We start from the raw sequence: 60,948 nt of genomic DNA, 5'->3' as shown, positions 1-60,948 counted from the left end.
TTTTCACATTTAGTCCTCTCCTAGTGAGACAGGAGTGCCATGTCGGAGTGCATCCAAGAGAACTTATCTGTATGCCGAAAGAAGTTCTGTGCAGACAAGAAGAGAGATTCTCCTGCCTCTGAGGTGAGGAAAAAATCCAGCATCCCCAGAAAAGTCTTCAATTATTAAAACGTCACTTTTATTCTTAGTCCACTAAGCACATAGCTTGAAATGCATAGACCAGTGTCTACTATTTCCTTTTACATGTTTTTATGAACATCATGTTTTTATTGCATCAAATAAAGTGGGGTTTTAATTTTTCAAGACTTTTCTATGGATGCTGGATTTTTTCTTTGTCTCCTTCCTGCGTTCCTATCCAGAAGCCGGTCTGGAGCGCCTTCTGGCTGATTACTCCCTCCTTTCTCTCACTGTCCTCCTATATCTACCTCTGTTCCTGAGGATCCTGCTGTGAACATCTGCACCCCTACCATTTTTGAGGGGTTTCTCGGTCAGCCTGGCAAAAAAATTAGGGGGGGCATAAGGGGGGTGTTACTTTCATGTCTGTGACTCGCCCTTCTCACTGCAGGCACCACTCTGCTCCTCCCAGTGTCATTATGAGTTCTCATCATCTTGTGAGCTTCCTCTTGTAGCTTGCATCCTCCTACTGCTGGTGAATTCCATCTGGCTATAGGTAGGCATGGCAAGATTCTCTAGGTATTTAACCCCACTGCGTCCGGCAGAGTTTAGGCTCCCTAGCCAATCCCCAAGCAGCAAGGGCTTCATTAGAGAGTTTCTCCCTCAACACCTTGCCTGATAAGGTTTGTTAGGGGGGCTTTGCACGTTGCGACATCTCTACTGCGATCTCGTAGGGGTCAAATCGAAAATGACGCACATCCGGCGCCGGTAACTACGTCACAACGTGTAAAGCCTAGAAGCACCGATAAACGATCGCAAAAGCGTCCAAAATCGGTGCTCTGTGTAGTGTCGGTCATTTCCATAATTTCTCTGCAGCAACAGGTACGATGTTGTTCCTCGTTCCTGCAGCAGCACACATCGCTGTGTATGAAGCCGCAGGAGCGAGGAACATCTTCTTACCTGCGTCCCGCCTGCAATGAGGAAGGAAGGAGGTGGGCGGGATGTTTACGTCCCGCTCATCTCCACCCCTCCGTTTCTATTGGCCGCCTGCCGTGTGACGTCGCTGTGACGCCACATGACCCGCCCCCTTAGGAAGGAGGCGGGTCGCCGGCCAGAGCGACGTCGCAGGGCATGTAAGTGCGTGTGAAGCTGCCAATGCCATAATGTTCGCTACGGCAGCTATTACAAGATATCGCATGTGTGACGGGGACTATCGCGCTCAGCATCGCTACAGTCGGCTAGTGATGATGCACCTTGCAATGTATCCCTCAGTCTTGTGCTCTGTCTGGCTGTCTTTTGCTTTGTTTCTCCTGTTATCGGCCCAGCTTGTCTTCCATTTATTCTGACATCTCCACTCCAGACTCCGACTACATTTCCTGAATGTGTGCTTCCTGCCCTGGCCTCGGATTGCCTGACTTTGTTTTTGTCTTCGTCCACCTGTACTCGGCACCCATGATGTCTCTGACACACCAGTCAGCTGCTGAAATCCCGGGGACTATCCTGGAGTGGTACCTTGTTACTACCAGCAAAGCCTATCCTTACCATCAGAGGCTCTAATGAACACTTGGTAGTCACTTAGTCACAAAATGTCTAATTGGTGGAGGAAGGGTAAACTAGATGGACCTAGGTCTTTTTTTCAACGTATGTAACTGTAACTATGAAAATAGAATGAAGTTTGAAAATATTTTTCCCTCAGTACCTCTCCAAGGTATCCTCTAGTGAACTCGGTCAAATGCCTTCTCCGCATCCAGTGTAAGGATCAGAGAAGGTGTCTGAGTCCACTCCATCTGTGAGATATTAATAGATTGGAGAGTACCATCACTCGTTTGACGGTTTTTGACAAATCCCACCTGATCTTTATGTATAAAAGCGAGAATATCTAGTCTTGTGGATATTATCGTGATATATAGCTTCAAGTCCTTATTTAACAGTGAAATAGCTCTGAAATTGGCTAGGCAGTCTGGTGTTTTTCCAGGTTTGGAAATAGTTATTAAATTTTTAAGCATTTCTGTAGAAAAAGCCTCTTTTTGAGCATTTAAGTTACCAAAGACATACAGACAGGGACTCTAGATTGTGAGCCCCAATGGGGACAGTATTACCAATGTATGTAAAGCGTTGTGGAATTAATAGCGCTATATAAATGAATAAAATTATTATTATTAAGTTAGTAATCTAAGTATGGGGCTAACAAGGTTTGTATTTTTTATAATATTCATTAGATAGCTCATGAGTACGGAGAGCTTTATTCATATTTAAGCTGTCAATAGCTTTAATAACTTCCTGTGTTCTTTCTAAAGGGTTGAGATAGTACTTCTGAGCTTCAGTGAATTTGGGAAGATGGATTTTTTCCAAGAATGTGGAAAAATTCTCTTTAGTCGGTTAAGGTGTGAGAGCATCATTACTGAGTTTATATAGCAAATTCACCAGCAATGTCTCGAGGGTCCATTAACTTAATCTTGTTGGAGGACAGAATATAAGGAATGCGGGATTTAATTTGCCGGGAAGTGATTTGTTTACCCAGAAGCACACCCTGTTTGTTTCCTTGCCAGTAGAACATTTTTAGGTTTTTCAAAGCTTGCTCGTGTTTGAATAAATTGAGTTCATGTAGTCGGTGATGAAGCTTAGAAATTTGTACCTGTCTTGGAATTAGAGGTGCAATTTTGTTAAGTCTATGTAAGTTACACAGCTTGCTTTGTATGTCAGTATGTGTCATATTTCTAGGGTTTTTTTTTTTCTTATTATGAACTGCATGTTTGATGAAGTGACCTTGAAGGTAGCCTTGTGAGCACACTACAGGTGTTGTGTCCGAGACCTCTTGGTTGTCATTGAGGTGGAAGTAATCATTGATAGCTTGAGCAGTGGAGGAGCTATAAGAGGAATGATTTAAAATATCAGTATTGAAGAGCCAGGAAGGTAAGTTTTTTTTCCCCGAGGAATTGCGTAGTCTCCATATGTCAAAGAGCGCATTACTATGTACAAATTGTACCAAGGGACTCAGATTTAAAGGGAACCTGTCAGGTTCAATATGCACCCAGAACCAAGCAGTTTACAGATCCTGCTATGCCTTTGATATGAACAGTATATTGTTTCTCCTGAATCTGTCCTTCATATCAGCTAATTTGAGTTTGATGGCCTCTAATTCTTACTGTGGATACTGTCAGATCAACTATCTTGTAATGAACTGAGATTAACTCTACCATCTTAGATTCCACATGTGAGGTAGTCCCCAACTGCAGTAACTTCTTTTTGTAGGTTGCCAAAGGCCACTAATAAGTCCTTTCTAATGGAGGACTGAAGCTCTGCCAGTAAGGCCCGCACTTTCCCATCTGTGATAAGGCTTGAGTGATTAAGGGCAATGGGGTCTTCCACATCCCTCTCAGATGATATCCTGGGTATAGGGCCTGCCGTGAACTGCTTAGCCCCTGATATAGTGGCACTGCTCTGCCCATCACCCAACACATCAGCCCCATCAACCATCCCGAGTTCTAGCAAACCTGAGTCCGGGAAGATCACAGCCAGCCTCCTCACACCGAAAGTTGGCGAACCCACGGCTGTCAGACAAGAGACATCACTCACTTCACAGTGGATGGCAGATTTACCTGTGTTCCCACGTACGCCAGGACTCAAGCTGTCAGAGCCATCTTGGTTGCAGTCCAAAGCTGGAAAGAACTGTGTAAGTTTGAGCGGTCTTGCTATTTACCATCTTTTCAGTTAGCCATTGAAAAGTATCAACCACTGATAAAAATTCTTTAAAAGAATTAAGCATTATCTCTACTGACTAACACAGTACAAAGATATTTTACCTGGCTAGAATTGTATCATTACCACTGAAATCAAAACACTGGGAACTAGAGCAGTGGCACTGAACCAATGATGGACTTTAACCATATGTCCTTTTAGGCTTGTTACAAATCTGTCGTGTAATGTTGGAAGCTGTAGCTGCTGTTTTCAACCTGTCGAGTTAGCTTAGACTCCGTGCACATTGCATCTCCTGCAATAACACCATAATAAAGGTTTCTACGTCAGCATGCGCAAGAAAATATACCATTAAAGAGGTGGTCAACTACAAAGCAGAGTGGCCACATCGATGTAAAGCTGTGACAGAAGGCTTTTTCTAAATACCTTCTGTTGTCAATTCTGCCTGTGAGTGGCGCTATCACTGTCTGCTCATCCCAATCACGTGACCGGGGTTGCAGTAATTTCTAATGTTGGGTGATATCACGTCAGCTTCTGATATTGGACGTTGACCTGGTACCACCGAGGCGGGACTCAGTCTCTGTGAGAAACTGGGCTATGGGCTGAGTTTCACATCACAGGTCCCTGAAGCCCTGGTCATGTGATAGGGGATGAACGGACAGTGATAGCGCCACTCAGGCAGAATGAACAACAGAAGGTATTTAGAAAAATCCTTCTGTCTCAGCTTTACATTGATGTGGCCACTTTGCTTTGTAGTGGACCACGTCTTGTGGTCAGTGTGTAAATGTGGTCTGTGTGTGTGTGTGTGTGTGTGTGTGTGTGTGTGTGTGTGTAACTGGTCAGTCTAATATAAATTTGTAGCTCTGTGACCCCAGTGAACTGAAACATATTTTCTTTTTTCTTAACCAGTTAATCTCCATATTTCAAAATGGAGGAAATAACTGAGGAGAGACTTCTGAGTACAGCTGTATATTGACCATGTATCCTTATAAAGGTTGCATATTCTATTACTGTAGAATCTGATTCCATTATCTTGTTATTAATGTATTCGAAATCTTATAGGTGTACAGGTAACTGGAGAAATTTGCAAAAAATGCTTGTAAAACTAAAACAGCAAAAACCCACAAAACAAAACAAGAAATGGAAAACAAAAGTTTTTGAAGTAGCTTAATCTTTTTTTTTTTTTATTCAAGACAAATCTTAGGGCACATGCTTTCACATTGCAATGTGAAACTGTATATAAAATGGACAGAAAAAAAAAAAAAAAAAAGGAGGGAAATAATTCAGGTTCTGCTTAACAAAAATATCTGTGCCACAATCTGAGCGAAGGTGAAGGCTTTTAAAGAAACATTTAAAGTTAGGATAAGAAAATTGAACTTCATAGACTTATCCAATAAAGCAGATTGGTAATTTTGTTTATTTAAGGACTGATCTTAAAATCAGTCTTATTCATATATTAAAAAAAAAATTATATTACACACAACATTGCAAGCATGAGCACAATATACAATTCAGTATACTACAATAATCCAAGAAGGGAGTAAGTGGCAAATTTTGGTGTAAACGTACTTGCAGCAAATGGGTATACTTAAAAGGGAACCTGTCAACAGGTTTTTGCTATGTAAGCTGAAGCCAGCAGGCTGCAAGGGTTAACACAAAGTTTAGGGAAACCTGTTTTATCAGTCTGATCTTTTGTTTATTTATTTGCTATGTTTCTTTAAGCAGCAAGACTATTATTACAGGATTAGAACTTTATGTGACATCAAACACACCCCATGCTGTGATTGACATCTCACAGTCAATGTACAATCTCTATTGAGAGCCTGGTGAGGGCGGGAACAGCTCCTTGGGCTCAGCTACATGAGTAAAGCAAAAAATACACATTGTTAGATTACTAGCTGTAGCCGTTCTAAGTAATACATCCTTGGATTCAGAATCTCCTTGCCTACATAATGCTGCTCTCAGAATGAGGTAGCAAAAACCTGCTGACAGATTCCTTTTAAGGGTTTACATAGACAAAATGTGATGATTTCAAACTTTGTAAATAAACAAAAACAAACAGAAGCGATGATAATACAGATTTAAATACAATGGAACTTTCTTCATGCTTATCCATATTTAAGGCTTAAAGAACCAAATTATTAGGACTAACAAACCGTACATAGTTCTACATTAAAATATGGACTGCTCTTGCTGAAATTGGTACAAGCTGTAACTATTTAGTTTATACTCATCTCCTTTTGTTATATTATTGCAAAATACGAATAAAATTCCCTTGTTTAATAGCATATAGTACAGGTCTCTAGAAAATAATAGCTGCTACAAACATTAAAGATCTTTTCATAATAATAATAAAAAAAAAAAATCTATGAAATGTCAATTAAGTTTACGTTCAGCAGGAAGTATCTAAACATTAAAGAAATACAAAAGCTTCTTACAGTTTTAGAAGCAATATTTCCTAAAATATAAAATAATTCATTAAATTCAACTTGAATTGTTTGCCTTGTTCTCCTGTAGGAAGTTTCAAGAGACATCTTACTACCATTTTTCATTTTTTTTGGTTAAAAGAAAAAAAAAAAAAATTAAATGGTAGTAGTATATTCCTAAGAATGAAGCGAGGAAAGTTTGACAACTTTTTTTATTATATATATATATATATATATATATATATATATATATATATATATATATATATATATATATATTACACACACGCACAAGAAAACATTTATATTCGATAAAACAAAAAGAAGCTTTCCAAACTATTTGCATAGCAGTTAGAAAAAAATGTAATGCCTATAAAACTGGTAACGCAAAAATCATTTGCCAACATTGAAAACGTACTGTTTTCATAGCAAAGGGTGACACCGCATTAGTCATGACCCTTATATTGCCTCACACTGAAGGCCCATCCGATGATGCAGTCCCTTTGCTTTCATAAGTGACTTGAGTGAACTGCCACTGATAAGATACAGGCAATGCTGCCCAAGTTTAATTATCCATGGAAAATTACAACTAAAAAAACCCTTTATATTTGTATATAAATGCACGATAAAGATAATTTTCTATGCAATTGTTCCTAAAACCGGGAATCCAAATACTAAGTTACCAAACTTCCTGGCCCACCCGTAACCTTAGAATCCCTGATACTGGTGAAGTGTGCTGATGAAAGTACTTTTATACCCATGTTCAACATTGACCGAATCAGAATGTTCTAGGAAACTACTGTACTCAGGTAAGCTTTCAGCAGAATCTCCAAAGCCATGGTAGTATCCATACTGTAAGATATCAGTAGCCCCATCACCCAATGAAGGTCTAGATGTCACCCAGCTACTAGGGCTCCCATTAACATGCAGAGAGCCACAGGTTTGAGAATTTACAGCATCAATGTTGGTTTCAGTAAAAGTCCCATGTTCATCAGGGTTGTCCTTCATGCCTTTGGTGACTGTAACATTGGCGATTCCTTGGGACAATTGAAGGCACTTTGCAGGACTTGTATCCATGTCTCCAAGGGGCGCAATAAATCCAATACTTTCTTGTCCATTTGATAATGTAGTGAAGCTACCATTCACATCTGCATCAAGAAACAAACCTGTCACAAACTTTGAAACTCAAAGTACAAACGGTGTAAAACTAAAAGTGAAAATCACTACATGTCCCCTACATGTATATGGAGGCGGGTAATGTTAAAGGGAACCTGTCATCAGAAATTTGCTTTAAACCTAAATGTTTCCCCTTCTGCAGCTCGTGGGCTGCATTCTAGCAAGGTTCCTGTTTTTTGCCCCCTTTTAGACCAAATATAATATTTTATAAAGTTGTACCTTTTGGGATGCAAATCTTCTAAATCATCCAAGGGGACGGGCTCTCTGGTGTCCGTTACTGTCCATCCTGCCAATTTACGCCGTCCCCCAGCGAGATTATGGGCGGCGCAGATTGTCATCGCAAGTGCCCGCCCATAATCTAGTGCCCGCGCTTTCCCCTCTGCCTCCAGCGTTCTGAGCAAGCGCTGGCCGTAACCGGTGGTGTCCTGCTCCGCTCCTCCCATCTATTTCCTGCTCCAGGGAAAGATGGGAAAGAGGGGACGTGCGGTCATCTGGCCAGCGCTTGCGCAGAACGCTGGAGGCAGAGGGGAAAGCGCGGGCACTAGATTATGGGCGGGCACTTGCGATGACAATCAGCACCGCCCATAATCTCATGCCTGCGCAAACGTCACCAGCGGTCACACTGTGCACAGTCCTGCTACAGTGGCACTGCCCATGCACCGGACCTCGGGCACACTGGGCGGCGTCCTGAAGTATGAAATGGAGCGTTGGGGGGACGGCGTAAATCGGCAGGAGGGAGAGTAACGGACACCAGACGGCCCACCCCCATGGATAATTTAGAAGATTTGCATACCAAAAGGTACAACTAAATTAAAAGGGGCAAAAAAACAACAGGAACCTTGCTAGAATGCAGCCCAGGAGCGGCAGAAGGGGAAACTTTTAGGTTTAAAGCAAAATTTCTGATGACAGGTTCCCTTTAAGGGGTAGATACAAACCTATAGAAGAATGGGTGCATATTCTTCTGTGTTACATGTGCTATACCTCCCATGGGTGTGTCAGTTTACAAACTATTCAGATACATGAATTACAATATTAAAAAAGGACTGTCCAGTCTTGTAAAATAATGAAGAGTTCTGAATCTTTACAATGTGAAACTGCAGGGTGTCAGGATTCTCCAGTACCATCAATGAGAGCGGCAGTCACATGAAGTATCTAGTTTGTATTCTTTTGCTAGACAAGCTCAGCCTTGCTCAAGTCACTTGTATTGAGTGAGGTCAAGCATGGCTAGTTGGCAAGCATGTAATTAAAATGCACACTTACATTCACATGATCCCCTGCTCTCATCGGCAACATTAGAGAATCCCAACAGTGTGTGGTGTGCACACTAAGGATTAGACTGCAGATCACCTTCATACTTGACAACACCTTTGAACTGCTGACAAATTTTATACTGTCCCTCTTTTACTCCATTTATGGCCAACTCTTTCTTATCTATATTTAATAATTTGTTGTAGATGCACTCAACGTTTTCCCTAAACCTGTATAAATGTTAGTGTAGTGTAATGTTCATGTGTAGCGATGAGTGAATAGTAACTATTCGAGTGCGGATAATTCATGACGAATCCCAAAGTACTATTCCGGTATTCGTCACGAATAATGAACCTAATGCAAGTCATTGGGGAACCAGAGCAGTTTTCTTGAAGATCTCCCAGAAAAATGCTCAAGTTCCCAATTGACTTGCATTAGGTTCATTATTCGTGATGAATACTGGAATACTTTTGGATTAGTTATGAATAATCAAACTAAATAGTTACTATTTGCCCATCACTATTTGTATGTTAATTTTCTCAGAGATCGCAGTATATAGCATCATGCCACTCGTCGTATGAGTCACGTGATGGCAATTCAGACTGTCTTGATCACATAGGGCTCCAAGAGCTGGAATGAGGCTCAAGATTTACATTCAAAAAGCAACTCCTGGCTCATAGATAGACCCCACTGTGACCGGAACAGTCTTATTAGCGATCATTTGACTCAGAAGAGGAATGGAACAGTGCTGGATACAGGAGAAGATGGCAAGAGGCGCATATACGAATACATGGACACTACAGTAACACTTACACAGTTTTATGTAGGCAAACAAAAAAGTAACGTGAATGCCTCTTTATTGAGGACACATTAGATTTTGATATTTTATGGTGTAGGATAATATTGCATTAAGATACTCTTCACATACTGTAGAAGTAGTTTAAAGGGAATGTTAATCACTTGCCCAAGATAAAGCCGCTGGTTTTCAAAAGGAACGTATCATGTATATTATTCTGCATGTACATATAAATCAGATACAGTTAATGTTCCACCATTTTATTGTGTTGATCGTTTTATTCTATTTTCTATACGTTATAGGGGCAGTCTTGCCTGAGCTGCTGTTAATACCATTTAGACCAAAGCTTGACAGCTACTAAATGGGCAATAAATAGTAACAGACTAATAACAATGACTACTACTGAAAAGCAATCACCACAATATAACTAGTGTGACCATTTAAATTGTCTTGTTTTAAACATAGGATTACAATACATGTAGGTTGTAAACCTATTACTTACTCTGCACCAAATTACTACCAGCTTTATACTCCCACACTGTATTCACAATCACACTAGGCAACACAAAAAACTGATCTACAATAATGTTGTGGGACCGGTGTCATTAGATCAGATTGTAGATACAGTGGTTAAAGATTTACCAAAAAGTCACTGTACACATACTAATGAAGCAGTGAATGTTGGTGGATATATGAAGCCTTCAGAATTGTAAATACAGCACCCAACTATAGCAAACTAACTGCGCATCAGTTCAAGGTAAAAACAGTCATGGCCGAAAGTGTTGGTACCCTTGAAATTGTTTCAGAAAATGAAGTATTTCTCCCAGAAAATAATTGCAATTACACGTTTTGTTATGGACGTTCATTTCAAAGCAAAATTGGACATAAATTCACATAGCACCCAAAAATGGGCCAGACAAAATTGTTGGCACCTCTCAAATTGTGGGTAAACATTGGGTTTCAAGCATGTGATGCTCTTTTAAACTCACCTGCTGAAAATAAGTGTGGACTATATTAAAATCACACCTGAAACCAGATAAAAAGAAGAGACGTTGACTCAATCTTTGCATTGTGTGTCTGTGTGCCACACTTAGCATGGAGAACAGAAAGGAGAAGAAAACTGTCGGGGACTTGACAACCAAAATTCTTGAAAAATATCAACAATCTCAAAAGTCCATCTCCAGAGATCTTGATGTTCCTTTGTCCTTAGTGCACCACATAAAATCAAGAAGTTTACAACTCATTGCACTGTAGCTAATCAATCACCCTGGACGTAGACCGTAAAGAAAAATTGAAGGAAGGTTGCAAAGCAGGATAGTCCCTTTAAACAGACCAAATAAAGTGCCACAAATTCAAGTTGCCCTGCAGGTTCAAAGTGCAGTGTCAACACAAACTATCCGTCGACTTTTGAATGAAATGAAGCGGTGTGTCAGGAAACCCAGGAGGATCCCAATACTGACAGACACATTAAAAGCTAGACTGCAATTTGCCAAAAAGTTTGTGAGTAAGCCAAAATCATTCTGGGAAAATGTCCTGTGAACAGACGAGACCAAGATAGAGCTTTTTGGTAAAGCACATTAATCTACTTTTTACCCAAAATAGAATGAGGCCAACAAAGAAAAGAACACCGTACCTACAGTCAAATACAATGGAGGATCAGAGATGTTTTGGGGTTTTGCTGTCCCTGGGTGCCTTGACTAAGTGCAAGACATTATGAACTCTGAAGACTACCAAAGGAAACCTGGAACAGTTTGAAAAAGTAGAGTGGTCCAAAATTTCAGTTGAAAGAAGTCAGAAGCTTTGTGATGGTCCTAGGAAACAATTAATTGCAATTATAATAAAGGGTGTGTAACCAAATATTAAGTTAAGGGTGCCAACAATTTTGTCCAGTCCATTTATGGAATTTTGTGTGAAATTATATCCAATTTGCCTTTTTTTTCCCCTCTAGTTTCTTGGTGTTACAATATACACAAAGGAAATAAGTGTATAACAAAATGTGTAATTGTAATTACTTTCTGAGAGAAATACGGTACTTAATTTTCTGCAACAAAATTTAAGGATGCCAATATTTTCAGCCTTTACTGTGTGTGCAATATATTGGTCACTTAGGCTACTTTCACACATCAGTTTTTTGGCATCAGGCACAATCCGGCGTGTGCCTGATGCAAAGGCTCTGGCACAGAATATGCAAAAATGGATGTGCTGGATCCTTTTTTTGATGGATCCGGTATACCTGATCTGTCAAAAGACGGATCCGGCGCATCCGTTTTTGCATTAGTTTCGTCCGTTTTGTTTTTTTTTTTACAATAAATTGGAGCATGCTCAGTTTAAAAAAAAAGATCTGGCGGCCGCGTCCATTTTTTGCCGCGTTATACTGGATCCGGCGTCCATTGTAAATCACGCCATATTGCGCTGGATCCGTTTTTCTGGATTGTGCCTGATGGAAAAAAAAAATGATGTGTGAAAGTAGCCTTATTTGGTCAGTATTTTACGTGCATATTTGTAAGCCAAAACCAGCAGTGAGTGCAAAATGCAGAAGTAGTGTCGCTTACCTAAATACTGACCAAACATTGAATTTGTGAACAAAGCTTTAAAGTTTGTTTGAATCGTAGCATACAAAGTTTGCATATGACATATACAGTAGCATAGTATGTATATTTAATAGCAGAACTTTGTCATTTAGTGTCATTCATATTTTGCTACAACACATCATAACAGTAATGTGCATTAAAATGACAGCATAAAAAGATAGGAGCTTGAACAATAGGTTTTATTTGGCATAAACTACCGGTCTCTGGATCCTTTTCAAAGGCCATTAAAAGGTAAACTGATTTTGAATCCAACCTTGAATAGGAATGAACAAACTTTAAAACCAGAAAAGCATATAGTTTTTTTTGTTGTTGTTTTTTTTTTTTTTTTTTTACAGACAGGTTTCCTTCAAGCTGGAGGAAATATCTAGACAGGATAAAGGAATCAATTACCACTGTCCCTCAACGGTGACTAAAAGAGATCGCCTCCACTATATTTCTATACCTTGATAATAGAAGATAGTGTTCAAGTTACATATGTGCCTTCTACCCTACGTGGTAGGTGCAAAAACAGGAAAAACAATGAAGGAGAAATAATGTTTAACTAGAACTAAGGCATCTTCATATAGTCTCCACAGCAGTCTTCTTGTATCATACATGAAAATACTGTGGCTTCTCTAGAATATTAACTCAATGGTGAGAACTTGTGAACTGTTTATTACAGTCACTGAGACATGTGCTCTGCCCCTTATGGTATGGGATGCCATAGTCACCTGCGGCCTCTCTCACACTGAGAACATCAGAGACTTCGCTCTTTGAACTAAACAAGCTTTGCATCCTTTACAGAGCGGTTACTGAAATAGAAGACTATTGAAGTGGTTACAGTTTAGTGACCGCTAGAGTTGAGCGTGCAGACTTGCAGTGAAAGCGCAAGATTTTGTGAGTTGAACTAAACGAGCAGTGTTGCATCCTTTTAATAAGCAGTCATTAGAGTTGAGCGAGTACCTAAGTATTCGTACTCGCTATACTCATAATGAATACTGTCTAATATTTGTGTATTCATTCCGAATAGCGTGTGCAATGCAAGTCACTGGGGAATACTCGCAATGTAACAAGTAACACAAATTCTGCACTATTTGCTACTCGCACGAATAGTACGGCATTCAGGTTACTCGTTACTTTGCGAGTTTTTCCCTACTGACTTGCATTGCACACGCTATTCGGAATTAATACACGAGTATTAGACAGTATTCGTTATGAGTATAGTGAGTACGAATAGTTAGGTACTCGCTTAACTCCAGTGACTGCTTATCAAAAGGATGCAACACTGCTCGTTTAGTTCACCTCATAAAATCTTGAGCTTTCACTGCAAGTGGCGCTGCCTTAGGGTGTAGGATCCCACAATCTTAAAGTCCAGGTTTGACTTTTACTACAAAATCATGTTCTGTAAAGGGACATTAGGGACAATTACTAACACTTTTTTTTTTTAATAACTGTTTTAATTACTAAAGTGACCATCACCACTGCAGCTGCCCACTGTTTTCTAAAAGACGACCATTTACCATCTTTTACATCATGAGTAAGAAGCTGAGGACCTGATTTTTATTTTTTTTTTACTCATATCTGTTGTGAAGATTTTAGCTTGTAAAGTGTATATCCCAATTTCTTCTTCCGTAATACAAATTCTCTGTGGACTTTTTTTCTCCTTGTATGGCATTGCCTAATGTGTAATATGGCAAAACTGATGTGTCTAACCAAGTTCTCTCATATTCAGAGATTGCCAACAGTACAAGTTCAGGGGGAGGATGACCACTGCCATGTGTCATTATTTACACCACTTTCTGGATCTATACAACAATGCCTGGGATAAGTACAGAGAGCTGTATGTGATAGAGCAGAGCTGCAGTGTCTTTTCATTATGAATATCATGTCTGCTGTGAGATACGGACCACATACAGTGCTCTACATCTCTTCCAAATACAGGGCATTATTTCCCAATGTCTGGGACAGCTGTAGAGCATTGTATGTAATGAAACAATGCAGCTGTACTTCTCTCCCTGCACTTGTACCATCAGTAGTCACTAGTAATTCAGATCCACGTGACCTGGTTAGACACAACAGTCTTACATTATTATACTAAGAAAGCCTGTTTCAAACTTCTCTGGAGCGTTTGCTCAATCATAAACAGGCAGCAAAATATAGGGGAGGTGGGAAGCAAAGTTAAAAAAAAACCAACAAATGACCCCAGAGAAGAATCTCTGCAAAGTCAACATGATTAAAAGGGGAAATTGGCACACAAACTTTAAAAGCTAATATATCACCAATAGAGATGAAATATAAAAGTAAAAATATGTTTTATTTAGATCATCAGCTCCTTTATCAGGATGTAGCATATTTACATGTAACAATGGTAAATACTCTCTTTAAATAAAAAAAGGGCAGCCACAAATTAATGATGGGCACTTTAAATAAAATGGGCAGGTTTTGCCTCATCTTTTCACAATATCTGCATGAAACAGTTACGCTTACAGGTTTTAGCGTATTAAACCAAAACAAGAGCAATCCAATTTTGTACAGATTTTAATAACTACAATATGCATGCCATTAGAAGTGAATGTCCAACATATATACTCAAATTTACAATTAAAAAAATCCAAAAGAAAATGAAAAAAATAAATGGAAGAATAGTAGTTGAAGCTATGGCAGATCTAGAACAGATCAATTAGTTTTTTACACACATACTGGATGGATTAATGCTCCTTGATTACCAGGTTATACAGATCCCTACCAAAGTCTTTATTGTTTTTATGAAGTTATGATACAAATCAGGAAGGATGATGGAGATACCATTACTTCATACACTAGAATATTCAAAAATAAGCATATTGGCTTATGCAACGAAAAGGCGATTGCATTGGAGACACTGTGCAAATATTATTTGCCGGTCTAACAGATGTGCTCTCCTGTGATTTCAGATCTTCAACCAGTTGTGCGTTGCAGCATCTGTCAGAAAATTGCCCAACCCCACCTGATATATCTGAGTGATTTTCTACAAGCATGCTCTCATCTTCTTTCCCACCAGCCAAATCAGCCTGTAGATGAATGCTGCCCCCTGAAAGAAAGAAATGCAAATATACTGAGACAAGGAAGAATTACACCATATTCTGTGAAATAGGCCCATTATTTTGAAGGGAATGCAGTTTTCCCTGCAATACTATGTGGCCATTGGCCCCCTCATGCACAAAAATTTTCAGAAACTATAAGGGGTACTTTTGCACACTGACATCGCAAGCCGAAGCAGCAATGTCGAGCGTGATAGTCCCCGCCCCCATAGCGATATCTTGTGATAGCTGCCGTAGCGAACATTATCGCTACGGCAGCTTCACATGCACATACCTGCCCTGCGATGTCGCTCTGGCCGGCAAACCGCCTCCTTCCTAAGGGGGCTGGTCGTGCGGTGTCACAGCGACGTCACACGGCAGGCGGCCAATAGAAGCGGAGGGGCGGAGATGAGTGGGACGTAAACATCCCACCCACCTCCGTCCTTCCGCATAGCCGGCGTGAGCAGCGGTGACGCAGGTACGCTGAAGTTCCTCGCTCCTGCGGCTTCTCACACAGCGATATGTGCTGCTGCAGGGGATCGAGGAACATCGTACCGTCGCTGCAGCGAAATTATGAAAATGTCGGACACTACACCGATGATACGATTACGCCGCTTTTGCGCTCGTTAATCGTATCAAAAAGGATTTACACACTCAGATATCGACAGCGACGCCGGATGTGCATCACTTTCGATTTGACCCCACAGACATCGCACCTGCGATGTCGTAGTGTGCAAAGTACCCCTAAGATGCTCTAGAGGGCACAATCTGGTGATCAGCCAGGACCTCAGAGTGACATCTACTCTTCAACATGTAACGTTAACAAAATTTGCAGTATTCTGACAATGTGTATTGGGGGGCCTAACTTATTTCCCATATTATCTATATGTTTTTGTATGAAAATATGAGATATTGAAAAAGTCACAATTAGTTACACACAAATCTGGACAAGACAAGTAAATTTCTCACCTTCAGTTCGAAGCTTCTTGAAGGTATAAGCCTCTAAATCGTTGAAGGATCGCTTGCGATTTATAGAGCCTCCATTACAATGATTAGAGGTGTTGACATGGCGGACTCCATTTATGGAGCTGCTGTAATAAAAACCGTTCAGCTGACTGTTCTGGAGGTTAAGGAGAAATTGAGCACACTCTTGAAAGCCTTGGGAGTGTGCAAGGTCAGCCGCTGTCAAGCCATTGGCATTCCTAAAGCTGCATAACAAAGAACTGAATTAAATCCTACATTTTGCATAGCGTGCGCCCTCAGTTACTAACTATCTGAAGGCTAAACAATCAAAACCATACAAACTGTAGTTGCTCTAAATTCATCTATTTAGTTCTTGACTTTTCCTGATGTCTTAGCCATTTCTAAATAAACATTTCTAATTCTTTCATATATATAATGGTAAATGTTAAATTCTTAAAATTTCCTAAACTCCTTCTAACGCTACACAAAATCCTATTAATCTCACAGTACCTAGAAAGACAACTAACTGTAAATCACAAGAGTTTTATACCTAAGCTACAAACTACAGCAGAAAAGCTACACTGAACATAACTAAATATAGATTGTCTGTGGCATTTCCAATGTCTTGGCTCAGAAAACGTTTATAGAGAAAATGTTGGGGTATATATCGTCACCATATGACACAAAACCTGTAGGTCCTACTGGATGAAAGCTAGGCAGCAGACGGATGACCAAGCCTCAGCTCTAAGCATTGATTTGCTATACAAAAGGTTAAAAAGTGTGATGTGATATTTATAGAAATATGGCAGATTTCAATTGACTTAAATTTTTCTTGATCATCAAGATGTAAAGAGTTTACATTAGTTACAAATGCAGTAACCCCCCCTAAAATAGGCCCCAGTCCAGTGTAATTTACTATCAGCCGTTGATTAGAACAATTTCCCCATCCCTTATTGTCCCTCTGACAAGTGAGCAAATCATATAAAATGGATTTTTGAAAGTTCCTCAGAAAAGGCATTACATTGCCAAAGTCTAAAAATACTACTATGTATGTAATGAGTTTAGGAAAATGAAGTCAAAATGTCTATAGCTTTCTTCACAGTCCAGTTACATGTATCAAGTGTTAAAGGAGTTCTCCAGCACGGCTCTTCAAGAGGGCAGCGGTGCTGACAATACCACATCAGCAGATACCTGCCAGACACAACATCCTCCTATTCTACACACATCATCAGAGCACCTTATCTCCTGATGTGGAGGTGAGCAGTGCCAGAAAACTCTAAACATCTGTGCACATTTCTCCAGAATTCATTTTAGGTCAGAATTGGAACTGCCAAAGTGATCAACTCTATGGGGCAGTAAACGATCACATTTAAAGTGTATATTGAAGTAGCCATAACCAATTCTGAAATAAAATTCAACGTCCGCCTATAGCACTTCAGACATGTCCATCTATGAACACAACAATTTTGCTTTAAATAGTAACTATTAAACCTTTAAAACTTAAGTACCCTTTTAAAAGTAAATATAATGCTGGAGTCCAGGTCCTTAGACCCCCACGATCAGTAATACAGAAAAAAAAATCCCTTAACTGACAGGTATGCTGCTCAAGCGACAGGAGATCACAGCTCCCTCCGAGCACGGCAGGACTTGAACCCCCCACCCAACTTTTTGCAATTAAAAGGGTACTGAAATATCAACATTAAAAAATATACAGGTATAGTTACTCTAAGTGACATTTCAGCACAGAAAAACAAATACATAATTCTAGAATTGAAGTGAAGTGATCTACACTACAACATCTTAAGAGTACTGCCTGTAGTTAATAGAAGAAGGAAGACAAAATGAATGTCAAACATGCAAATAAAATGTCAGGAAGCTATAGATGAGAAGTGATAGTCATGAGTAGAGGCTTTCAAAATGTATATACAGTAGAAATTGATCGATTATTTTCTCAACTTTATACTTAAAGGTAAAGAAGCACTTTTAAAAAGGGAACCTGTCAGCTGGCACATACTGGCCAAACGCTGCGTTGCTTCAGAGAAAAATTATACTTGTTATAGCAGTCTGGGATCACGCCGTGTGGGCGACTAGTCGTACAGGCGGGTCCTTGGTGGTTTTTACCAGTCTGCTGGCAGTGATTGTCAAGTCTCTGCCTATACGTGCATATAGGCAGAGACTAGTCAGTCACTGTAAGCAGGCGAGTAGAAGCTGCCGAGGACCTGCCTGTACGACTAGTCACACGCACAGCTTGATCCCTGGCGGCTATTAAAAGTATGCATTTCTTTGAAGTGCAGCATTTCAGTGTTAAAGATACATGGCTGTGATCTTACAGTCAGTAGCTTATGTGCTGCCCATGGTTTGGGCAGCATGCATCACCCGACAAGTTCCCTTCAAGTTATACTTTAAATCTCATGTATTAACGTGTTTATTATTTCATGTATCAGATTATTTTGTGCTTTAAAGCTGCCCATTTGACTCAGTCTCAAGTAATGAACTGACAAAAAGCCTACAAGCTTTTTCTGGGAAATAGCAAAGTGGACCATGAATGTAGGGAGCACACTCACTAATTGTGGTCTTTAGCTAGACTCAAAATGCAGAGAATTCAGAAAGAATTATGGAGTCAATTTGGGATGGATTTGCAAAGTAAGAACACCATCCGCATCAGGGACAGATCTATTTCATATTGTATACACATTATCTTAAGTGGTGACAGATTCTCTTTAATTTGCAAGACTATAGCTATAAACATGTAGCACTACATGACATAGAAGGAGCAATAAAAATACAAGCAGCTGTGCAATGTAGCTAGACAAATTGCAAATAACAAAAAAAGGAAAATTAAAACCAAGAAAAGTGAGGGTCTCGTGATATAAGGAACATTTACAATGTGTGGAACATTACAGGTTCATAGGCTGTTTGGGGTAATGAGAAAATATGAAGGATATTGTTGTTGAAGGTAACATGCCAAGTATTTTAAAGATCACAAACTTTCTGGCTTTGATCATTTCATACCATGCAATTCTGCATATGACTGCAGAATATGTTGGTTTGCCATTTATTGGCAAAATGTATTTTGTCACCTTTCTAAAGGCTACATTTTTTTTAAGGAAGTTTTTAGTTTAAAAGGGCACATTTGGGTTAGGGTTCGGGTCATGAAATTAATTTGGACATGTGGTGCCTTGTTAAGGAAGGCATTAAATAAGCCATCTATCATCAAGATGTGGCACAACTTCCCGATTGCCGGAGGTTTGTCCATTTGGACTCCCATTAATATTGGTAACTGCCCGTCTGAATAAGGTAGTAATGAAACATGCACACATCCGCTCCATTTATTCTGGAGAAAACAAGGTATAGTGCTTGGCTATTCCCCGAAAGTCCTGAGAATGTGCAGCTGAGGTGTGTTTATTCTTGAATACTGCTCTAATCATATGGGTTCTTGGGATAGGTTTACAGACCCACCAGCCATCAGTAAGATCAACCATATCCACCAGATTTAACAGATGCCTCAGGCTTTGCTTGACATGGCAGTTTCGATGCAGAAATTCACCCCCTTGGCATTTTTAGTGTTTTGCTACCTCAACCTAAAATTTCTCTTTTGAGGATTTGCATCAGTTCATGTAAAGACGATGCCTAAAACTCTGAACATCTGGTTTTCTTTTAAGTGTGAAGAGAGAAGAGAGAGAGAGAGAGAGAGAGAGAGAGAGAGAGAGAGAGAGAGAGAGAGAGAGAGAGAGAGAGAGAGAGAGATTAAAGCATTTTTATTACTTTCTGCAAAGTCAAAAGTTTACATACATTTCATTATTATTTGGTACCATTGCCCTTAAACCTCATGACTTGGGTTCACAAGCTTCTCGCAATAGTTAGTAGGAATTTGGGCCCCTTCCTCCTGACAGAACTGGTGTAAGCCATATTTGTAGATCGCCTTGCTTGCATCTTCCTTTTCAGCTTTACCCATAAATTTTCAATAGCACTGAGGTCAGGGCTTTGTGATGGCCACTCCCAAACCTTGACTTTGTTATCCTTAAGCCACTTTGTAACCAGTTGGGCAGTATAATTCGGGTCACTGTCCATTTGGAAGACCCATTTTCGCCCAAGCTTTAAGTTCCTGGCTGATGTCTTGAGATGTTGCTTTAGTATTGCCACAATCCTCTTTCCTCATAATGCCATCTATTTTGTGAAGTGCAATAGTCCCTCCTGCAGCAAACCCCCCCCCCCACCCCAACTTGATGCTGCCACCCCAATGTTTCACAATTGGGATGGTGTTCTCAGGCTTCAAAGCTTCTATTTTTTTTCTCCAAACATAACGATTGTCATTATGGTCAAACAGTTCAATTTTCGTTTCGTCAGACAAGACGTCTCCAAAAATTAAGGATTTTGTTCCTGTGAGCATTTGCTTTTTTATGTTTCTTTTGGAGTAATGGCTTCTTCGTGGCAGAGTGGCCTTTCAGCCCATGTTGATATAGTACTTGTTTCACTGTGGATAATGACACAATCTTACCAGCTTGCGACAGCATCTTCACAAGGTCTTTTGCTTTTGTTCTTGGGTTGATGTGCACGTCTGACCAACTTGCGTATAATTGTTTGTACAGATGAATGAGGCACCTTCAGGTATCTGGAAATTGCATCCAAGGATGAGCCAGATCTGTGCAACTCCACAATTTTCTACCAGAGATCTTGGCCGATTTCGTTTCACTTTTCCATGATGCTATACAAAGAAGCAGTGCGTTTTAGGTGTGCATTAAAATACATCCACAGGTGTCTCTCTAACTCAGACCTCTCCAATAAACCTATCACAAGCTTCCAAGGACATGACATCATATGGGCTGTCCCATATTGTTTAAAAGCATAGTACTCTGTGTATGTAAGCTTTTGACTTTGCAGAAAGTAATAAAAAGGTCTTAAAACATTGCCAATCTCTCATTTTGGCATATATACATTTTTGGTAATCCAAATCTTGAAGTCTAACCACAGATTGGATTAAAGGTGTGGCCTTTGACCAAGTCATTCCAATACAGTTACATGTTTCCATTTAAACTACTCGAGTGTTGCTTTAAAAGTATGATTTGGGTCATGGTCTTCTTGGAAGGTGAAACTCTATCCCAGTCTGAAATCACAAACTTATTTGGCTCAAGAATATCCCTGTATTACGCACCATCAGTCTTCCCAGTCGACTCAAACCATTTTCCCTGTCTCTGCTGCTGAAAAACATCCCAACATTGTGATGCGGCTACCACTATGTTTCACTGTGGGGATAGTGTTCTTCAGGTGATGAGCTGTGTTTTAGCGCCAGACAGTTTACCTTGGTGGCCAAAAAGTTACATTTTTGTCTCATCTGACCACAGCATCTTCCCTCCATACATTTTTGGGGAGTCTCTCACAATATTTTGGCTTTAAATAAAGGCTTTATTTCTTACCACTCTTCCATAAAGGCCAGCTCTATGGAATGTATGGCTTATTTTGATTGTATGGAAAGATACTCCATTCTCTGCTTGGGAACTCTGCATTTCCTTCAGGGTTACCTTTGCACTCTGCAGTTTCTCTAATTAATGCCCGCCTTGCCCGGGCTGAGCGTTTTTGTGGACAGCCCTCTCTTAGCAGGTTTATTGTGATATCATGCTCTTTGCATTTGATAACTAATTTTATGTTGCTCCGGGGGATCATCAGAGATTGGGATATTTTTTAGATCCCAACACTGACTTGTACTTCCCAACAACTATTTCTCTGACTTGTTTAGAGATCTCCTTGGTCTTCATGGTGTTTGGTTTGTGGAGCCTCTTACTAAATGGTGTTGCAGCCTCTGAGGCCTTTCAGAAAAGGTAGGTATATATTGACAGATCATGTGACACTTAGATTGCACACAGGTGGACTTCCTTTCACAGAGCATGTGATTTATGAAGAGAATTTGCTTGCACAGAAATTTTTAGGGGCTTCATAGCAAAAAGCAATGATTTATTTTTGCCTATAATTTTCACACTTCACTTCCCAAACTTAGACTATTTAGTGGTGATGCATTACACACAAATTAGATTACAATAATATTTAAACACAGGTTGTAATGTAACAAAATAGGTAAAAAGCCAAGGTGGGTGAATATTCGCAAGGCACTGTAGATTTTGGTAAATCCCAAGATGAAAAGCTGCAGAGAACTCGCTCTACCACATGCCCCTCAATTTATAGATACTTTGTGATCTAGAAGCAAGACAAGGGAGTATAAGGTATATAATTTTCATGAAAGGCAGAGGTTTGATTGGGGGAGTAAAATCACAGTAAATCATATCAATGGATTCCTAAGGAAACCATTTTCCAGCAAGAAATCAATTGGAGACTGAAATTTAATATTTCAGGTTTGACAATAAACAAATGGTGCTTGACAGATTGTGAACCCATCAAAATTTTCCATTTCTGCTTAACTATATGTAGTTTTCGGTCACATTTAACACATAAGTTGTTAAAAAAAATTAGCTACAAAATTTTACAAAATATAGCTTTGTCTTTCATTCCTCTCAGTATCTAATGTAAACCCCTCATGTGCAGCAATGATTGCATGTTAACATTTCCAACAATTGTTGATTATACATTGGCTTTGAGAAATTTTAACTTTTCACTTTAGGTTCTTCAATAACATTTCTACAGGATTAAGGTCAGGATTTTTACTTGGCCATTGCAAAACGTCTTCTTTAACCATTATTTTATAGAACTTGTGTGTCTTGGGTCTTAGTCTTATTTCATGACCATTGCGCTCACGATAAGGCACATTTTTCTGTAAAATTTGCCAATATAAAAATAATTCATTTTTCCAATGATGGCAACCCAGTCTAGAAGCAGCAAAAAGAAGACTAAACCATGATACCACCAATGGTACACAGATGGAGATTTTTTTTTTCTTCTAATGCATCATTTTTCCTTTCTTCAAAAGATATTTTTATAAATGAGAATCAGTAAAATAAAAAACAGCTTTATTTTGATCTCACGAGTCCACAACATTTCTCCAATAGTCTCCTTACGTGTCCTAGTAATCTTTAGCAAATTGCAAACTGGCAACAATTTTTTTTGGTGAGAATTTTTCACTGGTTTAATTGCAATTGCTTTAGTTTAAAGGCCTTTAGTTACTTAGAGGTTATCTCGAGTTACTTTGTGATCACAGTGATCTCGGAGTGGTATTTACTGGTCTTAGAGTTTCTTCATTTGTACACAATCTGTCTTGTCTGAGGATTGGTGGAGTCCAAAACCATGACAGATTGTTTTGTAACCTTTTCCAGCCTGAAGCATCAACAACTCTCCTTCAGAGGTCCTCAGAAATCTCCTTTGGTTGTGTCATGACATACTTTCACAAACATATGTTGTGAATATCAGATTTTAATAGATCCTTGATCTTCAAATATATCGAATTTCTCACTCGCACCTTATTGTCGCATTGATTGAAAAACACTTTAATTTCAGAGGTTCACATATTCGACACTCCCAAACATGTGAGTTCGATCCCTTTTCGTAATTATTTTATTTATTTTTTTTCTAATACTCTGGGCTTCTTTGCTTGATTCTTGGTTCTCCCTCTCATACTCTGGGCTCCTTCGCTTGATTCTTGGCTCTTCATCTACTTTTAAGACTTGTGTGAAAAAATATTGATGCAGTTCTAATTCAAAGTTATGCAAAAATAGGAAAATCTAAAGGGTTCTCCTTTAAAATTTTAAGCACAACTGTAGTGTATTAGGTTTTTACACTTTACCCTTTTTGGTATTAAAGGGCAGATCATAAATTTCAAAGACAATTATAAGAAGATCCATAACAGAGCTTATACTTCTAAGTGAAGAAAAGGAATTGACTCATATCTGTCACATACATATATATTATACATACACATGTGTGTGTGTGTGTGTGTACACTAATATAATATATATATTTATTATAGTGCTGATTAAGAGGAATAAAATGAAAAAAAGAAAAGGGTAGGGTGGCACGAGAATCTGGATAGTACCTTACCACCTTAAAAAAGCATATACAATTACTGTGATTTTAACTTATGAGGGGGCGGGGAATCATGGAATTAAGACTATTTTCTGAATTGACTGGACAGGAATACTTTGAAATGGTAACTTTTTGGCACGTTGGAAGAAAGAATGTTATTTTGTAGATTGGTGAATAAATGCAACAAAAAAGCAAATATGGCAAAAGTGCTGTGGACTAAACATAAATACAAGTTATGACAGACAGTTTGCAGATGAAGCCAGTAGGATTACAGCATTGTGTTAATATTCACTACTCTCAGAGAAATAACCCCCGATACATTATATTTTCATAAGGACATTGTACCGTGGAAATAGAATCGAGAAACACTTAAGACGGTCAACTTTACATTTTTACATATTTCAACTTATAAAAAGAGAGACATGGATATGTTCTAATATAAAATTTTATAGATAGTTAAGCACCATTTTTATGTAAATGCCAGCAGACAATTTAAGTGAACCCTCACACCTTACTCCCTTTGTAACAGTAAAATATCTATCCTCCATATAGCTACTGTTAGTTAATAGGTAAGGCTTACACTGTATATTAGGGTAATATATGCATGCAAGTCTAAAATTTCTATAACTGAATTCCTAAATTAGCATTAAAACCAATCACCGCAACAAATACCTCAACAGTATGCCTTGTGTGCAGAAAGGAAGCGATACTGAACACTCATTGCCACAACTGTAAGGTTTTCGGAGAAGCACCTGTGGCAGTTTCAGCAGTTTCTATTTGGGATGCTCCCCTTTCTAGGATTACTTGAAAAAATCAAGTCAATTCGAATTACGTAGCTGTAAAACATTGACATGTGTAGTTTTTACAGTTTTTTTTTCTTTCAAAAACGTCTAATTTTAAAATAGGGAAATGGCAAATTACAGAAAAATAAACAGGAAACTGATCAGTTAAGTGATCACATATCTATAATCCAACATTTAAATGACATTAACATAAACCCAAAAAAGTGACTGGAGCCCAAGTAATCAAAAGGTTTGTAAACCATGGACCATCTTAAAAATATATGTATTACAACTTGCCATTTGGGCTCCTAAACTAAGATAAAAGGTTTACTATCTATGTTGATAAATTCATTGAAAGAGGGGAATATAGTTAAATGTGGTCTTAAAATTACAACTTAGGCGCAACTGCTGCTTAAATAAAAAGAATGAATCAAATCGTAAAAAAGTGACCGATATGTTGGTACAGCTTGACTAAACAAGTTTGATTTTCATCGAAATGCTGCAAAACAACAATTGCGTTGCAAAAAGCAGTTTGCTGTTTGAACAATTCCTGTACAGCGCTTAGACAACATACTACATAGCCAAGAACATACGAGAATGAGAGGGGGATGCCAAAATTGCTTATTTATTTGATACATTTAAGGGAAAGTAAAAATTAACAACGGTTAAGATTCAGGCATTTACACGTAAAGTGAATGGGTGATATATAATAAAAAAAAACATTCTTCCACTGAAAAGACAAATGTTATCTTTGAGTTTTTAAAGGGGTGTTCTCAGGTTCTTAAATAGCTTAAAGTTAGACAGCATGAAAATAAACAAGTTTGCAATTTACTTGCTTTTTCTATCTGCAATCATTCTCCTGCAATGAGATTTTAATGTTTATAGTGTACATAATAGGTAATTATAGTTCAGGAGAAGAATTAACCAGCTCTTTCAAGGCCATTGATTTATATACAACAGTTAGTGGCCAAATTCTGTCCCCCATCCCTTCTTCTGAAAAGATGCAGTTATACATCACCAGACCTACAGCATTCAGGTCAGGTCTCCTAATCATGGCTTTCAGCTCTCTGTATATAGAGTGGTTTACTTGTTCAAATGCCTTATTTCTACTTGTAAATTCGGGGATAGCAGTGTAGATTGATAAAGCACCTGTAGCTGGATGTGTTCTAGCAAAACTTGTAAAGGGCTTTATAGTTCTATTCACCAGAGTTGTCACTCAAGGATAAGCACCCACCTTGCTAGAAACCAAAAGGCAAAGGAATTGTAAGATTTCATAGCTCTGAACTGCTAAGAGAACTTGAGAACACTCTTTAAAGTATAATGTACATATGAAATCCAGATCATCAAGATTACAACGCGTTCAAAATTATTATGCAAATTGTCAGAAATATTAAATGTTTTGTTTTTAAATAAACTTAGATGGAATAGTGTTTCAAGGCTCTTTTGGATCAATGAAATCAATCTGAAACGCCTGTACTAATTACTACTCAAGGAGGTTCCACATTATTAAACAGGATATACTGTATATGCTATATGGGAAAGGAAAAGTATCTCTCTGATGTTGTGACACATAGTGCAATGTCTTGGACAAAGTATGAAAACATGAGCTGTTTAATGAAAACGTAAGCGTGACCATCATACTATTTAAGACATTGTGGCTGATTAACAGCACAGATGGGTTTGTGCAGATAAAAGGCATAATAAAGATTTCTGCTAGACAAATTCATTAGATTAAGAGAGCAGCTGCTAAAATACCATCACAGGGCAGCAAACAGGTATTTGAAGCTGCCAGTGCCTTTGGAGTCCTGCAAACCTCATGGTATAAAATCCATCCTATTGTTTGGCCATCCCTAAACAGTGCTCACAAGCAAAAAAAGTTCCAGTGGGCCCTGGCATATAAGATGACGAATCTTAAAACAGTTATCTTTACTGACAAGTGCCATGCAACCCTGGATAGTCCAAATGGATGGCCACCATGTCTCAAGACTGCGATATCAGCAGGGAGGTGGCAGTCATATTTTTTGGTCCAGAATCATGGGAAGAGAGTGGTTAGGCCCCTTTGGGGGTCTCTGAAGATGTCAAAATGACCTCGGCAAAGTATATCGAGTTTTTGACTGTCCACTTCCTTCCATGGTACAAAAAGAAGAACTGTGCCATCTGTAACAAAATCATCTTCATGCATGACAATGCACCATCTCATGCTGCAAAGAATACCTGAGTCACTTGCTGCTATGGGCATTAAAGGAGATAAACTCATGATGTGTCCGCCAGCCTCACCTCCCCTCAACCCTATTGGAGAACCACTGGAGTCTCCTCAAGCAAACGCTATGAGGGTGGGAGACCATTCTCATCAAAACAGCAAATCTGGGAGGCCATTCTGATATCCTGTAAAGATATTCAAGCAGAAACTATCCAAGAAAAAGTTCAATGGGTGCATGAAATGTGAAGAGGATACCAAAGAAAGGCCCCATGTTAACATGTAACCTGTTAAGAGGTTTTTGATTGGAAAAGTTTCTGATTTTAGTATATGTGACCTCTTAAGGCAGCAAATTCAACAATTTTCAGTACTTTACAACCTACAAAGTGTTTGGGAATTCTATTTTGAATAAGTTGGAATAATGTATTTTGAGGTTTTTTTTGTTAAAAAAAAAAAAAAAACAACAAACAAACAACCCTAATCATTAGAGAGGTTTGTCCAATAAAATGCAATTTCTACTCTGATGATTTGAACATTATACTGACTCATTTACATTGACCATTTAGAAAAATCATAGAAAAGATCACATTTGCATAATAATTTGGAACGCAGTATACAGGAACAAAATTTAGTAAATTGTTATAAAGACTGAATAAGTATGATGGGAAAAAAATGGATCAGGTTCAAAAGCTAGATGATCTAAGATTAAAAGCATTATCCCAAAGATTAATGCAGTTGGGAATGTTTATATAAAATGTGAAATCTAAAGAGAACAGGTGCTCTAGGTTAATAAGTGCACTTGAAGGGGTGGTCAGGTACCTCAAATCTCTTTTCTTAATATCAATCTTTACCACTTTGGTAATTAGCTTTATTATAAAATACTCAACACTTTCCCCTATCCTGCTAATCCTTTTAATTCACTGCCTGTGACATTATATTTAACATGAGTCTCAAACGCGACATCACAGGAGGCTGGGCCTGCACTCTCCTACTACTGTAGTTTACACGTTGCCACTCTCTGAAGATTTTCTAGTTCCACAGCACTGATAGAAGCTGCAGAGGTGAGTGCGGCGCTGGCACTCTGCTTCTATCTTCACAGCTGCATCTTTAACTGTAAAACAAGATGTCTTCGGGGGCAAAGATAGAAGCAGTGCATGACAAGCTTTCCCCACAGCTTCTATGTCCTTAAACGAATAGTCATCACGTGGTTATGCTAGAAGTGGTGTGAGACCATTGCCACCACCGAAAAGTTCGAGGGCAGTGCTAGAAGCTGTGGAGCAGCGCTACTGTCACTCACTGCTTCTATGTCTGCCCCACGATGACATCTTGTTCCAGAGTTAGAAGGTGCTGCAGCAGAGTGACAGCGCTGCATTCACCTCTACCGCAGCTTTAAATAGCGCCATGGAGCCAGGACATCTTTAGGGGTATGTGATGCAAGAAACTGAAGTAACTGCAGCACCACCCACTGATAATATACTGTTCCAAGCGATAGACACTGCAAGGATGTGACTGCAGCCCCAGCCCCCTGTGATGAACCTGTGTGAGACTCCTCTCAAACGAAACGTCACAGGAAGTGAAGTAAAAAAAAAATTAAACAAAACACCACATTTAGGAATTAGCTACGTAAGGACAAGTATAGGACACTTTATAAATAAAGCCAATTACAAAAAAAAAGTGGCTATGGTGTAAAGGTAGATATTCAGAAAGAACACATTTGTTAGAGAACCACTAACTAAATGTTGGAAGTGTTTGAAAATGAGACACTCACAAAATACATTACTAGGTAAACTTGGATCCAAAGTTTAGTCCTAGCATTGTCATTAAGCAGCAATGCTGTATAGAAAATGGGTACTACTAATAAGCAGCTTTTTCTACTGTGGACACCTTCATAAAAGATACGGTGGTGCACAAAGACAGGAATTCTTTACAGTTCAGGTCACACATTAAAAAGGAATAGCTGTAACCTGCATTTCAAATGTAATTTTGTAAAGTTAAGTTTTTCTTAACATTGTCTAAAGCTTTATTAGAAGCAGACAAAACGCTAACTCCAATAGGTGAAAATTAAGCCATTTGTACAGTAAAAGCCATGCCTACTCCATGTGGAAGACATTAGCACAATTAATAGAAAAACATATTTGTATTTTTAATGTAAAGTCAAAAGATGATACAGAATGCAGAAGGATTTATGAATTGGGGGATGGGGGGTGAAGAGACTAAAAATATAAATATATATGCTCATGGCTCCTGATAAAAATTAATTCAAGAATTGTAAACTTGGGGAGGGATTGCAGAAGAAGAAACAGACAAATCTTGTAAAAGCGAGTGATTGTCAGGGCAGGATGGAACTAACCAGCTGATGCAGTACCAAATTACATGTCAAACGCGAATGTACAGATTTTGTTCACACAACAAATTCACATAAAAAGTAGACTGTTGCTTTTGGAAATCAATGATTTTCTAGATTTTGCACTTGTTTTGCACTGGGTTGAATAGTTTGGGCACACGTACATTGTGTAACTATCCTAAGGCTATGTGCCCATGGGACTATATATATGGGACGATATATCCGCAGGTTTCCCGCAGCTACTCCCCGGAATCTGCAGCTATACATAGCTGCGGGATTCCAACGAAATAGATGCGGTAAACCTGCGGACATTTGTGCGACTTACCTGCGGAAGTCCCAGCCTCTAGTTCCATAGTGGAGGGCCGGGACTTCCACAGTTAATTCGGCAGGAATAACTGACATGCAGTTATGTGCGGCTGCAGGACATCCGCAGAATATTCCGCAGCCGCACATGCCGCAGCATTGACACAGACACTCCCCATGTCCCATAGGATAACATGGGGAGTGTCTGTACTTGCTAAAACCTGCAGATTTATCTAGAAAATCCAGATACATCCGCAGGTTTTCCAAGGTAAAATCCGCGGTTACATAGTCCCGTGGGCACATAGCCTTAAAGTGATGACAGAGCAGCTCAATTCTGAGAGCTGTGTGATTAGCAGTGACAATACAACGTACCGGTCTCCTGTCAAGAAGTCTGTCCTTATCGGCAACTCATCAAGCAGGGAAGCCATTACATAGTGGGCAGTACATGTGCTAAGACTACTAAAGTCAGTGCAAGCTGGTATAGAACCTAATGCTGATAAATTAGAGAAAGCATTTCATGCTAAACCTAGGCTCTGTATTGCCTAATCTTTTTTTTTTTTAACAGTCTGAAATGTGCTCTATATATTTAATTAGCAAGCTGAATTTCTATAAAAGACAATCAAATATTTAAATTTGTCTGTTAAAATTATGGCATGAATAAATGTCCCATAGCTATGCTAATGACCTACGTGGGGTTCTGTATAGACAAACAGTGTGAAGTGAGAGCGCATCACTCCATTTCACAGCTGTTGGTTGGCAGAGAGGGAACATGCTATACAACCAAGGACCAGGACAAGCCAACTCATCAGCTACACTTTGTGGACTGTTTATGAAGAGAGTCACACTGGTTATATATTCTATTAGGTGCTAAGCTTTCCTTAAAGGAATTGTCTGAATCACTTTTGCAATGGGGAGGTGAAGAGCGCTGACATTGCATCGGCAGATACATGACAGCACAAGTGCACGACAAGAAAGGGATGGGCACTCATCAGCATCGCTCACATACCAGTGAGCAATTGAACAGCGTGGACAACCCTTAGGGTATGTTCACACATTGCACTTTGCCGCCAAAAAAGTGAGGGGTGGGCAGAATGTAGTGTTTCCTGTACTAGCGAAGTGAATGAGATTTCTGAAGTCTCAAATCTTATTTTTTTCCTTGCAGATTTGAAGCAGTTTCAGATCTGCAGCATGTCATTTTTTAATTTAAGTGTTTTTTCACTCAAATGAAACAAAAATAAAAAAAAAAAAAAAAAAAAAAAGCATTGGGAAGAAAAAACAAACAAAAAAAAAAAAACAGCACAGGAAAATGTGGCAAACGTGTGTATTTTATGCAACATTTTTCCTGACAACACTCCAGTCTTGGCGGATGTTTCTGCTGCAAATACTGAATGTGTGCACATGCCCTTGTGAAGGGCTATCTCGCAGCTATAATGAGAAACATACTGAAGTGGCCCATTGAACTTGAAAAGTGTTACCCCATGTATAATTTTAATGTTAAAAGGCCTGTTAATTATCAAATTTATACCCCTCTAAAATGTTTCTGGCATTAAAAATAACCTTTTTGGATCTTTGTGCATGTTCAGGCAGCTAGGAATATAGCACTGTACTCTCTCTGCGGGAGTCTTCACAGCTATACTCCACCTATACTCCCAGCTGTACTCCATCCCTGATAAGCAGGAAAGCCTGTTGGTTGCTCTATGGTGAACAGGGGATTACTATACAGATAACTAGCTGTGGGGAGAGTGCCCATCCAGCAGCACAGTTCTATGAAGCTAAACATGTCCTTTGTTATATACGCTAAACACCAGGTGACTCCATATTTATGTAGATCGTGAAATGTAATATCTTCACTGGATTGTTTTTTAATAGTTTGTGAATGGCAGGTTTCTATACAAATAGATTTAATAGAGGAACAACCTTTTTGATAAGTTTTACAAGAAAAGAGACTAGAACATCTAATACAAATATAGTTTTGATTGGTTTAAAATTTCCTAAACCAGAGTGAATGTTAGAGTGGTGTGGTAATATACTCACTGATTGCAGTCTTCGACAGTTTCCAGCCCCGTTCGTGTCCTCTTACGAATCACATGACAGCTATTCCAACTTGCGAGCTCAAACTGTGCTCCATGGTGAGCTGGAAGTGGCTTTTGTGATGCAAGCCTAGAATGCATCAGAACACGGCTCCTTAGGCATACAGCTCACAGTGTGACCCGGAAGAGGACCAGAGTGGCCTGGACACTGGAAATGGTGATCAGTGAGTGTATAAAGAACATGAAGGTGAACGTGAATCTACTCTGCTATACACCAGAATTTTGGATCAAATTGAAGAACTTTGGTATACCTGTATAATTTGGGAAGCTTTTTTTCAAACTTCACTCTAAAGTGAAGTTTAAAACAAGGTTAGACAGATTTGTGAAATTCAGCACATATATTAAAGGGGTATTCTCATGTTATTACATTGCTTTAGTTAAACAGAACAAAAAAAAAGCAAGTTTACAGTTGAATTGCTTTTTGTCTGCAGTCAGTCTCCCCCAATTAACTCTAAGATTACATAGTGTACAGCTGGTTTCCATGGAGCCCGACCACCAGCCCAGACTAAGGCCAAGTGGTTACATTCCATGAGACGGGGTAATGCCTAACAAACTAGTCAGCTGTGCCCAGCCTATTAATTTCACTAGACAATGATTATTTTGCTTCCTGGACACTCTTGGGTGCATGTTATGTAATTTAGGTAGCTAATCACGAACACCACCATGAACCTTTCCTGTCATATACAGTTTTTCTGAAATCTTCTGATTGAGCAATTTTTTCCCCATATTTTCAGACGGTCCTTGTATTGTCCACTGTATTTTTATATAATGTATAGGCAAGCAATGGCATAAGTTCCTGACATTTCATTGAAATTGCAAAACTTCAGTGGAATGGTTACATACTAGGCACACCTAGATATGTCTGGATGCTGCCTATAGAGGCTGTAAAATCTACTTGCAAACGGTCTCCAAACTATTTCAAATCTAAGCAGCTATAAACTACTACAGTATGCTCTGACATAGCTAAAATGTCAGTGTCAGAACAGTCGTGATAGAACTGTCGTGATACCTGTTACATTTGTTGAGAGTACATGCTTAAGCCTCAAAGAAGCACCATGATAGCTCTCATCATAAAAGCCTGTAGGGTATGTGCGCACGTTGCGTACTAGCCCAGCACCGTAAAAGGTGCGCTTCAGAGCGCAGCTGAAAAGCTCCGTTCTGAAGCGCATGGTGCCGGCGAGAACGTGCGCTCTGCCTGCAGCTCCTGCCATAGACAGAGCAGGAGCTGCCGGCAAAGCGCACGGAAGAAGTGACATGTCACTTCTTTTTGCGCAGCGCTTCGGCAGTAGCCGAAGCGCTGCGCTCTGAGACGCCACGTGCGCACGGCCCCTGCACAATCTCCATAGACTGTGCAGAGGACGCATGCAGTTACGCTGCGCTGAAAAGCGCAGCGTAACTGCATGAATTTACGCAACGTGCGCACATAGCCTTAAGCTGTACTTTGGATGCAAGATTGGTGATCAAATAAAATCCTGGGATCATCACATCTGTTGTGCAAGGTATGCTGTTGATCTTAAAGATTGACTGAGAGGTCCTCGCAAGTCAATGCAGTTTGCTATCCAAATGATATGGCGGGAACAGAAGGATCATGTGACCAACTATTACTTTTGTCTAAACGGTATCTCTGGTTTCTCTGCAAAGAATAAGAACCCATTGAATATTCCAATCTGACTTCAGCTATGAGACCGAAGTCACATGATGTGACACTCTTCCAGTATCAAAGCCAGTGGAGACATGGAGCCTAGAGGGGGCAGCCGATGAAGATGTTGTAGTCCATGGGTCGGAGATTAGGGAATGACACCGGATTCAAAATTTGAGCCCTGTACGTCTAGTAAGCCTCATCTTATAACACAGCCAGAAGTGAATGACTTGGTTCAGGACTTAAGTTTATCAAAAACAAATGCAGTCTTACTGGCTTTAAAACTTAAAGGATGACATTTGCTGTCACCTGGTACAAAACTTTCAGTCTTTTGAAGCCGCAAAGATGACTTGACAGTTTTTTGAACAGGCTGAAAACCTGTGCTTCTGCACCTACATTGAAGGGTTCTTTGCAGCTTTGGGTTGTAAACATCAGACAAAACAGTCTCTTTATTGATTTAGTGTTAAGCCTCAAGGCTGTCTTGTTACATAATGGTAATGTTCATCCTTCAATACCTGTTGGCTATACTGCACACATGAAAAATATTCGAGGACATGGAACTGCTGTTGAAGCACAAAGTACAGCAACTATTACATCCATTAAGATTTAAAAAGTAGCGGCACTGCTGCTTGGATATACCAAGTGCTGCCGTTTCATTTGCGAATGGGACAGGCATTTTAAGTAGTCACATTACAGTAGAAGGTAGTGGCCAGCCAATCGGTAACCAGTTGACTCCTGGGCAGAAAAATGTTGAACATAAAGTACATGTGGACCGAGCAATATTTATGCCTCCACGTGACATAAAACGAAAGCGGACGAAAAATTTTGTGAAGGCAATGAACAAGGAAGCAGAAGGTTTTTTGTTATTTGAGACAAATGTTCCCAAAGCGAAAATTAAGGAAGGCATTTTTGTTGATACACAAATAGGACATCATGAATGACAAGCACTTTGAAGAGCCGCTGGTGGGGCCTGGGAAAATTGCTTGGAAATCATTCAAGGAAGTCTGAGAATTTTCTTGGCAATTATAGAACACCAAACTACATCAAATTGGTTGACAGCCTTCTTGAAGCTTATAAAACAAACAAAGTGCAGCAGGTCATTGAAAATTCGTTTTTTGAATTCACATTTGGAATTCTTTGAAAATCTTGGTGCAGTCAGTGATGGACATGGTGAACTGTTTTACCAAGATATTGCCAAGATGCAAAAGCGTTATCAAGGATACTGGAATCCATCAATGCTAGCTGACTATTGATTCACTGGGCGTTGTGTACAAACGAAAATCAGCAGCAGAACACTTTTGGCTCAGTTAAATGCTGCGGGTTAAAAAAGGCTTCATAAATCAGCAAAGCCCTCTCATGTTTCTCTTAAATTTCTATGTGATACAGACTATCATTTTAATTATATTTCTGCTTAGCTCAAATGGTTTATCATCACCTCAAATTTTCAATTAAGCAAAGCTTTGGAAAAAATGTGTTGTCCAGTGTTTTTATACAGAAGATAGCGGCTAACCTTCTTCCCTGTCAGCTCCTGAAAAGCTGCAGATATACATCTTGCAAAATCACCAGCCCCATCATCGGGCACTTTCAGAGCAGTTCTCCTATTCATGGCTCAGCCGTGTGCTTTTTCAAATGCCCTGTTATCCTTCCTTGTAAATACAGTGATAGTGGTTTGTTCTGAATCTACACTGATAGCTGAATGTATTGTAGCAGAACTTGTACTGAACTGTATAATACTACAGTTCTGTTACTCAACAGAACTGCCCGCTCTACCAAAAACCAAGAAGGAGACTGCAGAGATTTGAGCTGCTGAAGTGACAACTTGAGAATAACCCTTTAAGACTGTGTGCCAGTTTCTTGGGGATTTAAAAGTGCTATAAAGCAAGTAAGTCTTGAGCTAGTGTAAGTAATAGAAAGCATGTAACTTCATAGGCAAAGTTAATCATACAGTGTTGATCCACAGTGGTAAATTTATTGGATCCTTACGCTTCATGGACTTTCCAAATATTTGATAGCTTTAGTAAATATGGGAAAATTAATACAAAACAGAACATGTGAGTGTACTTTTTATCTTGCTTATAAATAGGACATTCATTTTCCAAATCAATTTCAAGATGGAAAAGTGTTATTTTGCATTCTCTATATGGCACCAATAGTTAACCTAGCAATCATAACAAAAAATATGATTTTTAAACAATTTGCAGCATAAGGATGAAAAGAAGAAAAAACCTGCTTAGCCACATGGCGGAAAATGTATACCGATCACTGTTGGGGATTGAATGAGAAAATACTTCAGTTCGTGGGAAGAACTTTAGAAGGAAATCTATAAACCTTCAAGACAAAAATGGTTAAACAACATACAAAAAAAAAACCAACACAATGATGTATCGAAGATAATTGAATTTGTTCATAAATGTCATGTAAGATAATATAAAAGAACATGCACTATGTTTTCAGTATGTGTGGAACCAATAGGTCATACAGTCCAAACTGGGACCCACAAATGAGTGTACTCATTTGTTATTGATAGAGAATGTCTATGTGTAGTACTTGATTGTTCATAAAATTTGAAAAAGCATAAGAAATAGAAACAAAAGAGGCACATACTCGATTTGTGCACCATTGGATACAAGGGCCTTAAGGCAGTCCATACTACCAGCCCTTGCTGCTTTGTGGACAGGAGTCTCGCCCACATAGTCCTAAAAGAAAAAGAAAGGAAAAGTGAGAAGAGAAAAACTATTATAAAATAAAACTTTACAACAAATGCAAAGTTGAATATTCGTTACTCAACTGTTTTCATCTCATTGCAGCATTTATCTGACAGCTTGGTGCATAAAACGTATTCAGGTGTCAGGCCTTACCTACACTTCCAAATTTTAGCTTGAATCATTCACTCTTTGTAAACCAAAACAAGGATATAATCTTATAAACGTATCCCTGCCATATACTGTGTAATGGCCAAATCTGACCATTCAGGAAAGTGGTCTGAACATACTTCCTCCCCTGGTCAGGAGCTATGGTAACAGTATACAGTCGCAACAGTTTGGGTCCCCAACCTATGGCTCTGAGTAGGGATAAGCAAACTTTTGAAGGGAACCTGTCACAAGAATTTTCGCCATGAACCTAAAAGAATCCCCTTCTGCAGCTCCTGGGCTGCATTCTAGAAAGGTTCATCTTCCTATTGGCCCCCCTTTCAGACCTAAATAAACACGTTACCATACCAAAAGGTAAGATTTTATAATGAGCTTTACTGGCCACAGGGGCGGTCTGTATTGCGTCCGTTAATCCCCCTCCTGCCGCTGTTCGCCGTCCTCCATGTTACTCATTGCTCCTGAAGTCTCGCACATGCCCAGTGGCACTATCGCGGGTCTGAGCATTGTTCAAATCGCGAGCGCCGGTGATCTTATTGCATAGGCGCGCGATTATAGGCGGGCACTTGGATGACGCTGGTGATTATGTAATCAGCTACAATCCCATGCTGTAATATCTGTATACTCTTACATCCTCCCCTTCCCAGGTGGTATGATCAGACCATATTCCTGTACGGTCAGACACAGCAATTACACAGTACATAGCAGGGGCACATATATAAGATTATCTCATTTATGGTTTTAAAAACACATCCAATTGTGGAACTTCTATTTATTCCAAGATCTATTAGGGTGAATTTTGTTCGTTCGATAAGTTTTAATGAATACTCTGCACATTTTATGCTGTCCAAACAGCAGCGTGAATCAGAGACCAACTCAGAGCTCATATATACTGACCGGCTTCTGTAAATATGAAAAAGAGCTGTCGATAAATCCTATTTTCAGATTCAACAACACTTGTGACAAAACAGACTGGTTGTATGGTAACATGGCCTCGAAGTCAACAGGATCGCGATACATAGGACATTAACGCATTGCAAATTTTGTGCAATAGTTTTAGGTAGGCAGGTGTGGAAGCCTGATGCACAGTAAGAACGCTTTCAGAAATAATAGTTTTTTGTTTTGTTTTAAACACATCAGTTAGCAAAATACAAAAGTGAAAAAAAAAAAAAATCCAAATCAAATCAATATTTAGCGCGATAATCTTTTGCCTTCATATCAGCATCAATTTTTCTACATACACTCGCAGTTTTTGAATGAACTTGGTGGGGAGATTGTATGTTTGGGGTGATTGTTCTGAGGCGCCTCATGATGCTATTGCATGATATACACATTTTTTTTTCATAAAAAAACACCGAATTAAAAAAAAAAAAAAAAAAATATTTTCATTTCATACATTCACAACGCTTTGCATCTCTCATCATACAGTACATGCATTCACATTTCACTTCATGTATTTTTTCACAATAGTTTCTTTGTATCTAGTGGTTTTCACTATTGTATCTAATTTTATTATATCTTGATTTTAAATTATTCTTGGTCATGGCATCCACTTTTCTTTCATGTTAGGTTATACATTGCTTTATAATATAATTATCTTTTTCTAGATCTTCCTATATTGTAGTATACAGGTGTCTTTTTAAATTAATACAGCTGACATCAACCACCAATGCATTACCTCAAATGCTACTGCACCAGGGCAAATTGGGAAAAGCCGGGCAAAGCACCAGAATCTAATCTTCTGGGGTAACTGCAATCTGCTATTTTTAGGCTGAGAAGGGCCAATTATCTATGAGTTTTCCCAGCCTGTTAATACATGTCAGCTTTACCTTGTCTGGTTATCAAAAATATGGGGGGACCCAACACGGTTAATAAAAAAAATTCTACAAATAATTTTAAAAAAAATGCAGTGGGGTCCCTTTCCCCTAATTTGAAAACCAGACAAGGTAAAGCAAACAGCTGAGGGCTGTGCTGGTTATCAAAAATAAGAGGGGACTCCCACGTCATTTGTTTCCCCCATGCCTAAAAGCTTGTTGATTGAAAGGCTGCAGCCTTTCAACAAAATTTTATTCAGCATCCGAACAGCACCCAATCTCAGACTTCCGATAAGGTCAGTGCTCAAATCCGCGCCCTGGACACTAGGTATCTGGAATGAAACCCCCAACTTTACAGTTTGGGTTCGCTCATCCCTAATTATGACAATTTTTATCTATATATATTATTGGATGTGCCTTTTTGTCTGCTATATCAGTATAGCTGTATTTCTTAGTTTTGAGCACACCAAGAAAGGGCACAACCAACCACAGAGACAGTGGTAAATCAAGAAACTTTGTGCAGCAGATAAAAGATACATTATTCTTACTTTGATTTTGAATTTTAAAAATATCCAGCAGTGCCATCAGTTTTGAACTGACAGGAACCAGTGGAACCCAACTACACCCACCTACTGTTCGGAAAAGGTTTGCCAGAAGTGGTCTTCATGGAAGATTTGAGACCAAACGTCATACCTGCAACATGGAACCAAGGCCACTCGCCTCAATTATGCATGAAAACATATGAACTGTGGTGCACAAAAATGGCAGCAGGTACTCTAACCTGATATGTGAAAATTTGAACTATTTACTAACTACAGCAATTTTTTTTCATCCAAGGGCTGGAGAGTGGTACAAGAACGACTATTTGGAGACAAGAGTAAAGCAAGGTGGATGTTCCTTCCATGTTTAGGGATGCATTTTAGCAAAAGTACTTGGGAATTTGGTCAGGATTCATGTTGTTGTCAACACTGACAAATACTGGAAGACACCTATGTTACTGTGCAATGCCATCAGGGAGTCATCTGACTATCTCCAAATTTTTTCTGCAATAGGACATTGACCCCAAACACATGGCCAATGTCATTAGGAACTATCTTCAGAGTAAAGAAGAACAAGGAGACCTGGAAGTGATGAGAGGACTTCAAAAGGCTGTGATCTCAACATCAAGTTTGTCTATGATTACACAAAGAAAAAAAAAAAAAAAAAGAATTGCATAATCCTAGATCCACAGAACATCTGTAATTATTTCTCCAAGATGTCTGGAACAACCTCCTCGCAAAAGTTCTTTAAAACCTGGGAGAGTACAACTAGATGAACTGATGGCAAAGGTTGGACATACCGATTGATTTTAGATTTCTCTTTTGTTTATTCGCTTTATATTTGCTAAATGATAAAAATAAACCATCAACATATCTATATTTGAAAGTATTCTTACTTTACCACATTTGTCCACATATGCCTAAAACGTTTGCACAGTACATCTCTATCTCCACACTAGAGGAAAATAATTTTTACCAGCATCTTGCGGATTGGTTACCTGCTTATTTACATGGGCACCTGCTTGCATTAGCCATACCAGGCAGTGTGGATGTCCTCCAAATGCAGCAATGTGAGATGGTGTTTGAGCAAACCGGGTTGTGCTGGCATTAACAGAACAACCTGCTGCTACCAACTGTACCAAGCACTCCAACTGTGAAAATACAATCAGAAAAGTCAACAGTTAATAGGTAGAAAAAGCAGCTTAAAATGCTAATAGGAGTAAAAAAACTAAAATTACAAGTGTAATCTATAATAGAACATAAATACAGAGAATAAAATAAAATGAAAGAACGGTTCTCTATTCACAAAAGTGACAAGCAATAATTCCCTTTAGGAAACACAAAAAAATAAAACCACTGGTGTTAAGAAATGAAACCGGGAACAAAGTCTCACACGAGGAAGTGTTGGACGTCCCTTCTCTTCTTCCTAATGGTAAATCCCCTGCTCCCGATGGACTAACGTACTTCTACTATAAATCACATAGCGCTATTCTTACCCCCCACTTAGTTAAATTATTTAATGAATTTTTGACAGGTTTGCCAATTCCATCTACTATGCGTCATTCTTAGATCACCCTTATTTCTAAACCAGAAAATGACCCTTTAGATTGTGCTAACTATAGGCCTATAGCTCTCCTAAATGCAGATTTTAAATTTTTCACTAAAATTACTGGCTTTACGCAATGGCACCAGTGAAGGTTGCCCACTTTCTCCATTGTTCTTTATCTGTATAGAACCTTTGGCTGCGGCTTAATGGAGTAAGGCTATGTTCACACTAGAAAAATGATTTTTCTTAAGAAATTTCTTAAGAGTGAAGGATTAGTGCACCTGCGTTAAAAAACGCACCAAAAACGCACCTGCGTTTTCGGTGCGTTTTTACTGCTGGTTGCTCCCTGCGTTATTGTGCCAATTATCTATGGCAAATAACGCAGTTAGCTGCAGAAAAGAAGTGACATGCTCATTCTTTTTCTTAAGAAAATCTACTGAAAGAATTTTCTTAAGAAAAAAACGCAGTGTGCGCACAGCTAATTTTTTTTGCCATAGGTTTTGCTGGGGAATGTCTGCAGAAAGGTTACAAGAATTTCTCAAGAAACTTCTGCAGCAAAAACGGACCAAAAACGCAGGTAAAAAACGCAGTGTGTGAACATAGTTTAAATTCTTTATCTCTGACCATTAGGCTATCTTTATTCGATGACTATGTGCTATTTACTCCTCCGAAGGAAACTGCAGCTGCTTGTACCCATAATCAGGTTTCGGACGGCTGCTGTCTCTCACTTGTGTTCTCCCTACGGAGGACGCATGCGAATCTGCAGCAAACAACTGACATGCTGCTGTCTGGAAAGACGCACCACTGATCAGGGTTTGCTGTGGAAAAAACAAGCACAGTGGGCACGGGATTTCTGGAAATCCATCCATTATGCTTGTACTGTTAAACGCAGCGTTTTGGATGCAGCTGAAGCATGCTACATCCAAAACACAGCAAACACTGATCGTGGGCACGCACCCTTACCTATTAGGACCAATAGCAGTCAGAAAAAAAAACCCTGATACTTGTATGAAAAAATTCCCATTGAAGTAGAAACACTCCCCACTAACTTTTTTCTTGTTTAATCCTAAACTGCAAGATAGCTTAAGAGGGAGTCTAACTAAGCTATGGTTTGCTAAACGACTCTTGTTTTGTTGATATAGTTGGTGGTCACTAGGTCCTTGTTACCTTTCGATAAAATACAATCAAGCTACAACTTGCCTTCCAACGCTTTCTTCCAATATTTACAAATTAGGAATTATATGCAGTCTCTGTACTCCTTCTTGGCTGTCTCTATACCAACTCGGTTTGAGGGGCTTTGTAGGGCAGGAGTATCGACCGAGAGTCCTCTGACATTTATAGGATTTTATTAAACCCATATCCAGAAGAGCCTCTGAGGCACTCCTATATGGCCAGGTGGAAAAGTTTCTTGGGGGAGCTTCTTTCTCCTGGTATATGGCAGGGAGTCTGGAGAAGAGCAGCCAAGACCTCCGATTGTTATACATATAAGGAAAACCAATATAAATTACTTGAAATAATATCCTAATACAGGTGCATCTCAATAAATTAGAATTTCATCAAAAAGTTAATTTCAGTAATTCAATACAAAAAAGGAAATGCATATATTATAGTCTTTACACACAGAGTGATTTATTTCAAGTGTTTATTTCGGTTAATGTTTATGATTATGGCTTGCAGCCAATGAAAACCTAAGTCATTAACTCAGAAAATTAGATAGAAGACCAACTGAAAAAAAAAATACTTAAACTCAAATATTGGCACCTACTCAAATGTCTACAGTAAATGCACTCAATACTTGGTCATGGCTCCTTTTGCATGAATTACTGCATCAATGCGGCGTAGCATGGAGGCGGTTAGCCTGTGGCACTGCTGAGGTGTTATGGAAGCCCAGGTTGCTTTGATAGCAGCCTTCAGTTCATCTGCATTGTTGGGTCTGGTGTCTTATCTTACTCTTGACAATACCCCATAGATTCTCTATGGGGTTTAGGTCAGGCGAGTTTGCTGGCTAATGAAGCACATTGATACTGTGGTAATAACCAAGTATTGGTACTTTTGGAAGTGTGGACAAGTGCAAAGTCCTGCTGGAAAATGAAATTTCCATCTCCAAAAACAGAGGGAAGCATGAAGTGGTCTAAAATTTCCTGGTAGTTGGTTACGCTGACTTTGGTCTTGATAAAACACTGTGGCCCTACACCACACCAGCAGATGACATGGCTCCCCAAACCATCACCGATTGTGGAAACTTCACACTAGACCTCAAGCAGCTTGGATTGTGGCCTCTCCACTCTTCCTCCAGACTCTGGGACCTTGATTTCCAAATAAAATGCAAAATTTACTTTCATCTGAAAAAAACACCTTGGAAAACTGACCACCAGTCCAGTTCTTTTTCTCCTTGGCCCAAGTAAGACACTTCTGGTGTTGTCTATTAGTCATGAGTGGCTTGACACAAGAAATGTGACATTTGTAACATGTTCTGGATATGTCTGGGCGTGGTGGCCCTAGAGCCACTAACTCCAGCTGCATACACTCCTTGTGAATCTCACCCAAATTTTTGAATGGCAGTTTCTTAAAAGTCCTATCAAGGCTATGGTTATCCCAGTTGCTTGTGCACCTTTTTCTACCACACCTTTTCCTTCCACTCAACTTTCCATTAATATGCTTGGATACAGCACTCTGAACAGCCAGCTTCTATAGCAATGACCTTTTGTGGCTTACCTTCATTATGGAGTGTCAATGATTGTATTCTCGACATTTGTCAAGTCAGCAGTCTTCCCCATGATCGTGTGGCCTACCGAACCAGACTAAGGCCAGCACTTGCGACTGTAAATCAGTCCGATTCTCATGCCTGAGAGTAGAATGAGCTATGTCCGAGTGTTGATCCGTGTGCAATGCAATGAGAGTCTGTGATTTTTCTCATGATAGTAATCGGTGAGCAATCCGTATTCAATCCGTATGTGATCCGTTTTTTATCTCTGCAGCATTCATTACAGTCATGTACAGGTCCATTTACAGTGTTCTCTGCTACATGATAGAATTGTATTAAAAAAAACGGAAGGCACATGGACCATCCTAGTAACATCCATTTTTCTAATCGCACCCATAGACTTGCATTGGAGAGACACTCGCACGAGAAACTCTAGAAAAGCGCAGCTGCGGTATGTATACTGGAAGTGTATACTGAGCTCAGTCGGACAGTTTTTTTTTTTTTTATGTACCAGATAATTCACTGAAGAGGTTATCTCAAACTTACGGTATAAACTAAGCACATAGGTCCAGAGTGATCAAAACTTTTATGCCAGAATGAATATTGAACATGTGTGCATTTCTGTGTAAGAATGACTTGCTGCTCGTATGTTCAGTCTTTTAAATCACTCGATACTGCCTAGTGTTTGGCTTTGACAAACCTTTATTGATACAGTCGTGTGTGGTTTACATGCACTTTGTAACTAGTTTCCACATGTAATGCAATTCTATGGAGAAAATCTACACAGAGAACTCCACGAACCTGTAAGGCGTTGTGCGGCATTTGTTGCAATCCGCCGCGTTGAGGAATTACGGTACGAGTTGCAGGAATCAGTTTATTTCTCATAGGCTTCTATTAAGGGCGGATTGCAACGGATAGTCTAGTGTTGCATCCGCCCCACGGCGCATCAGTCGTTTAGTGACTGACCGTCGGGCGGGTGGAATGTGCAATTTAACCATTTTTATTGCTGTAAAAAAAAAACAAAACGCATTCCGCAGGATTCCGTCGGGATCTGTCAATAGGCATAATCAATGTCTATGGTGCTGGATTCCGTCATCATGCGTCTGGTGACAGATTCCAATGCAGGATTCCGTCACGTTCTACTGAGCATGTCCAGCAGAACGTTATGAATCGTGTAAAAGCGCATTTCTCTCTCTGAAGCCGCAAATCTCCTTTCCCGGCTACGGAAACATAAGAAATACAAACAAACGCAAAACGTTCTTTCACAGGAATCCATTACCTTTATCGCCACACTATTTGCAACACATCAGTCACATCCGTTACACAACGCACTGTGACGGATGCCGCACAACGAAGTAGCCTAAGGCTAGGTTCACATTTCCGTCAATTTGTATCAGTCACAATCCGTGGCTCTGGTAAACAACGGAATCCGTTTGGCAGATTCCGTTGATTCCATAGACTTGTATGAGCGGCGGATTGTGACTGATGATGCTGCGTTGCATACTCCGCCCGACTGATCAGTCGTGGAACGACTGACCGTCGGGCGGCAGGAACGCAGCCTGTAACGTTTTTTGAGCAGTGCAATCCGTAGGCTTTTGCTGCACATGCTCTCTCTGGCTCCCTGCACACGTAACCAGGGTACACATCGGGTTACTAAGTAAAACGCTTTGCTTAGTTACCCGATATTCATCCTGGCTACATGTGCAAGGAGCCAGCGCCAAGCGGTGTACGCTGGTAACCAAGCAAAGTGATCTGCTTAGTTACCCGATATTTACCCTGGCTACGTGTGCAGGGAGCCCGACACTTCCCCCGCTCGGCTCCGCCCCCTGCCGCACTCCACATACACACACACACACACACACACACACACACACACCTGTCCCCAGCCATGCAGTCCCCGGTACCGACGTCAACGCCATGGCCCCGCTCGGCTACTCCCACCCCCCCGCACACATTCTCGGCGGCCGAGCGATCACCTGGCGGCCGGCTGCTGTGAGCGATCAGCTGATCACCCGGCTGCTGTGAGCGATCAGCTGATCGCTCTCATTAGCCGGCCGCCGGGAGATCATCTGTTCGCTCTCAAAAGCCGACCGGCTATTGTGAACGATGAGCTGATCGTTCTCTCTTTTACAGCAAACCAACAATGAATTCAATTCTTGTCATCCGTTGTACAACGCATCAGTTACAATCGTCAAGCAACACATGTGACTGATGCAAAACAACGAAAATGTGAATCTAGCCCAGGAGAAGCTGAAATGTTGCAGAGTTTAAACACGCACCACAGGTGAGGTTACACAGCGTAGAAAAAAAAAAAAAAAAAGGCAGAGTGGGCATGAGATTTCTAGAAATCCCATCTACTTTTTTGCAACAAGACACTGCATTGTTTGCTCTGCGAAAATACAGTGTAAAAAAAAAAAAAAAAAAAAAAGACCCACAAATCATTGTGGGAGCTTAACCTAGGGCCCTGATTCATCAAAGCTTTTTCACCAGAAAAGTGATGTAAAAAGCTTTGAAAAGTCGCACTGTTTTTGTACAATGCGAGGCTGCATAAAAAAATTGCAACTTTTGGCATTTTCACGCCATTTAAGACTGAGCCCCAAAGTAAGATTGTGGTGAGGTGCATGACTCTTGATGCATCATGCACTCCACCCTGCCCCTTCATCAGGGCTGTCATAAAAAGATGGTCTGGATGAAACGTAACATAGCCTTCTAGGGTATCTAACTGCTGTAAATAACACTCAATATAAACATCACATTTTTACTTTTCAGTTTCTGCTAAATGGAGTCAATTATTAAAAATGTAATAAAATATTACAATTATGGTGCTCCCTTGGTGTGGCCAAGAGGCTCAGTGCACGGTTCCACCCACTGGTTTTGGATAGTGCCACCTTCTTTACTGGTGATTAAAGGAAACCTGTCACCAGATTTGGGGCCTATAAGCTGCGGCCACCACCAGTGGGATCTTATATACAGCATTCTAACATGCTGTATATAAGAGCCCAGGCCACTGCATAGAACGTAAAAACCACTTTATAATACCTAACGGGCAGTGCAGTGCAGACTGGTCGGATGGGTGTCTCCGTTCTCCAATGCCGCCTCTTTAGGCCATCTTTGTCCTCCTTCTGAACCCTGGGTGCATGATGCATCCTAGTAGTTTTTTTGTATTCAGTACAAACAGGGAGTGGCCCCCTTCTCAGCGAGCTGGACATTTCATTCTGTGCATCCCCTGACTATGTGTCCTGTTGGGACCAGGTCGCTCTCAGCCCTTAGCCACATTGAGGAATATTTTAGACCCATGGTAAGGTTTTAATATTAGAGAGTGTAGGTACTATCCCAACTGGGTACACCTTGACGTTTGGTGGGATAGCTTTATGCTTTTTTTGATCAAAAACAGTGTTTACCAAGTACCCTATGTTTATATGCACTATGCTTTTATTTAGTTACAGCAGGGTATGTTTTCACAATTTTTTCCTTGGTTTCTCTTTGTCTTATGGCCAGTGTGAACATGGTCTCACAAGTTCCATGTATACTATCTCATACTCCGGCTCACTTTTTTGTTTTTATGCATAAAAATATTGCAACTTTTGGCATTTTCACGCCATTTAAGACTGAGCCCCAAAGTAAGATTGTGGTGAGGTGCATGTCTCTTGATGCATCATGCACTTCCACCCTGCCCTTCATCAGGGCTGTCATAAAAAGATGGTCTGGATGAAACGTAACATAGCCTTTTAGGGTATCTAACTGCTGTAAATAACACTCAATATAAACATCACATCTTTACTTTTCAGTTTCTGCTAAATGGAGTCAATTATTAAAAATGCAATAAAATATTACAATTATGGTGCTCCCTTGGTGTGGCCAAGAGGCTCAGTGCACGGTTCCACCCACTGGTTTTGGATAGTGCCACCTTCTTTACTGGTGATTAAAGGGAACCTGTCACCAGATTTGGGGCCTATAAGCTGCGGCTACCACCAGTGGGCTCTTATATACAGCATTCTAACATGCTGTATATAAGAGCCCAGGGCACTGCATAGAACGTAAAAACCACTTTATAATACCTAACGGGCAGTGCAGACCGGTCGGATGGGTGTCTCCGTTCTCCAATGCCGCCTCTTTAGGCCATCTTTGTCCTCCTTCTGAACCCTGGGTGCATGATGCATCCTACGTCATGCACACTCGCCGGCAATGAGGTCCTGCGCAGGCGCACTTTGATCTGCCCTGAGCGTTCATGCGTTTGCGTGCGTTATAGTGAGGATCCAGCAACTTGCAGTTTTTTAACTTTTTTCAAAAACGCTACTTGTAGCGTTTTTGAGCTGCGTCCAAATACTGCAAATTGCTGGATCCTGACTATACTGCACGCAAACGCATGTGAACGCTGGCATGCTGATAGACAGGATCCTGCTTGCTCTACTGAGCATGCCCAAAAACAAGCCTCTGATCAGTCCCTCTCTCCCCTCCTTCTCTCTCCCCCACCTGAGAGCGGCGGACGCTCGTAACCAAGGTAAAGATCGGGTAACCAAGCAAAGCACTTTGCTTAGTTATCTGATGTTTACCTTGGTTACCAGCATCCGCAGCTTTCAGATGCCGGCTCCCAGTCTCACGTTCAGTTCCCCTCACTCCCGATCACATGACTTCAATGCCCGCCCATAAACTTCAAGTGACAGGATCCTGCAAAATAACACGTTTTCCTTTGTAAAAACAGGATCCACTTTTACAGCAAAAAAACATTCATGACGCATGTTAAAAAAAAATGTAGTGTGAAAGCAGCCTAACATGTCAAAGGGATTTTATTGGAAGTGATACACCATACATTACTCAAGTCAGCTGATCCATCAGACATTGGTGGAGAGTGATGTGTATCGGGGCCTCCCATCTCGTCCCCCAGATTATATGGGGGGAGAGAACGATCCGGCCTGTAGCATTTCCTACAGCTGATCCTTCTGCTCCAATAGTGCTGGTCTAATCAACAGTAAGGCCCTCCGGCTACTCTATGGCTACAAAGCCGTCTCCAGACTGTCCCGTATACAGACGTTGGGCCGGGAAGTCACATTGTCTCAATAGAAAGCTGGGATAAGGCCGTGACAGGCTCTCCCGAGTGCAGTGATGTCTGGTGGATCCGCTGCCATCCATGTGATGTGTATGGCCAGCTTCAGTGTCCATATACCATGCTGTGCTGCAGCCTCAAGGTATTCAGCCCTGTTCACACTGCATTCACGCGGGACACTGAGGGGGGGGGGGATCTGTGTCTCATCCCCCAAAAAAAAAAAAGGGATTCAGACAGTTTTGGAGAGGTTTGTGCTTTTCCAGGAATGTATCCTGTCAGGGTTATGGCTTATTAGATGGAGCCCCGGACGCTGTATAGGCAGTGTGCACAAGGCCACATTCACAGGACACAATGTGGGCATTATCTGACGCCAGCAGGTGACATACAGCGGCACGGCCAGCCTTGTGGACATACACAGCAGACATGCGCAGTACGAGCCCCCGGCCGGGCACTGGCGCCTGCTTTGCTCAGAGAACCTGTATGTAAACACTCCCGGGGCCTCAGTGTGCGGGAATCTCCCGCCTATCCGCACAGCTGACCCGCCCACCTTTGTTCTCTAGCACTCGCTGCCCTGTCCCCTTCACGCGGCCCCGCCCATCACATTAAGGTGACCACGCCCACGTCTCCTCCCCGTTTCCTTTGTCTCTGGTCCCTCACTCGTCTTCACGCCTCTCTGCAAGACGGGAAGGAGCCGAGGAAAATGGCGCTCTCTCCTCCCACCCTCCATCTCCTCTGTGATGGTCCCGCACAGCCCCACACCACACAGACTCCCCGTAACGTCACCTTCCCGAAGTGCGCGGCCCAATGTATGGGAGTCCAGCCGTAGCACGAGTCTTCCTTTCCGAGCTGCTGCGCGGTGTTCCCCGGTGGGCCCTGGAGCAGGGACTGAAGGCAGCTGAGGTCTCCATCCCTGCAGGCTCGGTGCAGAGGGAAGCGGAGGTTGAGCAGCTCTTCACTGGAGAAGCCGGGCTCTGAGCACACCGACATCATGGTTCTGGGAGCCGCCACCACACCGCGCAGCACTCACTGGGCTCGGGGAGGAGCTATGTACAGCCCCGCCTCCCAGCGCTCACTGCCGGGGCGGCTCACGGCGGCATGCGTCTGTACAGACACGCCCACAGCCACGCCCAGCCGGGAGGGGCGCTCATCTGCTGCTCTGCACCGAGTCCACAGAGAGGCAGAGATACTCACATAAGGGGCTCAGCGCCGGCTTACGGGAGTCACATAACATGGTCAGCGCGGGGTCACACTGTGCACAGCCGGCATACAGGAGTCACATAACATGGTCAGTGCGGGGTCACACACTGTGCACAGCCGGCATACAGGAGTCACATAACATGGTCACCACATAACATGGTCAGTGCGGGGTCACACTGCGCACAGCCGGCATACAGGAGTCACATAACATGGTCAGTGCGGGGTCAAACACTGTGCACAGCCGGCATACAGGAGTCACATAACATGGTCAGTGCGGGGTCACACACTGTGCACAGCCGGCATACAGGAGTCACATAACATGGTCAGTGCGGGGTCACACACTGCGCACAGCCGGCATACAGGAGTCACATAACATGGTCAGTGCGGGGTCACACACTGTGCACAGCCGGCATACAGGAGTCACATAACATGGTCAGTGCGGGGTCACACACTGTGCACAGCCGGCATACAGGAGTCACATAACATGGTCAGCGCGGGGTCACACACTGTGCACAGCCGGCATACAGGAGTCACATAACATGGTCAGTGCAGGGTCACACTGTGCACAGCCGGCTTACAGGAGTCACATAACATGGTCAGTGCGGGGTCACACACTGTGCACAGCCGGCATACAGGAGTCACATAACATGGTCAGTGCGGGGTCACACACTGTGCACAGCCGGCATACAGGAGTCACATAACATGGTCACCACATAACATGGTCAGTGCGGGGTCACACTGCGCACAGCCGGCATACAGGAGTCACATAACATGGTCAGTGCGGGGTCAAACACTGTGCACAGCCGGCATACAGGAGTCACATAACATGGTCAGTGCGGGGTCACACACTGTGCACAGCCGGCATACAGGAGTCACATAACATGGTCAGTGCGGGGTCACACACTGCGCACAGCCGGCATACAGGAGTCACATAACATGGTCAGTGCGGGGTCACACACTGTGCACAGCCGGCATACAGGAGTCACATAACATGGTCAGTGCGGGGTCACACACTGTGCACAGCCGGCATACAGGAGTCACATAACATGGTCAGCGCGGGGTCACACACTGTGCACAGCCGGCATACAGGAGTCACATAACATGGTCAGTGCAGGGTCACACTGTGCACAGCCGGCTTACAGGAGTCACATAACATGGTCAGTGCGGGGTCACACACTGTGCACAGCCGGCATACAGGAGTCACATAACATGGTCAGTGCGGGGTCACACACTGTGCACAGCTGGCATACAGGAGTCACATAACATGGTCAGTGCGGGGTCACACACTGTGCACAGCCGGCATACAGGAGTCACATAACATGGTCAGTGCGGGGTCACACACTGTGCACAGCCGGCATACAGGAGTCACATAACATGGTCAGCGCGGGGTCACACACTGTGCACAGCCGGCATACAGGAGTCACATAACATGGTCAGTGCAGGGTCACACTGTGCACAGCCGGCTTACAGGAGTCACATAACATGGTCAGTGCGGGGTCACACTGTGCACAGCCGGCATACAGGAGTCACATAACATGGTCAGTGCAGGGTCACACTGTGCACAGCCGGCTTACAGGAGTCACATAACATGGTCAGTGCGGGGTCACACTGCGCACAGCCGGCTTACAGGAGTCACATAACATGGTCAGCGCGGGGTCACACACTGTGCACAGCCAGCATACAGGAGTCACATAACATGGTCAGTGCAGGGTCACACTGTGCACAGCCGGCTTACAGGAGTCACATAACATGGTCAGTGCGGGGTCACACACTGTGCACAGCCGGCATACAGGAGTCACATAACATGGTCAGTGCGGGGTCACACACTGTGCACAGCCGGCATACAGGAGTCACATAACATGGTCACCACATAACATGGTCAGTGCGGGGTCACACTGCGCACAGCCGGCATACAGGAGTCACATAACATGGTCAGTGCGGGGTCAAACACTGTGCACAGCCGGCATACAGGAGTCACATAACATGGTCAGTGCGGGGTCACACACTGCGCACAGCCGGCATACAGGAGTCACATAACATGGTCAGTGCGGGGTCACACACTGTGCACAGCCGGCATACAGGAGTCACATAACATGGTCAGTGCGGGGTCACACACTGTGCACAGCCGGCATACAGGAGTCACATAACATGGTCAGCGCGGGGTCACACACTGTGCACAGCCGGCATACAGGAGTCACATAACATGGTCAGTGCAGGGTCACACTGTGCACAGCCGGCTTACAGGAGTCACATAACATGGTCAGTGCGGGGTCACACACTGTGCACAGCCGGCATACAGGAGTCACATAACATGGTCAGTGCGGGGTCACACACTGTGCACAGCTGGCATACAGGAGTCACATAACATGGTCAGTGCGGGGTCACACACTGTGCACAGCCGGCATACAGGAGTCACATAACATGGTCAGTGCGGGGTCACACACTGTGCACAGCCGGCATACAGGAGTCACATAACATGGTCAGCGCGGGGTCACACACTGTGCACAGCCGGCATACAGGAGTCACATAACATGGTCAGTGCAGGGTCACACTGTGCACAGCCGGCTTACAGGAGTCACATAACATGGTCAGTGCGGGGTCACACTGTGCACAGCCGGCATACAGGAGTCACATAACATGGTCAGTGCAGGGTCACACTGTGCACAGCCGGCTTACAGGAGTCACATAACATGGTCAGTGCGGGGTCACACTGCGCACAGCCGGCTTACAGGAGTCACATAACATGGTCAGCGCGGGGTCACACACTGTGCACAGCCAGCATACAGGAGTCACATAACATGGTCAGTGCAGGGTCACACTGTGCACAGCCGGCTTACAGGAGTCACATAACATGGTCAGTGCGGGGTCACACACTGTGCACAGCCGGCATACAGGAGTCACATAACATGGTCAGTGCGGGGTCACACACTGTGCACAGCCGGCATACAGGAGTCACATAACATGGTCAGTGCGGGGTCACACACTGTGCACAGCCGGCATACAGGAGTCACATAACATGGTCAGTGCGGGGTCACACACTGTGCACAGCCGGCATACAGGAGTCACATAACATGGTCAGCGCGGGGTCACACACTGTGCACAGCCGGCATACAGGAGTCACATAACATGGTCAGTGCAGGGTCACACTGTGCACAGCCGGCTTACAGGAGTCACATAACATGGTCAGTGCGGGGTCACACTGTGCACAGCCGGCATACAGGAGTCACATAACATGGTCAGTGCAGGGTCACACTGTGCACAGCCGGCTTACAGGAGTCACATAACATGGTCAGTGCGGGGTCACACTGCGCACAGCCGGCTTACAGGAGTCACATAACATGGTCAGCGCGGGGTCACACACTGTGCACAGCCAGCATACAGGAGTCACATAACATGGTCAGTGCAGGGTCACACTGTGCACAGCCGGCTTACAGGAGTCACATAACATGGTCAGTGCGGGGTCACACACTGTGCACAGCCGGCATACAGGAGTCACATAACATGGTCAGTGCGGGGTCACACACTGTGCACAGCCGGCATACAGGAGTCACATAACATGGTCAGCGCGGGGTCACACACTGTGCACAGCCGGCATACAGGAGTCACATAACATGGTCAGTGCGGGGTCACACACTGTGCACAGCCGGCATACAGGAGTCACATAACATGGTCAGTGCGGGGTCACACACTGTGCACAGCCGGCATACAGGAGTCACATAACATGGTCAGCGCGGGGTCACACACTGTGCACAGCCGGCATACAGGAGTCACATAACATGGTCAGTGCAGGGTCACACTGTGCACAGCCGGCTTACAGGAGTCACATAACATGGTCAGTGCGGGGTCACACACTGTGCACAGCCGGCATACAGGAGTCACATAACATGGTCAGTGCGGGGTCACACACTGTGCACAGCCGGCATACAGGAGTCACATAACATGGTCAGTGCGGGGTCACACACTGTGCACAGCCGGCATACAGGAGTCACATAACATGGTCAGTGCGGGGTCACACACTGTGCACAGCCGGCATACAGGAGTCACATAACATGGTCAGTGCGGGGTCACACACTGTGCACAGCCGGCATACAGGAGTCACATAACATGGTCAGCGCGGGGTCACACACTGTGCACAGCCGGCATACAGGAGTCACATAACATGGTCAGTGCAGGGTCACACTGTGCACAGCCGGCTTACAGGAGTCACATAACATGGTCAGTGCGGGGTCACACTGTGCACAGCCGGCATACAGGAGTCACATAACATGGTCAGTGCAGGGTCACACTGTGCACAGCCGGCTTACAGGAGTCACATAACATGGTCAGTGCGGGGTCACACTGCGCACAGCCGGCTTACAGGAGTCACATAACATGGTCAGTGCGGGGTCACACACTGTGCACAACCGGCATACAGGAGTCACATAACATGGTCAGTGCAGGGTCACACTGTGCACAGCCGGCTTACAGGAGTCACATAACATGGTCAGTGCGGGGTCACACTGTGCACAGCCGGCTTACAGGAGTCACATAACATGGTCAGTGCAGGGTCACACTGTGCACAGCCGGCTTACAGGAGTCACATAACATGGTCAGTGCAGGGTCACACTGTGCACAGCCGGCATACAGGAGTCACATAACATGGTCAGTGCAGGGTCACACTGTGCACAGCCGGCTTACAGGAGTCACATAACATGGTCAGTGCGGGGTCACACACTGTGCACAGCCGGCATACAGGAGTCACATAACATGGTCAGCGCGGGGTCACACACTGTGCACAGCCGGCTTACAGGAGTCACATAACATGGTCAGTGCGGGGTCACACTGTGCACAGCCGGCTTACAGGAGTCACATAACATGGTCAGTGCAGGGTCACACTGTGCACAGCCGGCATACAGGAGTCACATAACATGGTCAGTGCGGGGTCACACTGTGCACAGCCGGCATACAGGAGTCACATAACATGGTCAGCGCGGGGTCACACACTGTGCACAGCCGGCTTACAGGAGTCACATAACATGGTCAGTGCGGGGTCACACTGTGCACAGCCGGCTTACAGGAGTCACATAACATGGTCAGTGCAGGGTCACACTGTGCACAGCCGGCATACAGGAGTCACATAACATGGTCAGTGCGGGGTCACACTGTGCACAGCCGGCATACAGGAGTCACATAACATGGTCAGCGCGGGGTCACACACTGTGCACAGCCGGCATACAGGAGTCACATAACATGGTCAGTGCGGGGTCACACTGTGCACAGCCGGCATACAGGAGTCACATAACATGGTCAGTGCGGGATCACACTGCACAGCCGGCATACAGGAGTCACATAACCTGGTCAGTGCAGGGTCACACTGTGCACAGCCGGCATACAGGAGTCACATAACATGGTCAGCGCGGGGTCACACACTGTGCTCAGCCGGCATACAGGAGTCACATAACATGGTCAGTGCGGGGTCACACACTGTGCACAGCCGGCATACAGGAGTCACATAACATGGTCAGCGCGGGGTCACACACTGTGCACAGCCGGCATACAGGAGTCACATAACATGGTCAGTGCGGGGTCACACACTGTGCACAGCCGGCATACAGGAGTCACATAACATGGTCAGCGCGGGGTCACACACTGTGCACAGCCGGCATACAGGAGTCACATAACATGGTCAGTGCGGGGTCACACACTGTGCACAGCCGGCATACAGGAGTCACATAACATGGTCAGTGCGGGGTCACACACTGTGCACAGCCGGCATACAGGAGTCACATAACATGGTCAGTGCGGGATCACACTGTGCACAGCCGGCATACAGGAGTCACATAACATGGTCAGTGCGGGGTCACACACTGCGCACAGCCGGCATACAGGAGTCACATAACATGGTCAGTGCGGGGTCACACACTGTGCACAGCCGTCATACAGGAGTCACATAACATGGTCAGCGCGGGGTCACACACTGTGCACAGCCAGCATACAGGAGTCACATAACATGGTCAGTGCGGGGTCACACTGTGCACAGCCGGCATACAGGAGTCACATAACATGGTCAGCGCGGGGTCACACACTGTGCACAGCCGGCATACAGGAGTCACATAACATGGTCAGTGCGGGGTCACACTGTGCACAGCCGGCATACAGGAGTCACATAACATGGTCAGCGCGGGGTCACACTGTGCACAGCCGGCATACAGGAGTCACATAACATGGTCAGCGCGGGGTCACACACTGTGCTCAGCCGGCATACAGGAGTCACATAACATGGTCAGTGCGGGGTCACACACTGTGCACAGCCGGCATACAGGAGTCACATAACATGGTCAGCGCGGGGTCACACACTGTGCTCAGCCGGCATACAGGAGTCACATAACATGGTCAGTGCAGGGTCACACACTGTGCACAGCCGGCATACAGGAGTCACATAACATGGTCAGTGCGGGGTCACACACTGTGCACAGCCGGCATACAGGAGTCACATAACATGGTCAGCGCGGGGTCACACACTGTGCACAGCCGGCATACAGGAGTCACATAACATGGTCAGTGCGGGGTCACACACTGTGCACAGCCGGCATACAGGAGTCACATAACATGGTCAGTGCGGGGTCACACACTGTGCACAGCCGGCATACAGGAGTCACATAACATGGTCAGTGCGGGATCACACTGTGCACAGCCGGCATACAGGAGTCACATAACATGGTCAGTGCGGGGTCACACACTGTGCACAGCCGGCATACAGGAGTCACATAACATGGTCAGTGCGGGATCACACTGTGCACAGCCGGCATACAGGAGTCACATAACATGGTCAGTGCGGGGTCACACACTGCGCACAGCCGGCATACAGGAGTCACATAACATGGTCAGTGCGGGGTCACACACTGTGCACAGCCGGCATACAGGAGTCACATAACATGGTCAGTGCGGGGTCACACACTGCGCACAGCCGGCATACAGGAGTCACATAACATGGTCAGTGCGGGGTCACACACTGTGCACAGCCGGCATACAGGAGTCACATAACATGGTCAGTGCGGGGTCACACACTGTGCACAGCCGGCATACAGGAGTCACATAACATGGTCAGTGCGGGGTCACACACTGTGCACAGCCGGCATACAGGAGTCACATAACATGGTCAGTGCGGGGTCACACACTGTGCACAGCCGCCATACAGGAGTCACATAACATGGTCAGTGCGGGGTCACACTGTGCACAGCCGGCATACAGGAGTCACATAACATGGTCAGTGCGGGGGTCACACTGTGCACAGCCGGCATACAGGAGTCACATAACATGGTCACCACATAACATGGTCAGCGCGGGGTCACACACTGTGCACAGCCGGCATACAGGAGTCACATAACATGGTCAGTGCAGGGTCACACTGTGCACAGCCGGCATACAGGAGTCACATAACATGGTCAGTGCGGGGTCACACACTGTGCACAGCCGGCATACAGGAGTCACATAACATGGTCAGTGCGGGGTCACACACTGTGCACAGCCGGCATACAGGAGTCACATAACATGGTCAGTGCGGGGTCACACACTGTGCACAGCCGGCATACAGGAGTCACATAACATGGTCAGTGCGGGGTCACACACTGTGCACAGCTGGCATACAGGAGTCACATAACATGGTCAGTGCGGGGGTCACACTGTGCACAGCCGGCATACAGGAGTCACATAACATGGTCAGTGCGGGGGTCACACTGTGCACAGCCGGCATACAGGAGTCACATAACATGGTCAGTGCGGGGGTCACACTGTGCACAGCCGGCATACAGGAGTCACATAACATGGTCAGTGCGGGGTCACACACTGTGCACAGCCGGCATACAGGAGTCACATAACATGGTCAGTGCGGGGTCACACACTGTGCACAGCCGGCATACAGGAGTCACATAACATGGTCAGTGCTGGGTCACACACTGTGCACAGCCGGCATACAGGAGTCACATAACATGGTCAGTGCGGGGGTCACACTGTGCACAGCCGGCATACAGGAGTCACATAACATGGTCAGTGCGGAGGTCACACTGTGCACAGCCGCCATACAGGAGTCACATAACATGGTCACCACATAACATGGTCAGCGCGGTGTCACACACTGTGCACAGCCGGCATACAGGAGTCACATAACATGGTCAGTGCGGGGTCACACACTGTGCACAGCCGGCATACAGGAGTCACATAACATGGTCAGTGCAGGGTCACACTGTGCACAGCCGGCATACAGGAGTCACATAACATGGTCAGTGCGGGGTCTCACACTGTGCACAGCCGGCATACAGGAGTCACATAACATGGTCAGTGCGGGGTCACACACTGTGCACAGCCGGCATACAGGAGTCACATAACATGGTCAGTGCAGGGTCACACTGTGCACAGCCGGCATACAGGAGTCACATAACATGGTCAGTGCGGGGTCACACACTGCGCACAGCCGGCATACAGGAGTCACATAACATGGTCAGTGCGGGGTCACACACTGTGCACAGCCGGCATACAGGAGTCACATAACATGGTCAGTGCGGGGTCACACACTGTGCACAGCCGGCATACAGGAGTCACATAACATGGTCAGTGCGGGGTCACACACTGCGCATAGCCGGCATACAGGAGTCACATAACATGGTCAGTGCGGGGTCACACACTGTGCACAGCCGGCATACAGGAGTCACATAACATGGTCAGTGCGGGGTCACACACTGTGCACAGCCGGCATACAGGAGTCACATAACATGGTCAGTGCGGGGTCACACACTGTGCACAGCCGGCATACAGGAGTCACATAACATGGTCAGTGCGGGGTCACACACTGTGCATAGCCGGCATACAGGAGTCACATAACATGGTCAGTGCGGGGTCACACACTGTGCACAGCCGGCATACAGGAGTCACATAACATGGTCAGTGCGGGGTCACACACTGTGCACAGCCGGCATACAGGAGTCACATAACATGGTCAGTGCGGGGTCACACACTGTGCACAGCCGGCGTACAGGAGTCACATAACATGGTCAGTGCGGGGTCACACACTGCGCACAGCCGGCATACAGGAGTCACATAACATGGTCAGCGCGGGGTCACACACTGCGCACAGCCGGCATACAGAAGTCACATAACATGGTCAGTGCGGGGTCACACACTGTGCACAGCCGGCATACAGGAGTCACATAACATGGTCAGTGCGGGGTCACACACCGCTCACAGCCGGCTTTGCAAGTTTTAGTAAAATCCAGTACCTAAAGGGCAACCGTTGTTTGAATTCCTTAGAGGGCCGGCTCCAGGGGTTTGTGTTCCCCATGCACCGTACATATACAGGCATACGTACATAGGCCTCCTTCACACGTCCATGTGAGGTCCATTTTGACGTACTGGAAACTCAGACACGTAGACTCATTAAATTCAATGGGTCTGCCCACACGTGCGTGTTTTCATATGGTCCATTTGCTCCACACGTAAACGTGTCCCGTGTTTCTCGGTAGCACGGGTGTAACATGACGCGCACACTGATGTGATCTGTGTGACACGTACCGGAGAAATCACGTGTCTGTGGAATAAAATGCTTTTCTATACTCATTTGTCTTTGGCTCTTCTGTCACTTGCTTCTGACCCTTGCTCATTATGCTCATTGCATATTCACTGCACCGAGGACCTGAAGCGGCAGCAGTAGCAGCGCCAGAGACAGCAGCACCATGGACAGGTGCATATAGAAGTTCATGCTGTCAGTGTGCTATCCGGATGTCACATAGATAGCACACTAACGACACACATACACAGCTACTCCACGGACGTGCAAAACTTGTGTGTTTTGCACAGACATATGAAAGAGGTCATACATAGTTGAAGACATTCACAAAAATACATACAAACAGACATAAAGCTATATACAGTCATATACAGTGACATACATAAATATACACATCATATATGTACACACACATTAGAGATATTATTCATATGGGGAAGCTGGCAGCAGCCTCACTCACCTCCCCCTCTTGTGTCCGTCCAGCTCCTCCCGGGCACGTGGCTGTGCAGGGTACTATGTGATGGCCGTCACTAACAAACATTCTGTTCTTCAAAACTTGGGAGCCATGGCCATGTCTGCTAACTGTGACGCTGCTGACACTGCACACTTAATTCTTTTTGTGTGATTTGCGTTTCTGCTAGCAGAAAGTGCACTGTGCATATTGAGACAGCTGTATACATGTCACAGGAGGGACTGGGGGCCATAGACATCACTGGGGGCATAGTCATCACTGAGGATCATAGATAGCACTGACGGGCATAAACATTACTTGAGGGCATACATGTTACATTTAAATCTGTATATATGTATGTGATCTATTGTGAGTATATTATTATACTCACCTAGTGCTTTCTCTCTCAGATCCAACCCCATTTTGCTTCTCTTCTCAGTGACGTCATCGCACTTCAGATTCCCTGGGTCGCACTATGCGTGAGATGGAAATATTTTCTATGTAGTCTTAGGGGTACTTTGCACACTACGACATCGCAAGCTGATGCTGTGATGCCGAGCGCGATAGTCCCCGCCCCTGTCGCAGCTGCGATATGTGGTGATAGCTGGCGTAGCGAAAATTATCGCTACGCCAGCTTCACATGCACTCACCTTGCCCTGCGACGTCGCTCTGGCCGGCGACCCGCCTCCTTATTAAGGGGGCGGGCCGTGTGGCGTCATAGCGACGTCACACGGCAGGTGGCCAATAGAAGCGGAGGGGCGGAGATGAGCGGGACGTAAACATCCCGCCCACCTCCTTCCTTCCGCATAGCCGACAGGAGCTGCGGTGAAGGAGGTAGGAGATGTTCCTCGCTCCTGCGACTTCACACAAAGCGTTGTGTGCTGCCGCAGGAACGAGGAACAACATCGGACCGTCGCAGCAAGGTAATTATGGTTGTCGCCGACGCTACACCGATGATACGATTACGACGCTTTTGCGCTCGTTAATTGTATCATCTAGGCTTTACACACTATGATGTCGAGAGCGACGCCGGAAGTGCGTCACTTTCGACATGACCCCACCGACATCGCACCTGTGATGTCGTAGTGTGCAAAGTACCCCTTATTCTGATGCTCCATAAACTTACATTGTAAAGCCACTTCTGGGTCACACAGATTGCAGTAGTGTTTCCGGGAGAGTCTGCAGAGCGGTGAGAACGGCCCTGGATTCTGGAGACAGAGCGGTAGGTGAGTATATTAATACACTTACACTATATTACATTCACAAATACACAGCTTTAGGCTATGTGCGCACGTAGCGTTCTGTCCCTGCAGAAATTTCTGCAGCGATTTGAACAGCACACGTGCGCTTCAAATCGCTGCAGAAACACTGCGTAATGAAAAAAAAAAGCCGATTTCCATGCGCTCTCAGTGCAGCCCCTCCCATAGACAGAGCGGGGGCTGCATGCAGAGCGCACGGAATAAGTGACATGTCACTTCTTAGATCGCGCGCTTTGGGCAGCAGCCGAGGCACTGCGCTCTAATATGCCACGTGCGCACGTCTCCTGCATAATCTTCATAGATTATGCTGGGGACGCAGGATGCATGCAGTTACGCTGCGGTGCAGATCGCATCGTAACTGCATGCAAATACACAATGTGCGCACATAGCCTTAAGGGGAAAAAACTTTGTGGGAGGCTTCTTTAACACACCAGTATCGCACACAACTGTGCTTCATCACAACACAGTTTTTGTCCTGCTCCTCTTCTTCAACACCCAGTCATGTGATCTGAAATTGTCATGTGACCCAAATGTCCTGGCAGGGCTTTCTGACTTTACATAGACTGAACAGTAGAGGATGGACCTGTCGGCTCCTTGCTCCACCGTTATATTCGGCTGATT

At 43.2% G+C, this 60,948-nt stretch overlaps 1 protein-coding gene across 1 annotated transcript; it reads right to left on the bottom strand.

The window, feature by feature from the left end:
• Positions 1-4,964: 4,964 nt before the first annotated feature.
• On the bottom strand, positions 4,965-48,935 carry ANKRD10 (ankyrin repeat domain 10). The gene is made up of 6 exons (XM_075336664.1): positions 48,666-48,935; positions 39,587-39,739; positions 35,973-36,064; positions 16,055-16,293; positions 15,013-15,096; positions 4,965-7,384 (listed from the first exon to the last, which is right to left on the bottom strand). The coding sequence occupies exons 1-6, from the start codon at positions 48,870-48,872 to the stop codon at positions 6,945-6,947; spliced, it is 1,215 nt and encodes a 404-aa protein (XP_075192779.1). The 5' UTR covers positions 48,873-48,935; the 3' UTR covers positions 4,965-6,944.
• Positions 48,936-60,948: the final 12,013 nt, after the last annotated feature.

This window comes from Anomaloglossus baeobatrachus, chromosome 2, assembly GCF_048569485.1.
Source record: "Anomaloglossus baeobatrachus isolate aAnoBae1 chromosome 2, aAnoBae1.hap1, whole genome shotgun sequence".
NCBI lineage: Eukaryota > Metazoa > Chordata > Amphibia > Anura > Aromobatidae > Anomaloglossus > Anomaloglossus baeobatrachus.
The sequence above is the reverse complement of the archived record's forward strand: the minus strand, read 5'-3'. Positions and strand labels throughout refer to the sequence as shown.

Excerpts from the sequence above, each read along its gene's own strand:
- ANKRD10 (XM_075336664.1), bottom strand. The coding sequence starts at position 48,872 with ATGATGTCGGTGTGCTCAGAGCCCGGCTTCTCCAGTGAAGAGCTGCTC. Across the intron at positions 36,065-39,586 it reads GTGCCCATGTAAATAAGCAG|GACTATGTGGGCGAGACTCC; the intron begins GTAACCAATCCG and ends TTTTTCTTTTAG. Across the intron at positions 15,097-16,054 it reads CAAGAAGCTTCGAACTGAAG|GGGGCAGCATTCATCTACAG; the intron begins GTGAGAAATTTA and ends TCTTTCTTTCAG.